The sequence below is a fragment of the Lepisma saccharinum genome, unplaced genomic scaffold, assembly GCF_977018435.1.
Source record: "Lepisma saccharinum unplaced genomic scaffold, izLepSacc3.1 HAP1_SCAFFOLD_964, whole genome shotgun sequence".
Taxonomy (NCBI): Eukaryota; Metazoa; Arthropoda; class Insecta; order Zygentoma; family Lepismatidae; genus Lepisma; species Lepisma saccharinum.
In genome coordinates this window covers 1-63,000 of record NW_028143616.1, presented here as the reverse complement: position 1 = coordinate 63,000, position 63,000 = coordinate 1, and the positions used below count along the sequence as shown (strand labels likewise).

Here is a 63,000-nt window from a genome sequence, read left to right as displayed (position 1 = left end):
GAACAAATATACGGAAGTGTTTGGCTTTCGAGCATGTCCACAAACTGTAGAATAAATTAGATATCTGTGGTTAGGTCTACTCTAAAACTTTTGCCACCGATTTTAGGAGGCGTCTAATTTTCTTCCGGCACACCTGCCGAGTCTTTAATTACATGGTTCGCGGTTTCGATCAACTTGTTTTCCACAAAAGCTTATCTCTGATGGAGGCGAAAATGGATTTCCCACGCGCTACGTAAAACTCACGGCGATGCTCATCTATACGTGCTGACTCAGTATCCCCTTATGTAAAGGAAATTTCTTGGCTAAACATCGGCAACAGAAGAAAATACTTAACACTCACCTTGATGCACAAAATTTTATTCCTTATCTGATAAGATCTATTCTCGTAGAACATTGGTCGAACATGATATCGGCAAGAAACACAATCTAACCATAGGCGTAGTTTTGCACGTCCACTTGGGGGAAGGCTAGCTGGGGCTAACTTTATTGATGCTTTTATCCATTACAAAAATATTCACGGGCATTCTCCTTGGGAGACAGATGATCCATACATCATCTTATCGAAAGGAAATGGAATTAATAGAAGGAATGAATACGCTATTACAGATGGTTGCAAATTTATTAAAGAACACATTTCTTCTTTAGAATAAAAAAGGTATAATTTTAATGTGATAATTTTAATGGATAATCCGTGTTCATGGTACTGAGTAACATACTGTATTGAGCAACAAAATATTACCAAAGGCCCTCTCTACCTTCCTACCTACCTTTACACCAGGGCCTGATTAACCTATGGGCAATTGGAGCAATTTCGCCGGGGCCCCCACCAAAAAAATCTTATAACCAGCTGGCTATGCTTGTGAAATATTACATAAGAAGTTGTATTTTAAAAATAAAAAAAGACTTCAATATTGTCGTATGTCTACACTATTCTGGATCCAATTGTAGCACAGCTCTCAGTCGATCTGTTTGTAGATATCTGAAACTCAGTATACTTTATAACATGGATTTATTTGGCTGTGGTGTGGAAATAAGGCACACTTATTCAATGCATATGTAGTGACATATTTACTCTTAATTGTAAATACCAGGTAACCAAGAACATTCATGCGGTTTTAGTACAAAGAAGAAAAGGTCCAAAACAAATGTGTTTACCTTATATTTATTCTGCAAAATATCCACCATCCGCTTCTACAACCTTCTTCCATCTTTGTACAAGCCTGTAGATGCTATGTTTGAAAAAGTCTGTGTGTAGGGCCGCAAAAAACTGCACCACCGCGTTTTCAACCTCCTCGCGAATTTGGAAATGTCGATTGCGCATATGGTTGTCCACAGACAAAAAAAGATGGTAGTCTGATGGAGCGATGTCGGGTGAATACGCTGGATGTGGCAGAAGTTCCCAGCCGAGAGAAGAAATCACCTCCAGGGTCATCTTTGCTGCATGCGGTTTAGCGTTGTCTTGGTGGAAAAGAACACGCTTCCTATTCACTAATGCAGGTTGTTTTCTTGCAAGCTGTTCGGCCACTCTTTGCAATTGCGCGGAGTACACCTCTTTGTTGATGGTTTTACCACTTTCCAAGAACTCATAATGCACAATCCCAGCCGTAGTTCACCAGACACACTGCAGCACCTTCCGCTGATTAAGAGCAGGTCTTGCAGTTAAAGGTATGGTGTCATTTGACGATAGCCAATGATATGAGCGTTTCTTGTTATCGTACATTACCCACTTTTCATCACACGTCAAAATGCGGTCCAAAATTGGACAGTTGTTGTTCCTAGTGAGCAAGGAAGCGCAAATGTTCAGTCGTTGGAGACGGTTCGCAGCAGTCAGCTCGTGCGGGACCCACTTACTCAGTTTCCATGATTTGCCAAGCTCATGCAAGTGCACACGAATTGTTTCAGCACTTACCGCAAATCGTTGAGCGAGTTCTTGACACGTTTGACGTGAATCCTCTTCAATTGCTGCCTTCCGTTGGTGCACATCGAGAGATTTCGGTCTGTCCGATCGAGGTTTGTCTGCCAGTGTCTCATCGCCACTCGAGAAGGTCTGAAACCACTTTTGCGCTGTCCGTTCACTAATTGTACCTTCTCCAAACGCTGCACATATTTTTCTTGCTGCTTCCACTCCTTTTGTGCCCAACTTGTACTCATACAGTAAACACGCCCTGATTACTGCATTCGGCACAGCCATGGTTCACTGCGAATACTTGCTCCCGAACTATCGACTGCGACCTGTTATCTACGTTAGCCGACGTGCCAAGGAATGAGCTTTCCGCCAATCACACATACATGTACCCCTGGCGGCTGAACTGCGTACTACCCCACGAAAACTACGGGCAGTTGTAAAAACCGCATGAACTTTCTTGGTTACCTGGTAGTATCATTTATAATAAATTATGTACGTAAGTACAGTCTACTGATCAGTTCTCTGTTTCCGTCTGAATCCCCTTAGTATTTACTATATATTGTAGTTACGGTGTTCACTCTTAACAATATATTGTAGACATTTAGACGCAGAATTTTACTGCTGCTATAGCGCTACAATTCTCGTCCTGTAACCTTATTTTACTGCGCTATTCTCCCTGCAAACCTATCTGCGATATGTTCGATTGTGAATGACTACTGATTCTACAATCAGGTCTACCATTTCAACTGCTGAAAATTGGTGGTTAACATATTGAGCTAATAAAGCTCCTAGTAAGAAATAATAAAAAATGGGGGCCCCCACAAAACATTTTGCCCAGGAGCCTCCACAAACCTTGATACGGCCCTGCTTTACACAGACACACAGAGGGAAAGAGAGAGAATGTATTGCTCTGCGAGCAATAAAATAGTCCAATCTTGATAATTTTCGCACCGTATTGCAATGATTACTTTATTAGATTTGTATTAAGTTCCACTGGACGAGAGTTAAAGTTTGTAGTGGAATTTTAACCACTTAATGAAATGTTACCTCCACCGGGAATCGAACCCGGGTCCCCTTGATATGAAAGCAGCAATTTTATCGATAGACTATTTGGGCTGAGAGCCCAATTTTTATCTTTCCAATTCTTAGCATTTAAGAATTCGTAGTTCCTACACTCTTTAATTTTCTTAACATCGTATTACATTCTCTCGAATATTTGCAGCGATATGGATAGATATAACAATGAAACCAATGAGAAAGCATTGTTAATAGTCGTGAAATTGTCTGTACTCAAATGAGAAACTAACAAACATAACGCTTCTTAAGATTTTTATTGTCGTCGTTTTTATAAAAATTATTTTGTCACACCTGTTAGATCTATTCTGAAATAAAGTGATATGATTTACGGAGGTTCATAATGAATTGCACACATTTAGCTGTACGTGCCAACAATGAAATAACCAGTGCATACGTCCACCTACCAGGCAGGCAGAAGATTTCGTTACGAGTTTGGGGAAAAACTAAATATGCTGACCAAGGCAGTAATTTATTTTATTGAAAACATAAACTAAACGTAACGTTTCAACCTTCTAGCAAGTTCTTCTTCAGACTCTGTATCAAGTACAAAAGTAACAAGATACAAAAACAGGGCATTATATATACACAAACATTACTCCCTCCAGACTATTTAGAAAGTTGTTTGGAACTTTCTACCAGGTGACTTTCACTTGCCAACTTTACTTTCACCTAAGAGGCTAAACACAATTACTTCCATATAGAATGTGGTTGGACTTTTAATCTCACGCTCTTTTCCCTTCATTTTTCTTCCTTCTCCTCTCCTCTTTCTCTCTCGTCCTTTCCACTCTTTCTAACATCTTCTTCCATTCTTTGTTTAACTTCAGTCCCCCATTCCAGTTCATTGTGTCTTCTTCACCTTTCTTCTCTATTTCCTTGGCTTCCTTCCATTTTCTCACTAGCATTCTCTTCTCCCTTCCTATCTGCTTAGCCTCATCAAAGAATGGAAGAAGATGTTAGAAAGAGTGGAAAGGACAAGAGAGAAAGAGGAGAGGAGAAGGAAGAAAAATGAAGGGAAAAGAGCGTAAGATTAAAAGTCCAACCACATTCTATATGGAAGTAATTGTGTTTAGCCTTTTAGGTGAAAGTAAAGTTGGCAAGTGAAAGTTACCTGCTAGAAAGTTCCAAACAACTTTCTAAATAGTCTGGAGGGAGTAATGTTTGTGTATATATAATGCCCTGTTTTTGTATCTTGTTACTTTTGTACTTGATACAGAGTCTGAAGAAGAACTTGCTAGAAGGTTGAAACGTTACGTTTAGTTTATGTTTTTAATAAAATAAATTACTGCCTTGGTCAGCATATTTAGTTTTTCATAATCATGGAAACAAGGCTTAATGGTGTTATAAGTTTGGGGACTCATATGATTGCAGGTCCGTAGCCAGAATTTTATTTTGGGAGGGCCTCATCCCTTATCGAAAGCTGCCATCTAAAAGCGAAAAAGTGGGGAGGAAGAAGCCCTGAAGATGAATTTCTCAGTATATTTCAACTTATTGTACAGGATGTTCAATCCTGCTAAGTCAAATGAATTACCACTATACACTATTTAAATTAGATATTTGTATGATTTGATAGGGTGCTCCAGCCCCCGAGCCCTCCCTTTGGCTACGTGCTTGCATGATTGGCCAATTACTAGTATCAAATGATCAGTGGCTACTGTTTTCCAGACACATCTGCAGTTGCCCCTCTTCCCCTTGATTTTAGAACACATCGTAATAAAGTTGCCTTGCGATCAAACCAAACCAGAAAATGTAGATGGACATTGTACTTGCTCAAATGGAAGTTTTATAATGGGAAATGTAAACTTATACATTTTAAGTTTTCGATCGAAATGCGCACACGGTACCTATTACAAAAATTTATGAGGGCTACAGGTAGGGCTGAGACCGGTTTTGGGGGAGCTTCAGCCCCCTAGCCCCCCCTGTAGCGCCGTCCCTGTGTGTGTGTAATTCTTGATCTCATGTTGACAAAGTCACATATAAGAACCTAAATGGTGATTCAAAAGTCCCTTAACACCCACTATAAAAGGTAAAAGAGTTGGGCGAGGTACAGTTTGTCATGATAAAAACAGTTTAGGCTTAGGCAAAACTACATTGGTGTGTTCCAAGGGGACGTCCGCCAAATTGGTGGCCGCCATATTGAATTCAACTCAATTTTTTAAAATGGGGTGATATGTGTAATATATATATATATATGACACTGTTTTCTCACACCTGGAAAATGATGGAGTCGTAACTTTTTCCTGACTAAAAAGAGGTTGAAGAAACTGCCACCACTGCATTTCTCGTGAAATTCTAGCCTGATTTCATTCTAGCCTGACTGTCACGCGGGAAACACGGGGTGATCTAAGGTCGATTTTTTTTCCAGCTTTGTCCTAGCATAAAGCGGCTCTAGGACCCACCGAGCCTCAAATCATTTTGGAGGCGGGATAAAGGTGGACGCAGCGTGCTGCTGATCACATCACCTCCAAGATGGCCAACATCGAAAATATGTGCGGCCTACATAACCTAAGTGTGCTTTAATGGCACGGTGTTATATGCACAGAGATGGTTTACCTGTATATATTGTAGCACCCCTGAGTAAATAAGTTAATACAAAGCCTCTACTATGTCAGTGGCTGAGGGCCCCCTAAAGGGTTACATATCTCAGCATTGCGTGGTTTTGCGGCTTGTAGATCCGGCACTGCAGTAAGTTATTGTATACTTAGCACCCAAGGACGTATTTAGGGGGTGGTCCAGGGGGTCCGCCCCCCTCCGAAAGATTTATGAAGTACTTCAATTGAATAACAAAGTATACTCGTTTAGCATTTGTTGTATAATTTCAGCTGAACTTATTGGAAGATAAGGATTATATTGGGATTATAGGGGTTTGAAGGACACGAAGGACGTGTTTAGGGGGCCCAGGGGTCCGGATCCCCCAGAAAAAACATACCAAGTACTAAAATTAAGTAATCAGAATATTAACATTTGTTAATCGACGGTTATTAATTTCCCCTGATCTTTTTAGAAGGCAAGTATTATATTGGGATCATATGGCTTTGAATGACATTACATTGATGATTTATGTACACTATTACTTAAAATAATGTGCATAAAATTTTAATCAGAAACTTACTTTTCTCCAACTACATTTAACATCATTTTTTTATTCGATAAGTATTCAATTATTCATCTATTTGACATTAATTTGCCAGGGCACTTGTTTTTATGTAAATTATTCCGATCTTAACTACAGGTTAGCTACGTAATGAATATGCGCTGTTAAATTTCTATTCTTATACAGTCTTTTTACCTAATCGTGTAATAATAATATAATATAATTATTTTAATTTAAACATTATTATTATTATTCCTGAGACAATTGGTTCGAACCCCCCCCCCCTCCGAAACATATTTCTAGAGACGTGTCTGTAGCATCACCATGTGATAGAACACCTGCCAAGATAGAAGCACATTCACGCTCCGTTTTTAAAGTTGAAGATCTTGTTGATCACACCTCGTAATCTTAATTCAAGCTTCTGTAAAGTAACATAAAGTCAGTTCGCCATACACAGACTATGTATTTAGCTTATACTGTACTATGTGCATGTAATAAATCTGTATTTAAAGAAAGAAAAGCCACAACTTACCTCTTCCCATACGAGCTGTGATGACGATTGCTGATGTCTTAGGTTTACAATTTTCAACTCCGCATTTTTAAGGCTGCCATCTTGGTCGAATTCTAACCTGGGTTTCCCTGAATTCACTTCCACGCTGACCTTCTTCAGTAAACTGAAAACAAAAATTGGAAACAACAATAACCTCAAATTACAGTAACATTCATAACAAAGTTCAAATAAATGTTACACAGAGATTCATGGGAAATTACTCGTGGAAGTCTTCTACAAGTTGAAATCAAACCAAGGTTTATGTACAAGGTTCATTCAATAATTAACTGGATAGTACTATTAAAAATTTAAAATAAGACCGTGATTGTTATATGCTTGTTATTCTGTGAAGGCATCTGTAAGCTATTCATAGCTGGGGCTGGCACGCCTGCCTTGCGCAAGGGACGCTGCGAAACAGTTACACAAGATGGCGGCACCCTAACAGGAGTGCTCCAAGCTGGAGCAGCAAAGTGTCGTGCGATTTTCGTTGAGTGAAGGCTTGAAACCGATAGAAATTCATCTCCTCAGACAGTTCAGTACGGTGACAACTGTATGAGTCGCTAACAAGTGTACGAGTGGGCTGAGAAGTTCAAACAGGGCATAACCAGTGTTGAAGATTCTTCGCGTCCAGGTCGCTCTGTCACTCCAGTCACGGAAAGCAACATTGCTCAAGTAGAGGACTTGATACGGGAGAACCGGCGTATTACTGCCAGTGAAATTGCTTCCCAGATGGAAATAAGTGTAGAATCAGCCCACCATATCAGTCATGACATACTGAGGTTCAGGAAAGTGTGTGCGAGGTGGATTCCGAAACATTTGACACCGGAAATGGAGGAGAGACTTGTTGATGTGTAAAAAGTACCACATACTCCAAACTTTTCCGCGAAAAAAAACTGAAACCAGCCATTCTGCAGAGACTACGTGGTCTGGTGTCCACTGGTGTGCTCTTGCTCCAAGACAATGCGAGACCACACACTGCCACTGTCACATTGTCTACCATCGAGGACCTAAAGTTTAAGTGCTTACACCACCCTCCATGTTCGCCCGATCTCGCACCTTCCGATTTCCACACCTTTGACCCACTGAAAGATGCACTAAGTGGATCGAGGTCCCAAAGTAACGACGAAGTCCGGTCAGCGGTGCATGAGTACATGTATACTTAGCACTTAGTGAGTTGTGAGTTGTTGACTATGGAAGAATATGAAGGAAGTGAACGACTGCGTGCGGAAGAGCAGATATAGTTATTGACTGTGTAAGGATACTAAAGTAAACTGGCACTGGAGTGAGAAGAGACCCAATTAATGACTGTGGGGGGGGGGGATGAAAAGTTAGAATTTGGCTGCGGAGGAGAGAAAAGAGAAAATTATTGAGTATGGAAGAGGAAGGCAGTGAACGGCTGGCTGTACGAAGACGAGAACACAGAGGTAAGAGTTATTGACTCTAATGGAAGAAGACGAAGAGAAAGAACAGCTGGCTGTGGAAAGAGCAGAGAGTGAGTGACTGTGGAGAGAGAGAGAGAAGGAAGTGAACAATTGACTGTGGAGAGAGAGGAAAGTGAGTTATTGACTATGGAAGAGACGAACGTGAATGACTAACAAGAGAGAGAATAAGATGAGTTATTGACTGGAAATAGAAGAGGGTAAGGTATATGTGAAGAGAGAGATGGAAATCATAGACTGTGCTGAGAGAACGATTAAGTGAGTGTACAGAGAAGAAGAAGTAATTGAAGAGATGGAAACGAATAGCCACCTGTGTCGAACAAACCAATGGTTTATTTTAATTGTAGAAGCATAAATGCCTATTTGGCAATCAATATATTGTAATACAGTAGGGTTTAATGAAACCTGGAGTAACTTAGTTATGCACTGTTATTATTCTAGTCCCTGATATATTATTAACGCTCGTAATTTGACGAACTGGTTTTTGGGAAGTGAAAATATACATAAACAGGACATCCTTAATTCTTATTGATAGTGATGTTTTATTCTTAATCTAGATGCAGCAACTGTAAGTTCTATAGCAAAATTATTTGTAAGAAATAAGTTACATTTTAAGGAAGGTTTCTTTCGAAGATAACAATGAAATTAGATGTAACAGTGTAATTTACTTTGCACTTAAATCATTCCGACAGGGCTAATTTTAGATTGTGTTCGTAATTTTAAAAAATGCGTACCATCTAGTGGCAAGAATAAACCTACGCAAAAGCAACTGGCTATAGAATGAAAGTGAGTTATTGACATGGAAAGAAGCGAATTTGATATGAAGGAGGAGGTTATAGTATATGTGAAGAGAGACAGATGTAAATGATAAGACTGCCTGTGCTGAGAGAACGATTAAGTGAGTGTACATTATCCTTCCTTGTCTTTGACACTTCCATTCCAGCACACTTGTTATTTTGTATAATTTCATATAATGGGTGTCCCAACAAGAACGCCGGACTTGAATTGCACCACTGTCTTGTTGTTGTTGTGTTGGTGGTACTGTTCTTCTATATTTAAGTACTGATGTCTTTCATTTGTTGTCTTATTTGAATGGTGTAGATATTGAACACTTGTGGTTCCAGCAGGATGGTGCCACCTCCACATTTCCGACGACACAATTGCCTTGCCTGGCCGAGTCCTTTCGCGCAACGGCGTCCAGAACTGACCAGCCAGGTCATGTGACTTGATACTCTCATGCCCGTTTGCAACTTGGTTATGCACTGTTATTCCTCTAGTCCCTGATATATTATTAACGTTGTTAATAAGACGAAAGGGTAATTTCTGTTGGTGCACCAGAAAATCAGACCATTGGTGTGTTAATTCTGAGTTTACCCTCACTCGGGAGTAAATTAATTATGATATAACCATTATTAGGTTTGCAGCTCATAAATTTGTGCCTTTATTCCACAGCCTCGGGTGCCGAAACCGCTGTTAGGTTCGGTACTTTCTCTCTTCTGACTGCTCTCAGTCTCATAACTTGACTTCGGATTTCAGGTTTTTAACCTATTTTTTTCCTTTGCAGGTATGTAAGAAATAATGAGTTATGTCAGCGTTTCATTAAAATGCGCAACAACTGATGAAGTTTTATAGTGCCTAAAAAACTATTTTGCTTGTTAGAACCTATTTTAGGTTTATTCATCTAAATCAAGTCTTTTAAAAGTTTTTTTTATATATTTTTAAAGGTTTTACAGGATTTTTGTGTCGCACAGAAGCATTTGCTTTGTTTGGTCACGAAACAATTGAATGACGAACGTGTTTGAAATGTACTCTCTGTCGATTTCCCTTCCTCCAAGTCCATGGTGATTTCTCAAATGTCTGGTGCCACTGTTACCTGTACAATCCAAAGTGGTCTGATCGGTGTGGTCTTGCTCACTTTCGCGTCACTTTGGTGCTTTGTGGCATTCACGCCTTGCAAACTAACATTTCAGATTGAAGTTTGCACCACTGACTATGTTTTTGTTGAAAGATTATTTTCAGCATATAAGATGATCCTCACAGACAAAATTGCTGAGTTTGACTGTGGATAACATGATAAAAGATTGTTGCCTAACTTTACCGCAAAGAGTGGATTTTAATAACACATTTCCAATGGTAAGTTCTGCCATTGCCGTAGGGTTAGGCAACACATATAACGTTATACAAGATATAGGCGTCCCGTTTTCATTGCCGGTGACTATACCTAATCATCATTTTTCAGGAATTTTGAACTATTTTAAGTTTCTTTGAACCTACTTCAGGATTTTTCGAGCCTAACGTAAGATTTTTAGAAACTATTTTAGGGTTTTTAGAGCCTATTTTAGGAAACTATTTTAGGGTTTTTAGAGCCTATTTTAGGAAACTATTTTAGGGTTTTTAGAGCCTATTTTAGGAAACTATTTTAGGGTTTTTAGAGCCTATTTTAGGAAACTATTTTAGGGTTTTTAGAGCCTATTTTAGGAAACTATTTTAGGGTTTTTAGAGCCTATTTTAGGAAACTATTTTAGGGTTTTAGAGCCTATTTTAGGAAACTATTTTAGGGGTTTTAGAGCCTATTTTAGGAAACTATTTTAGGGTTTTAGAGCCTATTTTAGGAAACTATTTTAGGGTTTTTAGAGCCTATTTTAGGAAACTATTTTAGGGTTTTAGAGCCTATTTTAGGAAACTATTTTAGGGTTTTTAGAGCCTATTTTATGAAACTATTTTAGGGTTTTTAGAGCCTATTTTAGGAAACTATTTTAGGGTTTTTAGAGCCTATTTTAGGAAACTATTTTAGGGTTTTTAGAGCCTATTTTAGGAAACTATTTTAGGGTTTTTAGAGCCTATTTTAGGAAACTATTTTAGGGTTTTTAGAGCCTATTTTAGGGAACTATTTTAGGGTTTTTAGAGCCTATTTTAGGAAACTATTTTAGGATTTTTAGAGCCTATTTTAGGAAACTATTTTAGGGTTTTTAGAGCCTATTTTAGGAAACTATTTTAGGGTTTTTAGAGCCTATTTTAGGAAACTATTTTAGGGTTTTTAGAGCCTATTTTAGAAAACTATTTTAGGGTTTTAGAGCCTATTTTAGGAAACTAAAAGCACACTTTTTAGAACCTAAAAATCTGAGGTCTACTCATAACTTATACAGTTAATTAGCAAAACTTTCCATTACAAAGGTGAAGATATATAAGGTATTTTTAGATATAAACTGGCAAGTTTGACAGTAAAATTATGTATGCCTTCGAATGTCGATGGACGAATCAAACTTGTTGTAATAACTACATAAATAATGTTATACAGGGTGTCCCAACAAGAACACCGGATTTATTAACGTGAAAAAATCATCTTATATTCATGAAATAGCACGGTACTGAGCCGCGGTAGCTCAGTCGTTGGTCAGTCTCGCGGAAGCAGCCGTGCGGGGAACATCGTCTCGAGTCGCGCTTGAAGCTTGGTAGGTACGTGGCCGTGTGCTTGTGAGTAGGAGGGAGTATTAGTTAAGAGTCGAATCGAAGCAATTCTTACTGCTGTAGAATGGAAACACGTTAAAGTTGTCATTTTCGAGTGCACAAAAGAGACCCACGTCAGTGAAGTTACACCGATGGATTAGTGAAACGCTTGCTCTCACTGAAGACCAGGTTCTAAGAATTCAAATTGACCATTTTCGTAAGTTTGTATACATTAAACTGGTATCACACCTCTTAGGTGAGCGAATATTATTGAAGTGTGGACGAATATTGGTGTTTCGTGATGAGGATGGTGATCATGATGTACGACTGGAATGAGCTGACAGAATATCCACTTTAGTGCGACTACATGTAATCCCGATGGAGGTCGCCGATGAGGCAATAGCTACGGTACTCGTCAAATATGGCTAAATGCAGTCTATCGACGACGAGACTTACTCGGACGAACATATCTATCGTATCCGTACGGGCATAAAAGTGTTGATGATGGTATTGAAGCAGTCAATATCGTCTTACGTCACGATCCAAGGTGCGATATATATTGGGTCACATATTATGGGCAGCAGCCTTCTTGCAAGATCTATGACGAATTGACACACGCAGTAGCCACGTGTCCCCAAAGACGACGACGCACTAGTCCTACCGTATTAAGTGCAACCTCAGCCCAAGCGAGCACCTCTACGAACAATCAGGAACCCAGCACCTATATTCCTTTTCCGGAATGTCTGGAGTAGCGACGCGCAGAGGGGAAAGCTTGTGGGCGGGGCCAGACTAGGTGGGGAAGGGTGCAGAATGCAAGCCTAGTAGGCTTGCGAGCTGTCATGTTTACTGCAGAACTACTGGACCAGTCGAGTCGCCCCCTCTCACGCGGCCCCTCCCCTCCGCGCGTTCAATTGACGAGGCACACACCCACAACGTGCGCGCAGAACGCGTTCGCGTTCTCTTACTCCAGATATTCCGGAAAAGGAACATATGCCCAACGTGTCCATCGACCACCTACTCTACTAACAGTCAAAGAAACACAATTGGACTCGCGACCCACAGTGTTGTCACTACCAACCAAAACGAAATTGAGTCAGAATACAGAGGGTAACGTACCAACAGTATCAACGGAGCAAGCACTGAAAGACGATCCTGCAGTGGTACCCGTTTCGGGGAACAACGCGACTGACGAAACCGTGGAAACTTCAAAGTTATGGGCTGATGAAGTGGAACGAGAAGAAACTGTGAAAATGGAACTATATGATGATCTACCAGAGGGTGACAACCAAATGAAGTGTGAAGAACTGATGAATGCACAAGACAATTCTGTTATACAGCTGACTACAGATGAAGCCCAAGCCCTGTGAAGCCTGTTTCTGTTTCACGGGCCCCGTTGAAGGATGCTACCAGAAGGAAGCTACCCATGGAAGGACAGGAGAAGCAGCAGAAGAAGCAGAAGCGCAAGAAAAGTTCTCAAAGGGATGCGGAAATCAACCCACCGACCAAGAAGAGTGATGACCCTCCCCAGTGCGAATTACCCGGTCCCATAGTGTTAATAATCTAGGTCTTAGTGTTAGTGCTAGTGAAAGTAAATTACTTCATGAAAATTAATGATGCGTGTGATAGTGTTACTGCTTTATTGTGTTAACGTCTGGTATAATGTATACAACAAGCTCCTTGACAGTAAGGGGGCTATAGCGTCCCTGATAAGGTTTAGGAATACCCACTTAGCTATAAATGCCAACTAACTGCTACGTCCTGGACATATGTCTCAAAACTCGTGAGTGTAATCTGTCGCACAAGCGAGAGGAATATAACAGTTGATGACCCTCTGTTTCCCACCTTCAATTATTACCCAAGAATGAAACAGAACGGTGTACAGTGGTTACTGGGGCATTATGTTTGATTTGCCTCCACCTGTCAGCAACCTGACTTTCACGCACAATTTGTGAATTACTTACATCACATATTTCAAACTATGTCGTCAACCAAAAAGAACATATTTTATGCCAAATTCTTAAATGTACTGTATCCTAGTATGAAATAACCTTCAAATGTAATCATAAAATTAGTTTGTTCCATGCAGCTGTAAATAGTTAAATCAAGTAATAATAATAAAAAAGTCGTTATGGCGTCTGACTACCATGCGAGAGACCCGGGTTCGATCCCCGGCGGAGGAGAACCGGGATTGTTTCCACCTCTTCAAGCGACTCCGGCGCCCACCAGCGTCGTATAAAGTTGGTACCTGGAGGAAACTCTCGGGGGTAAATGGGCGTGGTGCTGATCACATCACCCCAACCTTCGGTCTTGATCAAGAAAGTGTATGGCCTAACTCCACACGCCTTCACACACACAGTACAGGGGAGCAATATTTCTCCATCATTACAAAGGGTACATATGCCAGTTTAGCATGAAAAATAATATCAGTCATATGTACCCCACGACTTGCTCTGCATGTAGTCACTCTATAGACGAAATTATTGCTGATTCTTGCACAGACGTGCTCCTCGATTTGGTAGAATTTCCTCCGTGAGTTTGGTCGGGGATTGTTTTCATAAACGTGCGATTTCACAAACTCGACCCGGAAATTTGTCGTGCAGGAAGGCAATCGTCTCGTGCAAGGTGTGGCAGGTGGCGCCATTCTGCTGGAACCACAAGTGTTCAATATGCACAACATTCAAATAAGATAATAAATAAACGACAACAAGACAATGGTGCAATGCAAATCCGGCGTTCTTCTTGAGACACCCTTTATGTGAAATCTACTCAATAAATCAGTGTTTATTTTAACGTGCACCTATTTCTCAGGTTCAACGTTTCAGTTTGTGTGCATATTATCTTCCAATCCCCAGGGTTCCTTTCTCGCTTTCTCCCTTTCTATTCTTTGTCACTTCCATTCCAGCACACTTGTCATTTGTATACTTTCCCCTTCACATCCCTTTTTCATTTTGTGCAGTTTCATTCTTGAAAGTTCCGGCTAAATAGTCATCTGTCCTTGGCCCATGCATTGTTTTCGTTGTTATATGTTGCCAGTGTGTGCGGCCGATTGTAGTTAACGTAGAGTGCTACGAAGTTTAGGATACCAGGCACTGTGCGAATTAAAGTTTTTGCTTTTGGGGGATGCCCACTCCAAGGTCTCCAGCAGGATTTTTTCTTAGGGCGGCACAGTAAGATTTCATATCTTGCTCTTCTGACATAGAAACTTGTATTTTTGTTTTGTTGTTATTATTATATTATTAATATTCCTATATTATTATTATTATTATTATTATTATTATTATAACTTTATAAATCATAACATTCAAATTTAATTTAAAATACGAGGGATGATCGAAAAAAAAGGTTACAAAGCCTATTATGGCATATGTGTTAGACATAGCTGGAAGATCAACACACCTGATGATGGAGGACACTCAACACTAGTCCTCGATGTAATCACCTTTTTTGTTCAAGCATTTGTCACAACGGTAGATGAGGTTTTCCATACCGGTTGCACAGAAATCCGCGTCAAGTTCTCGTAGCCACCGTGAGGCAGCTCTTTTGACATCATCACATGTCAGATAATGGTGGCCAGCCAACCAAATTGTAGTCCCAGCTCAGCTGATATTGAGCGTAATATTCTTGTTCTGTCCTCACGAATACACTCATCCACAAGGGCACAGTTCACGTCAGTGGCTGAGGTACTTGGTCTACCGCTGTGTCGAGGATTGTCATTAACAATACTGTCCGTCCTTATTTGAAGGCACGACAACACTTCGCTACATGTTGCCTTGACATTTCCCCCTCCCCATACACCTCCACAATCTGCCTATGAATGTCAGCAGGTGAAGTGTTTTTGGCCCACAGGAACAGCACCACTGGCCTCACTTCTACTCTTGACCAATTTTCTAGACACCATTTTAAATGTCCGCTTTTCAGGTATACATGGTCAGAATCCGAAGTCCTCAAACGCGCAACAAGACAAACATATTATTAATTTACACATAAATTTTCTTTACGTTACAGTGAATAAAACGAAAGTTATATGCTTTGTAACCTTTTTTTTCGATCATCCCTCGTACTTTGGCGCTGTATACAAGTTCAAACCAATCTGCTATCTAGCGTAACATACCCCATAGGTACGAGTAGAATCTTGCCCAGACTTGTCAGAACTTGCTTCTAGATTTTGTTGAGAAGGAGGTTTTTACACAAGAAGCGGCCGTGGCTCACCTTGGGGAAGATGAATGAAGGCCAAGGGCAATATGAACAAAAACAGGTAATCTAGGAAGCGAGGAGTATTTTGATTGTCATCACTGAGAGGAGTGACACTGCTAGAGGAGAGAGTATTTGTACCGAATGTATCCCTTTTCCTGTAATATGCCATTCTCAGTCAGAAGGTTGGGGACTTAAACAACTGTCATGTCATTTACTTGCTGAAGCCCCGTTTTCATTACCACAAATTTGTCGCGCAACATGACGCGCGGCATGCGATGCGGCATGTGCCAAGCATTTGTTGAAATGGAAACTGTCTGCAACATGCCGCGGTGCAAGTGCCGGGGACAAAATTGCCCCAAACGATTTTGACGCACAACATGCGTCGCGGACAATGGAAACAGCTTGCAGCATGTTCATGGGGCAAGGGCATGCGCACCAGAGTAGAAACAGACGACAACCGCATGCTCGCTGTTCGTACTGAAGCGGCGTCACGACACAACATCCTGTTATTTGAGTGTAGTTGTTGTAGTTGGTTGTCTAGTTGTACGTGAGTGTTTGTTTTGTGGACAATATGGAGTGGTCGAAAGATAAAGTAGTAAAACTTATGGAGCAATATGAACAGGAGTCAGTGTTGTGGAATATCACCAGTCGCGACTGCCATAACCACAAAACTCGCCACAGCTGTATTGTCCATCTTTACACAAGTTAAATCACCACAAAATTATTACAATACAACAGAAGAAACGCTGAACTACTCTCAAGCACTGCACACGCTACACTGCGGTCCTGCACTGCGAATTTTGCAGTAGTAGTTTTGAATTGGAAACAATGCACTAAATAACGTGCAACATTCGCCGGCGCATGTTGCGCGTCATGAGTCTGGAACTTGTCAGAATGGAAACTAGGACTTATTAGTTTAGTCACCTCACATCTGGCCCTTTTAGGGCCGTCGCAGCAAGCAAGTGTTGTAATTTAAGGATAAGCTACATCCCATTGTTTCGTTTCCCCGTTCTGCAGGGTAGAACGTTACGTTGTGGAGATGCGGGGCTACACCCTTACACCCTTTCGATAAACATCTATCACTTTGTAGATAAAAAAGTTATTTGCCTCTTTGTACTTTTTCACAACACAGATGGAGAGATACCTCTGATCCATGATTTTACAATCCGAAGTGTAGGCCTACTGAAAAAAAATGTAATAATCGAAAATGACGAGGTGTGAATTATCGAGGTCACATGCCGACTATTCGTAATCTCGAACAGCCGAGAAATTCCAAAGAATCTTATTTAAAAGAGGCGAATTCTTGATATTTTCTACACTACACATGTCTGAAATTTCGTGAAATTAACAGTACTTATTCCAGAAATGCAAAATCAATCACTTGAAGAATAAAATGTATTCTTATTTAATAGTGTGTACAATTCGAGATTTAGACAACATAGGGAATATGTTACGAGTCAGTAAACTAAACTATTGTCCTGTGGTTCTAACCTTCAATATTGGATCTAACATAGGTCACTAAATCTTACTTATACCCTGTCCCAGCTAACTGTGGAGCAGGGCCGCGCATAGCGGCAGAGAAGAAGGAGGGAAATTGAGTGAGCCAAGCCAATGCGAAGCAGGGAAATTAGGTAACTCCAGTCGCCTCCCACCCCTCCATTACGCAATACCGTTCCTCTCAATGTTCATTGGTGGAGGCGTCTTGCGTCACTACTTGCGCAGAGACTTGTTCTCGTTCGTCTGCTCCACAGATAACTGGGATAGGGTATAGTACATGTATGACGTAATTTAGAAACAGTGTATTTACATTCTTATTCATGTCCAAATATTATTAGAATGATTTAATCAAGAAGACTTAGGTGGGCAGGCCATGTGGCACGAATGGGAGAGGAAAGAAGAGTTTACAGGATTCTTGTTGGGAAACCTGATGGTAAGAGACCTGTAGGAAGGTCAAGACTAAGATGGAGGGATAACGTTGAGATGGACCTGAAGGAAATCGGTAGGGATGGAAAACAGTATATAGATCTTGCTCAGGATAGGGACAGACGGAAGGCCTATGTTGCTGCAGCCATGAATCTTCGGGTTTATGAAAGCTACAGAGTGAGTCAGATAGTATTTACATTCTAAGAAAACCCAATCTCGTACAAAAGGGGCTATCGAACTAGTAACACGGAAAACTTGTCTCAACTTGAATTTCCATTGCCAGGTTCCAACTTAATGTCCAATTAACCACCTAGATTATTGTGAACACTTGAATATATATTTGGTGAGGTTGGCCAGTTGCAGAATAGTCCTCCTTTAATCCACAAGGCTGCTGCATACTTTTCGGCAGGGAAATCTTTGATGACTTGACAATTAATGGATACGAATAATTTTTCAGTTGTGCTTTTTGCAGGGAGACAAAGACAACCCTACCAGGGATAAAAATGATTTATTTTGCCTTGGATAAAATGTTTTGTGTGTGGGAGGGGGAATCTCTGGCATTCCCCCCGTCAATTCGGACACTGGTCCCAGGTTCGAAACCTGGTTAACGCATTGTGTTATTTGTTCCTTCATATATTTCATAAATACGACATGGACATTATTGCGAATCGCCTAAAGTGCTATTAAAGCGTCATGTAGTAACCTAAATACAAATGTGTCAGTTTGTATGTTCTTTCATTTTTCATCTTAGTTCTTTACGAGATAGAGAAATCCAACACAACAATCGTTATGCTGTCCAGTTTTGATTTTTGCATCCCGAATTGGTTGGACAAATACATTAACTCATCCATGCCTTACTCAAGGTTTGAACCTGGTATCTTCAGCTTCACAACGAAGTCCATTACTTACACAAAGAATAATCGGGACTGGTCTTGGTTTTAAAGTAGGTTCCGAATCACTGTGCAATGTGCCTCAGTATATTTTTCGCAGAAATGTATTAGTGATTATTTGGAACGTATTTTTGCTTTAGAAAACTATGATATCTATTAATTTCATACTTTCCAAGATCCGGACATTCATATTATTCTGGAACTTTACTTATCGGCTCTCGCCTTTGGTGCAAGAGGTTTCGGGTTCGTTTTCTTGTTGGAGCTCCAAAATTTCGATGTTGACCCAGCAATAGTGACGTCAGTTGTCACATTCCTGGTAACTCTTCTAACCCTTTACTCCAGTAGTCGAGAACATCAAGACTCTAATGGTCTTCAATGAAACGCATCTCAAGTTAGTTTTCTTGGAAGAATCCAACCAAGATTGTAAAGTTAAAATAAATGTTTATTATTCCACTGAGACACTTATAACGAGCAGGTAGGTAACTCGAAAGCCGGAACTTGAAGTATTGTTTCTCGTAGATAAAATTATACTAACTTGAAGATCAACACATCAACTCTAAGGTGGCCCAAATCTAGGTTTTTCAGAAGAGCGGCTTAAACCTATTTCACTTCTTCCTAGGTTGGAACCATTCCTACGTGGCCAATCTAAGTTTTACAGAAGAGCGGCTTAAACCTATTACACTTCTTCCTAGACTGACACTCACCCCTTTTAAACCCAAATGCGTCGTATTTATACTCAAGTTTCCAGCCTCGAACTTCGGCCTTAGGTAATTTTCTGATACAATATTCTGAATTATAACAGATAGATATTTAGAATATACATAGTTTTGCTTTGAGTTTACATATTCATTTGAATTAAAAATTATTTCTTTAACGTTGATAAACTTCTTACATTTTGGAAAAAATACAAATTTAAACGTTCCGGCATTATCTAAACACAATCTGGTTAGTTCATTAACATTGGTAAGCTTTGATTGGCGGGTTTATATTTACATCATAGCATTATGCATGTTGCGTTAAACGAACTTCATTAGTATATTACATAAAGGTTAATTCATTGGATCATAAATACGCTGGTTGGTGCGTTCACGTTTACGTCACAAACTGAGTTATACAACATGTAAATTTATAAACATTATAAACATTATAAAGCAATCTTTTAACATGAACATTCACAATCATAATGCAAAGTTACAAAATGTGCAAGGGTGTAACACAGTTGGGAGCGATTTTATAGAAACACTACCAGACACCTTTCTCGAAAGCGAGAAAACAACGGAGATGTGACTCGAAGCGTTGACAACATGCCACCCAGCGAATGTCCCTCCCTTTCCTTCAACTTGCTATTGCGCTATAGTTTACTGTCGGATTAAAAATTATAGATAATCGAGTTTGGATTACAATTAACAATTAACCAGGAGTCCTACATAAATACGAATTACATTAAAATTTATCTTAAGCAATTCTGTGTTAATCTATATTAACCAATTTGTTTTTTGAGTATGCCTTATCTTTTTATCGTCGTGAGAACAAAAGAAAGCGCCTGCTTCTTTGAGTATTACAAAGGCTCGCTCTCTTTGAAGTTCTGTAAATCAATAACGGATTGTCCGATCGTAATGAAGTTTTAGTACACTGCAAGCAGAAACGTTTTAAACCCAATTCTTGATTTCAAAAAAATGTTCTTACCAATTTTGCGAAACAACTTTTTCCTAGTATTGGGTAGTCCTACAAATAGAGGAAAATAACCAAACCCGGACCCCACTCCCTAAGCCGGACCCCCTTCCTGTTTCCGTAAGTAGGTGCTGCCGCGTGGTGGCAATGGGCGAAACACGTCAAGAATAACGAAAAGATTGTGTAGGGAAGGTATCAGCAGTAACGTGCAAGTATCAGGTGCTGTAGTCCGCCATGACTTGTTTTTGTGTGAATGAAAGTTTGTACATCGGTGCACAACAGTTGGAATTTTGATAATTGTAGCAATCTTGTTACAATTTAGACACTAGTAAGTATTGTACTTTGAAATTATGGTGATGGTTTGTTTGAAGATACGTGTAGTTTTATTGTATAAACAATAAGACTCCACGAGTAAAATGCCCTAAGTAGGACCCCTCAATGAATACCTAACTTTACAATTGTAATTGAAGCAAAGGATCGTTACTCGTTAGTAAAGTCCTTTTACATATTGTTTCAGATGTTCAAGGGAAAAGGCAATGCAGCAAAACCCAAAACGTGTCAATTGACGCATATATTTTGATTTCAATAACACGTTAACGTGCATAAACTGCAAATGATGCACCTTTTAGTGTGTCGAAATGCACATAGAAATATATAAATGGGTATTTTTATCAGATGAAGTTCCCTGTGATGCACTAAAATGCATCAATTTGGAAGATGAGACAAGATCATTTCGAAGATAACAAAATTACACATCTATCTGTGTCAATTGATGCATTCAAAAGGGAAAGTTTGTTATCTTCGAAATGATCTTGTCTGATCTTCCAAATTGATGCATTTTAGTGCATCACAGGGAACTTCATCTCATAAAAATACCAATTTATACATTTCTATGTGTATTTCGACACACTAAAAGGTGCATCATTTGCAGTTTATGCACGTTAACGTGTTATTGAAATCAAAATATATGCGTCAATTGACACGTTTTGGGTTCTGTGTGTGGGAGAAGATGGGATATCCAACAAATGGAAAGGCGATTGAAGCAGTTAGGATATTGGTAGTCTATATTATATTACTTTTGTACATCTATATTCTTTATGCAAGCTCAATAAATGGAATTCAGTTACTACATATATATTTACATTTCTTTGCGCCATTTCCAATTTTTGGAACTTGTTAAAGGAGGCGTCCGACTTTGGCCAGTTTTTCTCCGTTTTTACTTTTCGTCTCTTTTTACACAAACGCTTACTGGCAAAGCATCATGCGCTTTAAGGTGGATTAAGTTACTCAAAACGTTAGCAAACATATCGGAGAACCCATTTTATTAAATTTCTAATAGAAATAATATGCCATAATGACACCAGGGATGAAAAACAAAACGGGGGCCCTACTTAGGCTACTTTCCTCTACACAATTGGTCTTGTTTTGAAGTTCTTTGCATTTGTTTTTAAAATGAACTATCATTGTTAATTCACATTGCGAAATCATTTTATACAGATTAGTATCCAATGGAGTAAAGCTGCACGCGTAACTTTGCACACAGCGATGTTCCTTTGAACCGTGGAAACTGTTGGAACTGCAAGTCGGTGCTTGCGGTGTTGACACGTCCCAAGTACATCTTTACTCCCTTGAATAAAAATCTGTATAAAATCGGTTTCGCAATGTGAATTGACAACGATGGCGCATTTTAAAAACAGATACAAAGAGCTTCAAAACAAGACCAATTGTGTATTTCTAGGACTACCCACACAGATAAAAATGTTTGTTTGGATTATCCAAAAAAAATGGTAGTGGTGAACAATTCGTTTGTTTAAATAGGAATCAACCAAAATATTTCGTCAAGTTCTATTTGTTTGTCGTAAACAATCTTTTGGTTACCAATACCAAATATTATTTTGATAAATCTAACAAAATGTAGCCCATTTGTTTAGGAAAACCAAATAATTTATTAAAAATTACCAAATTTGCCTTCTAATTCTTACCAAATGTTTTTATTTAAACTTACCAAACGATTTGTTAAATAATTTATTCATAAATTACTTATAATCTATCTAATTATCAGAGCTAGGAATTTTAGGTGCTGCACCTTAAATTTTTTTGTGTGAAAATGGGTAAAAAAGTGATTCATCTCTAAAATAAGCACTTATTGAACTCTACTCATGGTGTTTCGGTTGCACCTTTTTGCACCTTTTTCACAATCTCAGAACCTTTTCCACCTTTTTCACAATCTCAGAACCTTTTGCACCTTTTCGCCCTTTTTGCATCTTTATCATTTTTTTTAATACAACTTGCGCACTGTTTAACCCCACCCACATTCGAGACACCGCTTCTTGTTTACCGCACAACAATGAATCGGCTTTCTTCAGTTCTTGGACGTTAATGTAGTAAGCGCTCGGACTTTAAACAGTGCCAACAATGACGCGTTACAATTGCTAGAAGTTGTGCTCTTTTTGTTCTATGCTGTATTGTTTACGAATTGTTGTAGGAAAGCTGTTTTGTTTTCGTTTCCTTCTCCCGTCTCGGCGAGCAAGGTAACTGCAGTCTGTGATCGACGCATCAGATTGGCTTGTTCACCATGCCAAAACATAAAATAAATGTTGGGAAACTGCAGGACATTGTTAAACAGTTTAGCGGTGACAGCATCCTGAGTGATGGATCTGTTCTGAGGTGTGATGTGTGTGATATTTCTATTGCTGTTGATGACAAACACCAACGCACTCGGGTTGTGCAGCATCCACAAAGTGGGAAGCACGACTGGAATAAAGAACTACGAGATGGTAAAGGTGGGAAGCGACAGTAATTCATTGGTGAGGCGCTTGCATCTTCGAGTTCCAGAAATACAAGGACATTTATAGCGTGTGGAATACCTCTTTCGAAAGTTAACAATCCTGTCATGAAATCATATTTGCAAAAATATACTGGGAAGTCTGTTCCAGATGAGAGCACCTTAAGGAAATCTTTACCTTCAACCTCTTTATGAAGCTAAAATCTCGCAGATCAGGCAAGTAGTAGTTGACCATCCAGTCTATTTCATACTAGATGAAACCACAGATAGGTAAAACAGGTACGTTTCGAACATCTTAGTAGCACCTCTCAATGGGCATCAAGTGAAACCCATGCTTTTAAAAACTTATTTTCTTTGCAAAACAGATAATGCAAGTGTAATGCAAAGTTTCAATGATGCATGTTTTGTATTGTGGCCGGAGGGCGTAAAATATGATAGTGTGTGGTTAGTTCTTACAGACCAAACATCTTACATGTTAGCTGCATTTTCTAATCTGAAGAATATGTATCCTAACTTAAAACATGTGGCCTGCATTGTTCATGCTTTGCATCGAGTTTGTGAAGCTCTTAAAGATGAATATACATATGTGAACGAATTTGTTTCTGGCATTAAGAAAAAAGTGAAAAAGGCTCCTAGAATACAGAAGTACGTAGAAATTACGAAACTTTCATTACCACCCTCTCCCATCCTCACTAAATGGGGTACATGGTTAAAAGCTGCAGTGTTTATTTGCAATCATTTCCATACAATATCGAAATTTTTAGATGCTTTGCCTAGTGATTCCTCAGCTGTAGAAAAAGCCAAAAAACTTGCACTTAAACAGGAATTTCAAGATGAACTCTATATTGTACATGGCTTCTCTTTCCTTACTACTGCAATCACAAAACTGGAGGAGCAGTGTTCTGAAAAGGAAGCACAGTGGGCTGTTTTGATGGATGTGCAACGAGAGCTGCAAGGGGTCGGGAAAGAGAAGTTAGAACAAAGTTTAGCCAAGAACCCTGATGTTCAAAAAGTCACAACCAACAAGGATGTGGATTACTGGTTGAAAACAAAATACGCTCCACTTGTGTCTGTTGACGTTGAATGTTCTTTTTCAACATACAAGTATCTGCTTAGTGACCGCAGATGTAGCCTCACTCAGAAGAACATAGAAATTTTGAATGTAATCTATTTTAACAGTTTTCTAGATGACTAATTCTAAGCAAGTAAGAAGAAGCATGTTTTCCTTTATGTCGCTTTCTAATGTATCAGAGAATTTTCTTTGCTTAGTTATATTAAACGATTTAAAACCAGTGAATACTCTGTGTTTATCCAGACAAATTGAATCATATATGTATGCACTGCTCAAAATAAATTTTACATCTGAAAATTAGCACCTATTTTAGCACCTTTTTTGTACAAAAATTGGCACCTTTTTTGCACCTTTATTGGCAAATTTTTGCACCTAAAATTCCTAGCTCTGCTAATTATAGCTAGGGTGGGTAGTTTGTACAAACTAACTGATCTCAAAATACACATGAACTAACCGTTGATGGAGTGTATTTGTTTTTCTTCCGCACACTGAGCTCCTAATTATATAGTCTGGAATCAAAAGGTTGGTCATGGGAGATTTAATTTTATTCACTGCAGTATATTTTTTTCTTTAATTTATAGCTTTAATGTTCACACGTCTTTCTAAGAGTGTTAAAGCACAATTTTTCGCTATGATTACAATCAAACATACTATTATTTGTTGTACAAAACTTATGTTTCTTCTACACATTTCGGCAGAATCATCTAGCGGCCGGTGTAGGAAACATCAACATAAAGTATGTATATTCTGAGCTTTTGCTTCAGCATATTAGACTACACTGGCTACACAACATCATGAAGACTCGCTTCGCGTGATTATCTATGTACATGAGTTTCAATTTTCGATAAAGGACTTTCATACTACACTCGACGAAACTGGACAATCGTTATTTCAAATTCGAAAGCACGCTCACGCAAATATAGTAAATTTAAACAAACGTTTTGTTTTTCTTTACTTATATATGTATCATTTTGTTTACGAGTACCATATTTCGTCTGACCAAAATTTTTGGTATTCTTAAGCAAAATTCTTTAGTAATTGTTATCGGAAACAAAAAGCATAACAAAACAGCTCAACCAAACTTTTTTGGTAATTCCAAACAAACCAGTTTTTTCTGTGCAATACTAGGAACAAGTTGTTTCGAAAGATTGGTGGGAACAGTTTTTTGACAAATTTTAAAAATGCAAAAATCAAGAATTGTGTTTAAAACGTTTCTGCCTGCACCGTAATAAAATATCTTCACGATCGGACAATCCGTCATTAATTTACAGAATTTTAAAGAGAGGCGTAGTTTGTAAAACTCAAAGAATTAGGCACTTCCTTTTTGTTCTCAATTGGATAAAATAAGGCATACTCGAAAAGAAATGGTTAACATAGATTAACGCAGAATTGATTAAGCTAAATTTTGATGTTACTCGTTTCTTTGTAGGTCTTCTGGTTAATTCTTAATTGCAGTCTGAACTCGTGTATCTATAATTTTTAATCCGATAGTAGGTTTTTCTTCATGGTTAGATGGTGGGGGGTTCAGCCGCTTCAGTTCCTTCATCGGTACGTGCTTGGCGTCAAGGGATATATATATATATATATATATATATATATATATATATATATATATATATATATATATATATATATATATATATATTCTCCATGAAGGAAAACGTGAAAATGTTTTCACAGGTAAACACACTGCTTTGGACACCATGCAATTTTCCGTCACCGTCAAAAGAAGTTTCCGTGGAAACCTGATGCAAATTCCTTTCGCCCTTCATCGATTTAATTCCGGAAAGTGTTGCCATCGTTTCACCCACCCCTTGTTTCACCCATCCAAGTAGGGAAAAAGGTCGAGGTTATTTCCACAAATTGCATTTCCTGGTGTAAGTCGTGCAAAACGATAGCTAATTAGCATACAACTTGTACTATTAAAAATTATCTGGTCTAATTTGTTTTATTGCATTTGAACTTATCGTGGCCTTACCAACGACACAGGATGGCACAAAATCCCACAGAGATTTATACTGAGTTGACTCCATGCACCTAAACCTCGTAGACCTGCAAGAATTCAATATTCAGGATCCGGATTGATTGATTATTGGTTTATTGAACTTCGCTTTTCTGCCACCTTTTGGCTAATTGCGAAGATGAGGATGAGTGATGATATGTTGAAAAATTGATGACGGTACACTCACAAAGAACACCCATGCCCAGGAGGGGATTCGAAACCGGGATTGCCTGGCGTCATAGCGCTCTGTGCTAACCAACTCCGCCACGGAGGCAGGCATGGAGGATGCAAATGACATCTATCCATTTCCCCCCATCATGTCAGGATTTTTTACAATTTCACAATCAAAATTCTCATATTCGTCATTACATTACATCTATTACGGAACGCAATAAAATAAATTTTAAGATAGGAAATTTCGGATGTTTACAAACCAATAGGTGATTCTGGAAGTATTTTGAATGCTGATGACGGATGTGACATACATTTCTTCCCATCACGTCAGGATTTTCCCCAAGATCAGGATTTTTCTCCACGTCACTAAGTTCAATCAACCCACCATAACATTGAATTTTGGACACTTTGTGAAGAAAGTTTCTATGAGGGATTTCGAAAATGGAATTTACGTAATCAAAGTTTATAATTTTCATGCCAATGTGTCTTGTGAAGATAGAAAGTGGAATAAATGCTTACTATTCTATGTGCATTTACCACCATCTATTGAGTAAATGATGCAACTACACATTTTATTGTGAAATTAAGTTAATATGTTGCTATTTTCTGGAGAGAAAGAAACTAGACGTGATGGGTAAAAATGGATTTCATTTTTGAAATCAACATGTTGAAGCAACAGTCATCTGCGAATCATTTAAACCTAGCCAGGCCGGTTAAGAGATAAATAACTAATGACTACTTGTTCATGATTAGTTTATCTTTTTGAATAGATATCTTCTATTAACTACCCTGGAAAATAAATATTGAATTTGATCAATTAATGGAAATACACATATTCTATGACTCTAATCTCCTAGACATGAACTATGTAAAAATTGATAAATTTCTCCAATCACAATTTTTGTCACACTTAAATCAAACCGCCATAGGAGGTGCCACATGTAGCTTTGAAGATGCTCCCCCATCTGTAATTCATAATTCAAAGCCAATTCAGACTTCCATACTCCCCTGCATAAGTACTGGCAAAATACTACAATTTCGGAATTGCAGTGTTGCAGGGAGTGCGGGGGCAGTTGTCACCTCACTTTGCCCCCATAGTATTGGCACCTTCCCCTCCTAGATTTGAAACCCAATCGCCGCCACTGCGGCACAGTCGAGAAATTAGTTTGGAATCGTTCTGTATAGGATGACTTAAATATTGCAACCTTTTTTGGAGTATTTTTTCTGACCCCAACCTACTTGTAATTGAAAGTAGCATGTTTTAATGAATATCTAAGGTACAACATTTTATCCCAAGTCCGACCTATTTATTTTGCTCCCAGGAGGTTAACGAAAGTAGCATTAACTTGTAATTTGTATTTTAATTTTCTTATATCCCAATACCATAATCCACTTGACCCCAGTAACATTTTATTATGAAAATAACACGTGTAATTTTACTCTTAACGTGTTTCTTAGTATAAGTGATTGCATTGTACTTTTTAAATTTGTATTTTTTTAATTTTTAACGAAATTGGTCATGTTACTATATTTTATCATGTAGTACACTTTTTATTTTATTAATTGTAATATTGTGTATATGTCATATATAATTATAAACTGCTGTATTAGGCATGTAGCTGTTTTTCAGCAGTAAAATTAAATACAGTAAAACTTCTCAATAACGGACAGGCCTGAGGGAAAAATAAATGTCTATTATTAAGAAGTGTCCTCTATTCAGAAAAAAGTGTAGAATGTTACACAATAGGATAAGCATATTACAGTACCTACTTTACGAACATAATGTTTTTTCCCCCTACATTCAAGGAAAAAAATACTGTACTACATACGGTGAATTTAAATTTATTAAAGTATCCCTACATACATTACAAATTTCAAAAAAGAAAATACAGTACACGTAGTGTAATCCTTTGTTAAATTACTGCATTCAAAATGCTCTTTCATTTTCAATAGGCTCTATTTCTGACCAGACCCAGATTGTCCAAAATAATCATCTATATTTCTACTGTACGTTCGGTGTAACATGGAACAATGCGCGCTAGTTCTAAATCCTGGCCATTGTTGTGTCGAATTCCAGGAATTGTGACAGTTTTCTTTCAGGCTGTCCACTATTAAGAAGTTTTATTTGTGTTGGGTAGATAGTTTTCAGTGTCTGCGTCCGTTATTAAGAAGTAATATTGCCATTAAACCCCATGTGTTTCTGCCGGGGAATTTAAAAATATCCGTAATTTAGAGGTGTCCGCTATTCAGACGTGTGCGTTAGGAGAAGTCTTACTGTACCTAAATAAATAAATTAAATAAATAAAGTGGGTTCCGAACCACTATGTGTCTCCATCGGGTTTAAAGTGGGATCCGAAACACTACGTGCTTAAGTGGGTATTGAATCCTGCACCGCTTTCATTGCAAGGCGACGACGTTACGCCCAGTGTTGTCAACTCTAGCGAGAAGTCACTAATTCTGGCGGATTTGTAATGCTAGCTGGCGACAAAAGATGTGAAAAAGTGACGAGCGACTTTTCTGGCTACTTCTTGTGCTCTTTAGCGACTAATCTGGTGAATTCACAAAATATCTGCGTAGGTACGTCTAAATGTTTAAAAATGTCAGTTTCATAGTTATTAATTAAGAAAAAGCCCTCGGAATTCGTTTCTGATACACAGAGAGCAACCGAAGCAAAGCGTAGCCCCTTTTTCAGAACGGCTTGTAATGTTTGTACACATCACTGCTCACAGCTCATTGTTGTCTGACACTCTTCCTGCCGCCGTTGCAGCTGCCAGGCAGGCGGGAAAGGATCCGATAATTCACGTGACGTTATTATGCGTGGGTTCAAATTGCAATTTTTGGTACCAGTTCGGTATATCGGAAACACATGAAGACCCAGGGGGAAAAACGATGAATGTCGATTTTTCGCCCATTTAGAGATCGCAGCGCCATCTGATACCGCAGAAGCTGTACTATTAGAATGAGAACGGCCTTGGTTGGGAACCGGTGAGAAGTGCCTGAAAAATGCATTATTATTTTGGCATATATTGACGTATTTATGAATAGAAATACTTAGTTTTTCATTTCCTGGCAAATCGTCTCGAAGGAACATTCATCGTTTTTCCCCCTGGCCCTTCACATTAAAAACGGATATTTTGTGTTTCGCATGGTTCGTACTTACCAATTGTGTATTGCGGAACATAGTTCAAGGTGCTATTATGCTTTTTACACGAAAACAAACACAATTTTTTCACTTTCAGAGTGATTTGTTTGATTCCTTTCTTCGCTTCCGTAACACACATTATGGCGCCAACACCTTGACTCACGTTGTGGGTATGCAGTGTTTCCAACCTTCGCCACCGAAAAATACCTACTATCGTGTTCGTCACCGGTGGAAATTGTACATTATGTACGGGTAGCTGACGGATAGCCCCACGAACCATTCACGGATAGCCCCACGAACCATTTCCGATAAGGTTAGGTTAGGTTTGGTTAGGTTAGGCAAGCATAGTGAAAATAAAGGGGTTGGGAACACTGACAGGGGCTTACGTCATCAAACGTACGCAGCATGCAGTTCACGTAGCGAAAGCAATGGCAATTGTGCGTCGGTGCGTTATTTCTCTTGAAAATACATGATTTCCTTGTCAAATATATTCCACGATGAAAGAAAATACCTCGACGAACGTTGGAAAGCTTGCAGAAACTCATTTCCGTAAGCAGTTTCTTCTGTAAAAATTAAGAAATGTGTTTCCGATATACCGACGTGTTACCCAATTTTTTGTGTAGTGTGTGGTGACAAAGGAAGTGCTAGTGTAAGTTATAAAGTTCGCGTGTGTTTGTGCGCAGGGCAGGGCTGTGTCCAGTATGGGAAAACCGCAATACAAGCAACATTATCGGAAGGAGTGGGAAAAACTGTACAAAAGGTTGGCCCCTGTCGATAGTGACACGGCAAAAGCGTATTGTAAGTACTGCAAAGTGGAACCAATCTGTGGTAGAACTGTATGCCAAAGCTACTGATCTGGAAAAAAACATTCGGAAGCACAAAAACATAAAGTCAGATCTGGTTACTTCTGTCCTTCAATACAGGAGAAAATACAGTTCAAACCGGAAAATTTAAATACCTCTAGTGCTGAAGCTGGTATAGCTTGATTTGCCGAACACTGTTCTTTGCTAACCGTGAATCACTTGTCCGAATTATGTATGCAAGCGCGTCGCCTGATAATGTTCGTATGAGCACGTGAACACTCATGTGTATGTTCTAAATTACGTACATATTAAATGCACACACATATATTTCTTCGAAATAATACCTTTTTGATGTTCGAGTATACACACACAATTTACTCTGACACGACGTCTTTCACGTCTGATAACTTTTTTAGATAGTTGGTAACACTGACTCCCACTGTGTTCCACGGTTGCGATGAACACAATTGTTGTGTTTTGAACTGGCAGATAAGGGGCTGTTGGGCGCTATAGGCCGAAAATGTTCACTGCGCTGTGCGAACATTGTGGTGCGAACCCTGATCCAAGCGGCAATACTTCTTACATTCGGCACCAGGGTGCAGCATATACAAGGCATGTCTAGGAGGACTCGAAAAGATCGGCGCTACATAGTTACAACCTTTAGTGAGAAGTCGCTAAACCTGGCGGATTTTAAATTCCAGTGGGCGCTAAAATTCACGGAATAATGACGAGCGATTTTTCTTTAAAAACTAGTCTGCAGGAGTTACATAATATCTTTCAAAGTTTATATGATTTGCGCATGTGCGTCTAAGGGCAATTCAGACTGTGCAACTTTCTTTAGTAATCGACGTTTTTCATGCCAAGAAAATAACTCTCACCAACTTAAATTGCAAAGGAAAGTGCCGACTACATTTACATCAATTCAACGCACATTTTTCTGGTAATTTTCTGTATGGGCCCGTATGACCTAAATAGTTGTTACCGAAAAAAGTTATCAATTGATATTAGTAAATCATTTTTACTATTCTCTACGTTATTAGAATATGCTTATTGTAAAGAACAAAATATAACTTTCGCAAAACGAGGTGTATTTTTGCTACACATATATTTTCTTTTTTGAAGTTAGAAAGTTGAAATAATATATGCATTTAAATTATCACAATTGAAATTAAATGCATTTTTAATGTGCATATAAACGCACATACTTTGAAAAAACCTGGTGTAAGTTGTTCCCCACAGCATTTTTTAAAAATACATTTTGCATTTTTCACCAGCAAATTTGATTCAGCGATTTCTAGTTAGCGCATGTTGAAGATTTAGCAACTTTTGCGTTTCAATTGTTGGCAACACTGCTGCTGTGGAAGAACTGTAAGGGGGCACGTTTGTTTTGGAAAGATCAAGTACCGTTAGTTTTTCGGGGCAACAAAAAAGCCTATGCTCTTTGGCGGCAACGGGTAAAAGGCGGTTAGTGTCGATGTCGAGAGCAAGATATCTATTGCAAAGCGGTTGGGTGAAATTATGTGCACTGGCTTTCAGACGTGCGCGTGTGTGTGGTGTAGTGTTGTGTTTTGTGAATACTGATAGGAGTTTGAAAGAAAAGTCATTTTCGCGATTGAGCGAAGCAGAACGAACTCAAGGAAAAAGGATGGGGCCTCACCAGCCGGACCTCTACATTGTACAAGAGGTAAGTACTCCCAAATGCGTTATTAAAAGAACATTCAAAAATTACTGTTACACGAAGTACAATTGGTTATGTGGGTGCAACGTTGTGAACGCGCAATTTTGTTTTTCTTGTTTATTGTTTGGAGGCGGCAATTCATGGACAAACACAGGACACATCCTGGCCGTTTGCTACAATTTGCACATGTGACTCGCTTAAGAAGAGACTGCATCTGGATTGGAACATTCGTTTCGTGCAATGTATAAGATCAAGGATGGTAAATATGTTTGATTGATTGATTTGTTGCTTTAAGTCCACTTTATGCACAGTAAGGCTAATCGGGACTGGACCTACAGTTCTAAGTGGGATCCGAACCACTGTGTGCCTCCACCGGGTTTCGAACCCGGGACCTCTCGATTACAAGGCGACGACGGGTAAATATGTTAATGACGACGACGAACAGATGTTACTATACGCTTTAAATCTGTGGTTCCCAAAGTGTGTGCCTGGGACACCGTGATTAGCTTGCAGGGGCGCTACGAAATGTTCCAATATTTTCACTGAATCGTTAGTCAATGCTATGAATGTTTCAAATATCTGCTTATTTAGTATTTTTTTTTTACATATAAAATTTTTCTGAATTTGAAATACGTGTTTAATTTTTAACTTAAGACAAGCAATCTTACAAGTAACTGAGCGTTGCAAGTGTTAGAGATGGCTACATTCTGGGCGCCGCGGTAAAGTCTTGAAAAAACTAAGGGAGCCGTGAAGCAAACAAGTTTGGGAACCTTTGCTTTAAATGGTCGAAAATCAATGTCTCTCTGAACCATGGCTAGGAGGAAAAATACGAAACACTAGGAAAGAAGGAATACAAGCAATGTCACATTGACTGATACTTCAATCACAAGCATCACAACCGAGTTATTGTGGGCGGGGAGAGGGGACATTCTGTACAATACCCAAATATCTTATATATACACAAAATATTTTTTTTTTCTGGACTGGACGCGTCCTCCTCTCTGTCCCGCTAACGATGCACATGCTTTCAATGCTGAATGAATGTGGTTGGTTAACATATGATCCGTGTAATACAAAGTATATTGCGAAGTATGATAATCTTGCGTTGTACATACCTGAGATTGCATGTTATACTAATTAGTTTGCACTAGACATCACTAATTGTAAATAACGTAATTAAAAGGGTGTTAATTGAATAAAAAAGTATTGAATTGCTTCAGATATAGCATGATTTTGGGGGGAAATTGTTGAAAATAGGTTGAACTGTTATTCTCACTTGTTCAATATTGAAGATGAAGTTACAAGGGAGAGTAGTAAATCTCCAATCAGTATATTTTTTTTATTGTGAACACCCGTATGTGAACCGCTGGCGACGCCACTGTATGTATGCAAAGATTCAGCCTCCGAAACGTTGGTAATTTTTTTAAAAAATAACACAGTGGTTAAATGTCCAAAACCAATAATGTATGCAAAGGTTTGGTGACAGCTTCAGTACAGCAGGCATTCGTCTGCATAGAACCAAGTGCACAGAAATAATAAACAACGTTCTTGCAGTGCATTTTCTCGATGATTTATATCTGACATCGGTAATCAGTATGAAGTGCAGTGTTCAGAGGAAAAGAAAATGTTGTTTTTATAAGCAAGTACTCGAATTTTTCATCTTTTTCCTATTTTTTAGAAGTACATTTGATTTAGCGACTTTTTCTAGAGCATTTACATTTCATTTGGCGACTTTCTAGCGGATTTTCTAAGGAGTTTACGCGACTTTTACGTTCAAGTTGTTGGCAACAGTGGTTACGCCCTCCCCAATTGTCATCTCGATGCGGGGTCAAGACCTACATTTTCGAGTTTCCTACCTCGAATCAATCCTGGGACCACTTGCATCAAAGGTGAGAGCGCTAACTATATGACTACTATCCCTCTATGGTTAAATAATAACAGTCAATCGAAAAGATTAGTCAAACTATCAAAATATAATCATGCGATGAAGGTACATCCCAACGTACAGTGTGCCAAATTCAAATGACAACGGAAAGACAATGAGTGCTTTTGCACTAATTTTTATGGAATAGAAATATACACATAGGCATTTAATAGAGGGTGAGCAGTAAGTCCGTACTTATTCATATATCTTATGTATCTAGTGTATAGAGTTTTGTGTGTGCTGTTGCGCATAATATTATGCGATGCCATGTTCTGGGAGACATTTTCCGCAACATAGCAGGGTTCCCATCCATATGTTATATGTTATGTTATTCAATTATGCATGTACGTTTTTGTTTCAACAAGATGGGGCTCCGACTCATTATGCCCTCTGTGGGTGTACGTGAATATCTCAATGACACTTTTCCTAACAAATGGATAGGTCGTGGTTCTGAAATATCCCCGGCGCCTATGATATGGCCCGCAAGAAGTCCGGGGATACATAAAGGACATTGGGTCGAAAAAGGACATTATGTTGCGAAAAGTGTATCACAGAACATGGCGTCGCATAATATTATGCAGCGAGAATGAAGGACAGCGCACAGATACACTGGACACATAAAATATTCAATGGGTGGGGACTTACGGACCACCCTGTACAATATGGACAATACTGACTTCAGTGTATCTTGAAAATAACGTCCTCTAAATGTTCTCCTTCTGCTTGGATGCACTATTCGAGGCCATAGTATACTAACTCCCTGACTCCCAACCAACTCTCCACAGATGTAGATATGCCACACATGTGCACGTGTATTCTGGCAGGGTTGCCAACTCAAATTGGAAGATACAATATGCATCACCCTGTATAAATTATATAACTTTAAAGGATACAATGTAGAAGGTTTAAACAGTCTATTTGACTTCCCCTGCAAGGAAATACTCTGTGCAGAAAATCCAATGGAATTGCAAGCCAACCTTTGTAATCACAGAAGAATGACGTACACAGGGAAGAATGCAGGTCGATCGTTTCTATGAAGCCAGTGGAATGTCTTCTTCCCAGAAGAAACGCTGAAGACCTCGTATAGGAATTGGAAAACAACGGTGCGAGGAACTTCAAGACGTCAACTAGAAGATTAAAATATACGAGGAGACTCCTCAGTTGTAAGGACTGCCTGGAGAGACCTCTTCCGGTGGGGAAATACTTCTCAGGAGAAAGTACCAATAAAATAGGCATTTAATTATCACCTTAAGTAAGTATTATAGCCTCATTATATTTTTCTTTGATAACAGTGTTTCCATGTCTCTCTCTTCTAATATTCTAGAAAAAAAGTACTATTAAGGACAGAAGTTACACGTTAATATTCTAGAAATAACTCGTCATTAATGAGGGAAGTTACGACTTTCATAACTAACTAACTCTCTAGCCTTCTTAAACCTGAAGGTTTATGGCTGAAGCAACACAAGCCTTCCATTTGCCTCTATCCCGGGAAAGACCATTCCAATCTTTTCCATCCTCAGGTCCATATTAACATTATCCTTCCATCTTCGTCTTGGCCTTCCTACAGATCCCTTACCATCAGGTTTCCCAACAAAAATCCTGTAAACTCTTCGTTCATCTCCTATTCGTGACACATGGCCTGCCTATTTAAGTCTTTTTGATGAAATTATTCTAATGATATCTGGACATGAATACTAATTGCATATGAATAACTTACTATTAAGAAGGAAAGTTACAGGTTGTTAAGACACTAATAAATCGATATTGCGTACATTTGAACATTGCAAGAGGGGTATTGCTTACTTCATCTACATGTTGTCAATTCAGCCAGTTTCACTCCTTAATAGTAAGTTATTTCTAGAATATTACAGGAGAGATAGATGGAAACACTGTTCTGCAAGAAGCACTTAATGAAGCTTACTGATAGAAGCTTCTAGGGCCTGCACGATGTCGTAGTGGTAATGACGTAGTCTTGTAATAAAGGAGTCCCGGCTTTACCCTTTAAACTGTAGCCCCAGTCCCGATTATACTATCTGTGCATAAAGTTGACTTAAAAAAAAAACAACTCAAATTCACAGAAGCTTCTATGATAATACTAATTCATTCCAATGCGCTTGAACAGTTCCCTAATAAACATTTACGTCGTTGATTTTATTACTTACTGTAAGTGCATTCAACGTCAAAAATGGTTGTCTTGTTTTCTTATTTCTTTACCATTCCCCTCATTCCCTGTCTCACTTCTATATATCTCTCAGTTTCTTTGTCGTTCACTGTTGCTTCCCTATTTCTGTCTTCCTCCGTATTGCTAATAATAATAATAATTTCTTTTTCTCTCGTCTTCTTCCCCTGTCTCACTTCTATATTTCTCTTTCTTTTCTTTTCCTCTCGTCTTCATTCCCTGTCTCACTTCTATATTTCTCTCTCTCTCTCTCTCTCTCTCTCTCTCTTTTCCTTTTCTCTCGATTTCTTCCCCTGTCTCACTTCTATATTTCTCTTTCTTTTCTTTTCCTCTCGTCTTCATTCCCTGTCTCACTTCTATATTTCTCTCTCTCTCTTTTCCTTTTCTGTCGATTTCTTCCCCTGTCTCACTTCTATATTTCTCTTTCTTTTCTTTTCCTCTCGTCTTCATTCCCTGTCTCACTTCTATATTTCTCTTTCTTTCCTTTTCCTCTCGTCTTCATTCCCTGTCTCACTTCTATATATCTCTCTCTCTCTCTCTCTCTCTCTCTCTCTCTCTCTCTCTCTCTCTCTCTCTCTCTTTTCCTTTTCTCTCGATTTCTTCCCCTGTCTCACTTCTATATTTCTCTTTCTTTTATTTTCCTCTCGTCTTCTTTCCCTGTCTCACTTCTATATTTCTCTCTCTCTCTATTTTCTTTTTCTCTCGTCTTCTATCCCTGTCTCACTTCTATATTTCTCTCTCTTTTCCTTTTCTCTCGTCTTTTTCCCTGTCTCACTTCTATATTTCTCTTTATTTTCTTTTTCTCTCGTCTTCTTTCTCTCTCCCTGTCTCACTTCTATATTTCTCTTTCTTTTCTTTTTCTCTCGTCTTCTTTTCCTGTCTCCCTTCTATATGTCTCTTTCTTTTCTTTTTATCTCGTCTTTTTTCATTGTCTCACTTCTATATTTTTCTTTCTTTTCTTTTTCTCTCGTCTTCTTTCCCTGTCTCACTTCTATATTTCTTTCTTTTCTTTTTCTCTCGTCTTCTTCCCCTGTCTCACTTCTATATTTCTCTTTCTTTTATTTTCCTCTCGTCTTCTTTCCCTGTCTCACTTCTATATTTCTCTCTCTCTCTATTTTCTTTTTCTCTCGTCTTCTATCCCTGTCTCACTTCTATATTTCTCTCTCTTTTCCTTTTCTCTCGTCTTTTTCCCTGTCTCACTTCTATATTTCTCTTTATTTTCTTTTTCTCTCGTCTTCTTTCTCTCTCCCTGTCTCACTTCTATATTTCTCTTTCTTTTCTTTTTCTCTCGTCTTCTTTTCCTGTCTCCCTTCTATATGTCTCTTTCTTTTCTTTTTATCTCGTCTTTTTTCATTGTCTCACTTCTATATTTTTCTTTCTTTTCTTTTTCTCTCGTCTTCTTTCCCTGTCTCACTTCTATATTTCTTTCTTTTCTTTTTCTCTCGTCTTCTTTCCCTGTCTCACTTCTATATTTCTCTCTCTTGCTTTTTATTTCTCTGCAATTCTTTTTCATCGTTTCTTCCTTTCTTATCTCTCTATACATTGCTCATTCTGCTTCCCTTGTTAACGTCTCTTCTCTTACTTATTTGTTTCTCTTATCTTCCATTTCATTCTCTCCTACTCCCTCTGTACATGGTGTGTGTGTCTGTGTGCGTGATTTACTTCTTTAATATTTTCATTTTCTCTTAGTTCATATAGCTTTTACCATATTTCTTCATCTTCCTTCTCTAAAACGTTCACTTTATGAAGACAAAACATAATATTAATATATGTAAGGGAACAACTTCAATCTGGACTGCATTTTGCAGACTCACGAGGCTCCGGCGTCTGTACCTATGACCAGTATAAATTATCTATGAGGCTTGTGCTGTCCATATGCGTTTGTCCCTTCATCGAACTCATCTTACCATTCATCCTCATCTTCGCAATTAGCCGAAAGTGGCCGAAAGGAGAAGTAAAATAACCTAATTCAATCAATAACATTAATATGCCGGCCTCTGTGGCGGACTGGTTAGCATGACGCCAGAGGTCCCGGGTTCGAATACCGGTATGAATGTTCTTCAAGTGTCTCTTAATCAAATCTATCATTTCATCACACATCCTCATCTAGTTGATTATCAAACGTAGCAGAAATTCAAAGTAAAATAAACCAAATCAATGAATCAAGACATTTTAATTCTTAACTCTTAGATTTTCTCTACTCAACCAGGACTGGGACAAAAGATGCAATGAATAATGGCTTCTAAAGCTTCAGAGGGGTTGTTTCTAGCGAAAGAATAGAAGACAAGTTAATGGCTACGAGAATGTCATTTGTTCTCACGGCGAGTCTATTAAAAAATTCCAAATTACTCCGATACTGGCTGTAGACGTCTCCTGCGTCACTGCCCCAATTGGTCCGCTAATTACCCAATAAGCGGAGATTAAGCCGTTCGTTTATGACCTAATAAAAGCGACGGCTTCGCCTGCGCCTTAATTTGTTTATCGCCGGCGTTTCTTTCCCGCTGGAGCTCTGTAACTAATTCCCTGCCTGCTTGCATTGTCAGGTCAAGCTAAAGCCGTTTACAATATTTTGTCACGTGCGTGGTGAAAATACGGGGGCTGTTCGGAAAGCAAGGTACAGATACACAAGTTAAACCGTTATGTAGGAATATAAAAGATACTTAAGTCGTTACTCCAAATGTCATATGCAAAAAGGGAAAAGCATTCCTTTAAGAATACAAACTTTAACATGGACAAATCTGGCTCTTGAGGAGGATGAAATCCGAATTTTGATGGTAGTGGTTGATTGATTTGGTGTCTTAAGTCCACTTTATGCACAGAAAGGCTAATTCGGACTGGACTTGCAGTTTGAAGTGGGATCCGAACCACTATCTGCATCAACTGGGTATCGAACATGGGATCCCTTGATTACAAGGCGACGACGCTACCAATGCGCCATCGGGGAGGACCCTCACTCACAAATGGAATAGACGATAGAAAGAGAGAGAGTGAGAGACGGAATAAATGAACAGATAAACATAGGAATAAAGAAAGAAGTAGATAAATAAGTTAGTTAAGAGAGAGAGAGGAACAGAAGGGAGAAAATAAAGAGAGAGAAAGAAAAGGTAAGATAAAGAAAGATAAGAAAAGAGAGAGTTAGATAATGGAAACATCAGAATATGGAGAAAGTAAGAGAGAGACACCCAAGAGAAGAAAATAAAGAGAGAGAATAGCAGAAGTGGATAATGAAACGTAGGAAGAGAGAAAAAAGTGGATAAAAACAGAAAGAGAGAGAGCAAGAAGATGAAGAAACGTACAGAGAAAGAGAGAAGGGAAAAAGGGAAACATGGAGATACGAAGAAAAGAAAATGAGGAATGAAGTTGATATGAGAGATAAGATGAAAGAAGTACATAAAGACAGCATAGGATGAGAGAGGACAGAAGGAAAGAAAGCAAAGGGAAAGAGAGAGGTGAAAAAGACACAGAGGGAGAAAGAACGTTAAAACAAAACCATAGAAAAGAGGGTTCCTGGGTTCAAATCCGAGCCAATGCGTGGGTGTTTATCCTCATCTTCGATATTAGTAGACCCCGGATTCTATTCCTTTCTAGATATATACCTTGAACAGGAAAATGTCAAAGAATTATATAACTGACATGATTTTGCATAAGTTTTATGTTACATATTTTTACATATTTGCCAGGATATTAAATATTTTACATTTTTGCTAATTTACTTTACATAAAACAACATATTTCGGTAATTTCTCCTATCTTGATACTTTCTCCTATATTTTCGATCTCTGAAACATGATGAATAATATTTGTACCTCATGTGATGTCATATTTTCTAATCAATGAGATGCATAGTGCTTACGGTTACCTAAAATTGACTGCCAAGTCCAAAGGCGGATCAAAAAGAAAAAAAATACGGGAACTGCTACATATCGAAAGATGCTGGATTTTCTCGCCCCCTCCTATTTCTGAACCACTTAAAGCCTAATTTGAACAACTTATGTCCTTGAAAATATGTTATATATGTTCACATGAAATATATATCTAGCAGAATTCTTGAAATTGCTTGGACACTCGATTTTTAATATTATATATTCTTTGATAATACATATTTAGCTACATGTCCTTTTGATAATACATATGTTATTATTTATTGTTACATACTTATGTACATATTTTCTACTTTGATATTACATAAAAATCCTGGGTCTAAACAAAAGTGTTAGAAATACGCAGTAAAATAAACAAAATCCATAAATCATTATAGTAAATACATTAAAGACAGTTGTGAACATGCATTGCGTGTTTGCATATTAAACAGGATAAAATCCAGTTTCTCGATGGCCTGTATCATTGAAACAAGGCGTGAATCGATAACATTAGGAAAAATTGTTTGTATTAATACACTGACCTTCGATGTGGTATTGGTAACGTTGTCGCCTTTTAAACAAGAGATCCAGGTTCGATACTCTGTATACGAGGGCCACTTTATATTTTGAGCCTTGGCAACACTGATTGAAGTTAGGCGCGATTTGACGTTTGCACGGAATCGTCTGGCATTATTGACCATAACGTACTTCAAATGTTTTGTCAATAGCTTCATTTGTGTTGTTTATGTTGCCTTGGAGATTGCGCGACAACAATAAAATGGAATTAACTCGTGAACATTTTCATGCGATGATTTTTTTTACGATTTTCGACGTGGATTATCAAGACAAGAGTGCATCGATCAACTTACTTCCACATTTGGCGATGAAGCCCCATCCTTTGCCACTGTGAAACGCTGGTATAACGAATTTAATCGCGGCCGCCATTCGCTCACCGACGAGATTCGCGAATGTCGTCCAAAATCAGTTGTTGTTCAAGAAAACATTGATGCTGTGCAAAACCTAATACTGCAAGATCGTCATGGGACATACTGTGAGATTGAGTCAACCATAGGCATTAGTTCTACCAGCATATATAAAATATTACATGATCATTTAGCTGTGAGAAAGGTATGTTCTCGTTGGATCCCACACAATTTGACAAAAACTCAAAAAGACGCTCGCGTCAATTGGTGCAAACAAATGCTCAATAAATACAATCGTGGTGCTTCAAAAGACGTATATACGATTGTAACAGGTGACGAATCATGGATATATGCATATGAACCGGAACGTAAACAACAGTCGACTGTATGGGTGTTTCAAGATGAACCCAATCCAACAAAAGTTGTTCGCGCTCGAAGCACATCGAAACAAATGGTCGACTTTTTTTTCGGGAAAACTGGTCATGTGGCAACTGTGCCTTTAGAGGAACGTAGAACGGTCAACTCTGAATGGTACACAACAATTTGTTTGCCAGAGGTCTTCGGTCAAATACAGAAAGCAAACAAACACCGTCGGATCATTCTTCATCAAGACAATGCCAGCTGTCACACATCTCGTCTAACAACCGACTTTACGAACAGTCAAAAATCGAATTGATGGGTCATCCGTCGTACAGTCCTGATTTGGCACCCAATGACTTCTTCTTGTTCCCGAATGTCAAGAATAAATTGCGTGGACAACGATTTTCGTCGGCGGAAGACGTCGTTGATGCGTTCAAAAACCATATTATGGAGGTGTCTCAAGTAGATTGGAAAAACTGCTTCGACAAATGGTTCGAACGAATGCAAAAGTGTATTGACCATAAAGGAGAATACTTCGAAAAACAATAAAGCAGTTTTCAATGCCAAATTCCTGTTTTTTCATTGTTAGGCTCAAAATATAAATAGTGACCCTCGTACGACGCCCACACAGCATCGTATAAAGTGGGTACCTGGAGGAAACTCTGGGGGTTAAATGCAGCCAGGGGCGTGGTGCTGATCACATAATATAAGTGTGGGGCCCTAACTCCACACCCCCTATACGTCTTCAAGCGTGGTGCAAAGCACAGGGGAGCACACATACACACTTCTGCTACTTTTGGTTAATCGCGAAGATGAGAATGAATTGAGATATGATGAAAATAATTCACAATCGCAAACATATGATGGATGACACAATACACATCTCTACAGGGATTATACTGGCTGTAGATACAGACGCCAGAGTCTCGCTGGCCTGCAGCACTGCAGTTTCCGGTGTGTAGTACATGAAACTTATGACTTTTGGGTGCTTGTCAAAAGGTCACCCCTTGCACAGGCACCTATCTAGAAATACGTAAGGGAGAGTTGCCGAAATTGGACCGTTGCCTAAGTTCGACCGCTTTGTTTTTGCCTATAGACGAGTACTTGAAACAGGTGAGTTGGCACTACTCGTTGGTGTCTGTGCCATGTACAAATGACTGAATGGTCAGTCAACTAGAGATGTTCGACGAAGTAGGAGTGCTGTTATTGTGTTTCCATTGTTCGTGTTGCAATTATTGTTCTTCGGATCGTAAGCTATTCTGTAGACTAGGGGTAAGTAATCAAATATCCTGTAGTATATTATAAAAGTGCCATTCATTAACCACTAACTACATGCGCTAAAACTATGGTTTAGTTGCGTATGTTCGTGTAGCGTCATAGTTTTATTAATGGGGTATAATTGCCTAAGTTGGACCACCAAATTGGGTCCCAAATTGGACCGGGGAAAGTATGGGCTGTGGACAGAGATTGAATTGCAAATGGCTATAGCAGCATACAATAATGGGGACTATGGCTTGAACGAGTGTAGTAGAAAGTATGGTTTGTTTGGTTTTACAGCGACCGAATATTCAACGTGGATGAGTCAGGTTTCACCACAGTATAGAAACGTCCACAAAAAAGTGTAGCAAAGAAAGGAAAATCACAGGTAGGTGCTGTTACAAGCGGCGAAAGTGGAGAAAATACCGCAATGGTGTGTGCAGTGAGTGCTGCAGGTGTCTAGATACCGTAGACATACATACGTACATGCCTTTTGTGAGCCGTCCAACCAAAGCAACCTGTGGTCCAAGTTAGGAGACCAGTTGCCTATAATGGACCGATGTCCACTACTTTCGTTTATGTACACTATTATATTGGTTCCTGCATTTTTTGTTGACATACATATATGAAGTGAAAGCTAATAGTTTGTGCTTCTCATACCTACAATTTCGTTCTTTTTCTGTGTCTTTTTTTTTTGATGCAGAAGCAAAATAGTACTAACTGGTCCAATTTCGGCAACTCCCCCCTATATTTCGAGTTGTCCGAACCAAGTGTTCCAGAAATAATAATAATGTTAAAATTAAAACAATTAAATTATAATTAAATTAAACAATTAAAATATGTACGTAAATTTAATAATATTACAATTTTATTATCAGATGATTACTTAAAAAGATGGTTGGTATAAGAATATAACAGCATATATTTATTATCTAGTTTCAGTGTACTTAAGATTACCAAATTTGTATAAAAGCAAGGAAATTAATGTCAAACAGATAAAGAATTGAATATTTATTGAAGGGGCCTCCCCGATGGCGCAGTGGTAGCGTCGTTGCCTTGTAATGAAGGGGTCGAACTTTCGATACCCGGTGGAGGCGCATAGTGGTTCGGATTCAACTTTAAACTGTAGGTCCACTCAAGATTAGCCTTACTGCGCATAAAGTGGACTTAAACACCAAATCAATCAAATCCAATATTCAATCCAAAGGATGTTCCTGGGTAATATTTTATGCATATTTTCATAAGTAGTAGTGTGAATATTTGGTACCATCCTTAGAAGCAGTACGATCCCAATATGATCCTTGTCTTCCAAGTTCATAGGAAATATATAACAACCAAGGATTATAGTACAACAAATGCTAAGAAAAGTATATTTTCATTATTTTTTTAGTACTTGGTAAGTCTTTCGGTGTGGGGGTTGGGTGTTAGGACCCCACCCCCTTGCACCCCATTTCGATAGTCGAGACGAAACGGAGACAGTGCCAAGTCTCGTCTGGTCTCGTGGACACTGTCCTTCCAGGAAACGTGCTCAGCAGCAGAGAACTGCTTCCATAAAGAAAAGCCAGCCGGTTACAAGGGAAGGAGGAACAATGCCTGTTTATTTGCTGAAAACCCGACATTTATAGGTGCGTATGTTTCACATCGGTGCACATTTAGTGGCGCGTGAAATGAAAGCCCCCCCCCCCCCCTTTTCTTTCTTCACTTGATTGAATTCTGCAACCTCCAGCGTTGGCCCCTGCCAAGAACAGAAGTAATACGATCACGTGACTACGATGTGAGGGGGTAAGTTCAAAATAGCTTCTCACCAGAAATTCCTCGCGAGTTTATATTTGTACACCATTTATGCGAGCTGGAATTCATTCATGTGGGCGGATTGAGAAGGAGTACTGGTGGGAGAATGCCCCTACGAGATTCCTAAATCTAATATTAATTAATTAACTTAAGAGTGACTGAAATAACCATGCTTTTGGAAATTGGATAATAATGAATTGATTTATTTTATATTGCGGTTTGCCAGATCTGGCTATTTGCAAAGATTACAATGAGATGAAGGGAGAACCGGACGATACAACACAATTCCTACAGACGCCAGAGCCTCGCTAGTCGGTAACAACTCTGTCCAGGGTGTACTACGTGGAATGGGGTTGACATGTGGTTGTCTTTGGAAAGGGCCAACCCCTGACACCAGAAAATCCGTCGAAGTTAAGCAAATGGACATAAGCAGTTACCCGGACTGTTAATACGTTGTATTTATCGGAAAACAAATGCCACGTGTATCATTACACGTGTGGATTTATAACAAACTTGCCGCCATAGTTAAAACAGCCCGCTACGATGCTAGAGGTACCAAGTTAGAATCCCTGCCTGGGTAAGGATGTTCTTTGGGAGTGTGCGTCTCTTCATCAATTGCATCATATCATCAACTCATCTCATCGTCACGATGAGCCAAAAGTGGAAGAAAAGCGACGCTAATAACAATGCTTTAAAATTAATATAACAACCATGGATGGACATGTTTGGTGTTCCTAAAAGCATGGACAAGTGAGCTACGAATTCGCATGTATGCATTCCGACAAATATTAACATTCTGGATAACTGAAGAGTGTCCTTTGGCACACAATATTAATTGGACAGGAAATGTTGACTTCATATATCACATGAGCCCCTTTCCATTTCAAAATTTTGAATTCAGTATGGTGGCCACCAATATGGCGGACGTCCGCTTGGAACACACTAATATGGTCCCCTTTACGCATAACCTGTTTCTATCATGACCATTTGTACCCAGTCTAACTCCTTTACATTTTATAGAGGGTGTTGAGGGACTTCTGAATCACCCTGTATTTCGATTTAAAAATGTTTGGTCCATATACAGGGTATTTCAAAAATACTTTTACAAACTTTGAGGGTTTGTTCCTCAAACCAAAACAAGAAAAAAGGTTCATATAAACATATGTCCGAAAATCCTTAGTTTCTCAGTTATTAATGAAAGAACATAGTGACACATCTGTTAGACACTGTCAGCATATTAGCAAGTGTTGAAACTGTCATCAACTCAGAGACTCATAATAAATGTTTAAAATGTTTTCCTCTTGCTTCCACACACACATGCACGCGTCGGAACATGGGCAAACGGTGTCGAACGGTTTCGCAGGCTTCCATGACACGTTGATGAACTGTCTCTGCATTAAGAATGTCAACAGCATAAACCAATTGTTTTGGGTGGTCCAACAGATAGAAATCCAAAGAATTGAGGTCGGGGGAATGTGCAGGCCATGGAACTGGTCCTCCTCTACCTATCCACCTGTTATGGTAGATATCAGCCAGTGCATCTCGAACAATGCGACTGAAAAGTGCTGGAGCCCCATCATGCATAAACCACATGCTTCTTCATATTTGCAAGGGCAAATGATAGATTGTACCTTGAAATGCGTTAAACGTAAACTTTCATTAATAACTGAGAAACTAAGGATTTTCGGACATATGTTTATATGAACTTTTTCCTTGTTTTGGTTTGAGGAACCAGCCCTCACAGTTTGTAAAAGTATTTTTGAAACACCCTGTATATTTTGTCTTCCCGAACATTCGCCACGTTTTCCGCAACTACCCATTAGGCTACATTCATTTTTCATTCCGTCGAGAAACGAGAAGAATTTCGTAAGTCCCCCCCCCCCCCACTTTGCTCTTCATGTAAAAGACAAACAAGCCAGAAGGTTTCCCCTACGTATCACTTCCTCGACATGAATTTTCCATCTTCGCTCGCACTGAAATTGGATGCATAAGAAATGTATCGAATTCAGGAGACACGCTCCTGCCTCTAAGCCTTCGCATTTTCTGGCAAACAAAATTACCCTGTCCTTGTGTCTGCCGCATTCACAACTCCTTCATTTCCCAAGCGAGCAAACCTTCATTTTAACTTCTGTGTGGCTGAACCGTATCTGCAAATATCTACCCACCTGTTGAGTTCACCATCTTAGCATGTGGACACGAGGATATGTGTGAACAAAAGTTGTTACTTTTTATCATATTCCTCATGTGACTTCTTTTTTCATCAATCATTTTGTTATTTTTCATATTTATAGGGTTGCCCCCCAAACCCTCCTCTGTTGACATTGATCGTTTTCTATTCTGATGGTTGGTAGAGTTCGATTGTTTCCATAGCATCTTCGGCAGACCGCACAAATCTAGCTGGGAACCTACCAAGAGCCTAAATCGTGAGTTAGAGGCCTACTGATCGGTTGCGGATTGAGATGACGTCAGCGGATCGCTCGTTGATTGATACTGAGAGAGTTGTGACTCACTTCCAAGGTGCAGATGTTACGGACAGCAATCCATATGTAAAGTAAAGTTGGGGTTGCTCGCCATTAGGAACACTCCGTACCAACACAGAGAATATGTGTAAAATGTTTAATTAGAATGATAATTATATTATACTAGCTGCTTGCCCGGCGTTGCCCGGGTATTTATTTATCCCAATCTTCTATTAAACAGGAATATAATTAATTCTAACTATAGTGTAAAATGAACTTGTTGAACGGCATTGAGAGTGTCACTATTCATCTTAGAGACCCCGAAAACTATGGATTTCACACTAATATCGGTCATTTTCGATCATTTTTACATGTCACCCCTTCCCACCCCAACCCTCTATGGGTGCCAGGGGTGTCTTGAAGTTGAACGACATTGGGAGTGTCACTATTCATCTTAGAGACCCCGAAAACTATGGATTTCACACTAATATCGGTCATTTTCGATCATTTTTACATGTCACCCCTTCCCACCCCAACCCTCTATGGGTGCCAGGGGTGTCTTGAAGTTGAACGGCATTGGGAGTGTCACTATTCATCTTAGTGACCCCGAAAACTATGGATTCCACACTAATATCGGTCGTTTTCGATTGTTTTTACATGTCACCCCCTTCCTACCTCCATCTCTAGGGGTGCCAGGGGTATCTTACCCCCACAGTATTTCTTTCCATGTTGCAAGTGATATGTGTACCAAGTTTGGTTGAAATCGCTCCAGGCGTTCGAGAGTTATGGTGGAACAAACACACACACACACACATACATCCATTTTTATATATTACGTAGATTAAATGTTTAAATAAGTAAAATTTATAATGAGTAATGATAATTCCATCCTACACGGAGCATCCTTATAGTTTAAGGTTAGGTTTGGTTGCTTTACAGGGCCTCCCTGGTGGCGTAGTGGTAACGTCGTTGCCTTGAAATCAAAGGGTCCTGGGTTCGATACCCGGTGAAGGCACAAGTGGTTCGAATTCCACTTTAAACTGTAGTTCCATTCCCGATTATCCTCCTTGTGCATAAAGTGGACATAAAACCGAAATTGAATTGCTTTACTGTATTTGCATTTATCCTCAATTTATCGCTACGATGAAAGGCGAGGCTTGTGGTAAAGATGAAAGCCAACTCGTTAGCTATTCAACCTTCGAATTATCCATTATCCATCTCTGTCAGTGACGAAGACAAGACGGGAAGATGGAGGTGACGCTTCACAGCGAAAAACGTTATTAAGTGGAAAACGAGACCCGATAGCCAGAAAAGTCGATCCATCAAGCTGTTTAGGAAAGCGAGAGAAGCGTTTTATTAGAAGAGCCAAGTTGACCATCAATACACGTTGACATATTGCGAATGTCCCGGATCAGGCTAAGCTAATGTGTTCACGTTGTTGGCGTTCCTTTAAGAAACCTTAAAATTCTCATAAAATATGACTTGAATGCATGGTTGAACGAGTTAAAATTTTTAGGTGCGTAGGCATATTCTGCATCATTTAAGCTATTAAAGTAAAAATCCTCTTATCTAAAAACCTTACCTTAAAGATTAAAAAAAGCGGGTGTAAAGAGCCCGTTGAGAAAGCTAAAGCGCAAAGTTTCAAAGGGATCTAACCAGGACATACAAAACACATTGATTGATTGAGTTCGCGTTTTAAGTTCACTATAGGCTAATCTGGTCTGGACCTACAGTTTTAAGTGAGATCCGAACCACTACGTGCCTTACCGGGAATCGAACCCGGGACCCCTTGATTACAAGGCGACGACGCTTCCACTGCGCCATCGGGGAGGCTGACAAAACGCATTGAAAAGATGAGGACAAATTAGAAACTTTTTCAGAAACAGTGCAAAAGGCCCACATTCTCAAACAGCTAAAACATTTGCTAAAACGCTGTCGTCTTGTCCCGACAGGGATGACAAGCATTTGGGAAGATTAAAAGTTTGTTTGAGGAAAGAAAATTAGAATACACCGAACACTTAAAAGAGCTTTACATACACAACACATTGGAGGGTCCATCTCTTATAGCAAGTGATCTTGGGTAAGTAATGTTAACCCTAATAAGTATACGTGGTGTATACTGTACCCCAAGGATGACGTCATCGCTTTGCGCTTGCATAGTTTGGTGATAGGGGGCGCATGGTCTATGACTTTTCATTTTAGTACTAATTCTCTCTGTGAACATACGCGCACATTTCTCTTGCTTTCCAGTCACGTGATATACGGCGTTTGGGGTACCAGAAACACCCCACGTATACTGTTAAAGTGGAATCATCGATATTGTTTTTTTTTAGAATTCAGCGCAGCAGGCCTTTATCGGATTCTGAACTTTGCGATGTATTGATGAGGGACGAAGATGATATTGTAGAAACCGACACCCAAAGTGACGCTTCCGGGTCCTTAGACGAGGATTTCGTGTTGGAAGAAACACACCAAGGGACATCAAGTGATAGTGATGCTTCAGAGAGTAATGTCGATGATCTGCCGACCACATCTCAGTCAAAGAAGCAGGTAAAAAGGTCGCAGCGGACACCTGTGGAGCACTGTGAAGCCGACAAGGATTGGTAGAACTCCTGAAAGAAATATTGTCAACTTTACTGCTGGGAACAAGCTCGCTACGGAAAATTGCTAATCCATTTTGGATGCATGAACACTGCTTTATTCCGACGATACAATTCAGCAAATTTCCGTGCACACCAACGAAGAAATCGCTCGGCAATCGACAAGGTATAAAAGAGCCATTCCTCCTAGAGGAACTACTTCAAAGAAAAGATGTGCCATCCGTCCCAAGTAAGGACAAAAAACTGCCTTAGAGTGTAAAATGTGCAAGAAACCAATGTGTCCAGACCTCCGTGCCATTGTGTGTATTGACTGCGACAAAGTTTGAACAATAACGAACATTGCTGGATATTCAGTCAGATAAGTTTTCATTTTGTACTTAATTTGTTATTAAAATATATTAACTAATTCTTTTTACATTTTATGTCTAAATAACATATGGGGAATCCTGGACCCCACGTATATGTTTGCGATCGTAATTTTTAGCGTATGCATTCTAGCGTTAATTGGAATAGCGGTTTTTACCTGCTGGTGTACAATTAAGCGCTTGCATGTAATAAAACAGTTGATTTGTAGCGCCTCTATTCAGTTAACTAACGAATGCTGAATTAATGAAGCTCGCATGTTTGAAATATTAGACAGACTTATTTACAGGTATGTGATATAATTATACGCGCACATGTGACGACGCGTGTAATTGGTCTATTCATATGCAGTACGCTGCAGGCATAACTACACAGAGGCTTACTAACTGCTTTCTATGAAATGTATTGTTGTGCGGACCAGAAATGTGGATAATACGAAAGAGAGACAAGGAAAAACTTGAAGCGTGCTAGAAGTGAATTTGCTGAAGAATTGAAAGAAGTGAATTGAGTGATGGAATGGTGAGTGGAATGAGGAAGTATTTGATAGAATTAAAGGGAAGTAACACGTCTTAAAAGTTACAAGAACAATGAATTGGAGAGGATATGTTTTGTAAAGGAAAGTGGAATACTCGGAAGCATGGGCGTTGAGAGGGGGTGTCGAACGGGTCGGTGGACCCCCCCCCCCAACCGGAATTTCACATCCTTCATTTAAAGATACAAGAAAGCCAAAAGTTTGTTACTCATATTGTTAAGAAGAGAAATGAAGTTAATTTAGTTAGTATTCGAACAGAATAATCAAAGTAAAAATGCATTGGATCGAAAACATTGAGTGAAAAATACAGGAGCAAGGTTATACGAGTCTACCATTTCATGAAAAGAACAAATGGTCCCACAGTCTTCAAAGTTCTAATAATTACAGTTGTAGGTGAGAGGTCACATAACAAAGTTTATGAAAAAAAATTTCCCCTAACATTTAAAGCCATTTCTTGTGCGGGACGTGCAAAATTAATATTTAAATGCATTTCAGATACTAACTGCATAAAATGCAAAAGAAATCATGGAAAATAGTAGTTGTGCTGGTAATCACTCGTTTGGTGGATCGAGTGATCGAGTCTCCACATTTATATATATATATATATATATAGTTATTATATAATTATTATTTATATTTCGAATAAAATTTGTTTTATTAGATTAGGATATTTATTATTGTATAATGACATTTATAACCATGATAATAATACTCATTGTTATTTTTCTGCTATTCAACTTCTATTATTTGCACGACCCCCCTGCAAAAATTTCTGGTGACGCCCATGCTGAGAAGTGAGAAGGATAAAGCAATAGAAGGAGGAGAGTTTGAGTTTGTGTTTTAAGTCCACTTTTATGCACAGAAAATCTAATCGGGACTGAATCTACAATTTAAAGTGCGATTCGAACCACTATGTGCCTCCAATGGGTATGGATCCAGGGACTCCTCGATCACAAGGCCAGAAGGAAGATAGTAGCAACAGAGGGTTCTGTGGAAGATGAAAGGAAGAGAAAGAAGATGTGTACTTTTGAATGCCTTGACGCATGCCTTCGGGTTCTTATCTCTCAAGAGTCGATCTAAGCCAGAGACTCTTCACATTCATAGTACAAGTTGGTGGGATATACAAGTAACGTGACATTTATATCACCTTTTGCCAGTCTCACAACTTCCCAGTTTTGTAAGCAATTTCTCTGCTGCAACTCTAACGTTCTGCTCTACGCAGAGCGCCATGTTGGACGATGACGTAGGAGCTGATGACGCAATTCCAGCACTTGGCGTTGTCTTGGAAAGAACATCTATTCTGTTTACGGCAAATCCAATTGCATCAAGACACCATTCAAACGTGAATCCACCTTTCTGAATCATATATATGTTTATAATTTTTGGTATCTCGGAATGGATACTTGAAAATTCTAATCGAAATTTGAAAAATCAAAAATACCAAGTATCTTATTTAGTAGTACTTGTAAAGGGATCAATTGTACTCTCGTCATTGCATGAACTCTTTTCTGACTTCTTTGCCGATTGTAGAGGAACGAACCAGGGTTGATAAAGGAACGCATAAATTCTAATAGGTTTTATTGGGACCGGAATCTTTCTTCTTGCACTATTTAAATTCGGTCCAAGTTGGGTATTGTCTCATTGAGAAAGTTCCAGGACCGAATTTAAATTGATCTGGTAAAAAAGGTTCCTGGACAGAATTGAAATAATTTACAGATAAAAAGGTTCTTTACGGTCCGGAACCCATTTACGCTTGCTGATTTTCTCTCCTGGACCGGAATTGATTTTTTTAAAAAATCCTGAACCTTTAACAACCGTGGATCGAACCTATGACTTGTAGTAATTCTCACGATTAACAAACAAAAAAAAATATTTTCTACTCACCCGTAAAATCTGTCTCCGTCTCTCCAGCTGGTGGGCCCCCGACCGTCACATGACAACTGAGGGCTCAAGGACATGTCACGTGTTTGAGCAGAAGTTGTTGCCAGTTCGAGTCCGTAGCAAAACACTCGGACAGCCTTGTCGATCTGCATCGTCAAGTTGTCGTTGTGGGTGTCAAAATGCACACCTAGTTGAAAGAAGAAGAAATAGGCATTAATCTGTTGGTTGCATAGCTGCTACTTATAGTTTTAAAAAGTATATGCAAGAACAAGCCTAAAGCAAGTCTGTCAGCTCCTCCTATTTATGAAACAGCGCTCTCGTATGGAATGTAGAGCGAGCAGCGGTACTGTAGTGTCGTAAGAAAGGGGGAAAGAAGGGAGTGAGGAGGTCAAAAGGCTTCGCCGGTCGCGTTCATGCCGTAGGAAACCTCTCGCCATCTGATTCGTCAGTAACAGTTCAGTGTGGTATTGTAATCATGTCAGATGAGACACAAGGAGTGCACCTTCCCCACAGTACCTTTATACCCTGTCTCGGTTATCTCCGGAGCAAGGGAACGAAAACAAACAAGTCCAGCAATGAACATGCGAGAGGGAACGGTATCGCGTAAGGTGACTGCAGTTACTAGCCTTCGAGCAGCGTGTACTGATTGGCTCTGCCCACTTGAACACGGCCCACCCCCTTCTCTGTCACTATGCACAGCCTTGCTCCAGATATATTTCCAGGACAAGGTATATCTCTGAACGCAACGGTTCCCTTACTCCTGTTCCCCTACTTCCTGGCCTTGAGGTGCACTATAGATGCGAGAATCTCGCACCGAACGGATTATCGCTGGTCTCCACAATTATAAGAAAGTTTCTCAAGCCAGTCCTATAGCAAACATTAAAAAAAACTCTTATGTTTTTGGAAACATTCGAAAGGTCATATTTGAAGATACAAAACGTATATACAGGGTGATTCAGAATTCCTATTACACACACACATGTAGGGGTTGTAGAGAGGACTTAGTAGATCAAGTTTGATAAGGAACCCATGTCCGGAAACGTACCGTTTTGTTACTACACACAAGGCAAGATCACATAATTTCACATCTCCCGCTTCACGGTAGGCAACCCACATTTACAGAGGGCGACGTCTTCAGTCACCTGATGTCATGTGTGCTGCTTCCAACGTCCTCTGTTTACAATCCGGTGTGCTTCAACCTTCACGTCAGTTGCTATTCAGTCTTGGCTGCAGACAGTTCGCTGTTTACAATCCGGTGTGCTTCGATCTTCACGTCAGTTGCTATTCACTCGTGGCTGCAGACAGTTCGGTGTTTACAATCTGGTGTGCTTCGACCTTCACGTCAGTTGCTATTCAGTCGTGTATGCAGTCAGTTCGCTGTTTATAATCCGGTGTGCTTCGACCTTCACGTCAGTTGCTATTCAGTTTTGGGTGCAGACAGTTCGCTGTTTACAATTCGGTGTGCTTCGACCTTCACGTCAGTTGCTATTCAGTCGTGGCTGCAGACACTTCGCTGTTTACAATCCAGTGTGCTTCGACCTTCACGTCAGTTGCTATTTAGTCGTGGCTGCAGACAGTTCGCTGTTTACAATCTGGTGTGCTTCGACCTTCCCGTCAGTTGCTATTCAGTCGTGGCTGCAGACAGTTCGCTGTTTACAATCCAGTGTGCTTCGACCTTCACGTCAGCTGCTATTCAGTCGTGGCTGCAGACAGTTCGCTGTTTACAATCCGGTGTGCTTCGACCTTCACGTCAGTTGCTATTCAGTCGTGGCTGCAGACAGTTCGCTGTTTACAATCCGGTGTGCTTCGACCTTCACGTCAGTTGCTATTCAGTCTTGGCTGCAGACAGTTCGCTGTTTACAATCCGGTGTGCTTCGACCTTCACGTCAGTTGCTATTCAGTCTTGGCTGCAGACAGTTCGCTGTTTACAATCCGGTGTGCTTCGACCTTCACGTCAGTTGCTATTCAGTCTTGGCTGCAGACAGTTCGCTGTTTACAATCCGGTGTGCTTCGACCTTCACGTCAGTTGCTATTCAGTCGTGGCTACAGACAGTTCGCTGTTTACAAATCCGGTGTACTTCAACCTTCACGTCAGTTGCTATTCAGTCTTGGCTGCAGATAGTTTGGTGTTTACAATCCGGTGCTTCGATCTTCACGTCAGTTGCTATTCAGTCGTGGCTGCAGACAGTTCGCTGTTTACAATCCGGTGTGCTTCGACCTTCACGTCAGTTGCTATTCAGTCTTGGCTGCAGACAGTTCGGTGTTTACAATCCGGTGTGCTTCGACCTTCACGTCAGTTGCTATTCAGTCGTGACTGCAGGCAGTTCGCTGTTTACAATCGGGTGTGCTTCGACCTTCACGTCAGTTGCTATTCAGTCGTGGCTGCAGACAGTTCGGTGTTTACAATCCGGTGTGCTTCGACCTTCACGTCAGTTGCTATTTAGTCGTGGCTGCAGACAGTTCGCTGTTTACAATCCCTTGTGCTTCGACCTTCACGTCAGCTGCTATTCAGTCTTGGCTGCAGACAGTTCGCTGTTTACAATCCGGTCTGCTTCGACCTTCACGTCAGTTGCTATTCAGTGGTGGCTGCAGACAGTTCGCTGTTTACAATCCGGCGTGCTTCGACCTTCACGTCAGTTGCTATTCAGTCTTTGCGGAAGACAGTACAGTGTGGTTGAATACACGTTAGCCGAGAATACCGACAAGTTGTTAATTTACGGCAAAGCTGGACGTAATGGCAGAGCTGCGCAAGGTTTCTATGTATGCAGAGCGTTTTCCGCATCGTGTCACTCAATAACATACATTTTTTGCCAGATTAGATGATGATGGAGATGTGAAATTATGTGATCTTGTCATCTGTGTAGTACCAAAACGGTACGTTTCCGGACATGGGTTCCTTACCAAAACTTGATCTACTTTGTCCCTTCTACAACCCCTAGAAGTGTGTAATAGGAATTCTGAATCACTCTGCATACGTTCAGTCAACGAGAGTTAACTGTACCATATTAATTCTACTCGGTATATATCCCCTATATGTTCACTCCCTTCACTGGCGTACCCAAGGAGTGTTGGTGGGGGCATACCCCCTCCTTTGGCCTAGTATTCCTAAAAAGAACGTGAAAACTGGAGAAGATGGCAAAATGAGGGCTGACTACTGAGAAAATATACCTAACCCTCCTCCCTATCGAATATCCTGTGCACACCACTGCCTCCCTCTTCTCCTTTGATTGGTTGATTTGCTTTATTTACTTCGTTTTATGTGCCACTTTTGGCTAATTTGCAAATATGGGGATGAGTGATGATATGATGAAATTGATGAGTGGACACTCACAAACATCCACGCTCAGGCCAGAATTCAAACCCGGGACTCCTGGCGTCATAGTGCGATGTGCTAACCACTCCGCCAATGCGGAAGTCTTTATCTCCTTTGAGGAGGTACTATGCAACGTGATTGGTCGCCGCGTAAATGCACGTAACACCAACCTCGAAATACAAGTGACTACGGGGCTTTCACATTTACAATATCGCCAAATAACGTTGATTTTCGCCAGGAAGCAATCGTAAGTGCATACATGTGTTCAGCCAATATGCTGAACACATTTTGTTATGCACAATGACATGTGAAATAACGAAACTTTGCCCTTTCACGCGCTTTCAGCATTTCTTGGGAAATATTGTTTTTCCTAATAAACATTTTCATTTATATAAAATAAATTGTAGAGAAAATATAATAATGCTTGAAGATTCATTTTTATTAGTAATGAATTTATCGAAAGTGAAAATGAGGTTCTTCCGTTCTCTCCTACCCCACAACTACGTGGAAGGGAGATTGAAAATACCCAGAAATGTATGTAGGTGCATATTACCAGGCCATCTCTTCTCTCTATATATAAAATGGATGTATGTGTGTATATGAATGTGTTTGTTTGTTCTGAAATAACTCTCGAACGCCTGGAGCGATTTGAACTAAACTTGGCACACGTACACAAGTATCACTTGCAATCTCGAAAGACATACTGTGGGTTTAAGACACCACCTGCACCCCTAGGGGTGGTGGTGTGAAGAGAACATAAAATAGCATTCTGTTGTGTGGCATTTTCGTGTCATATCCTGCAATTTATGCTTCCTGCAACACATCACGGCGAAGTTGGTTGCCTACACAGAAGGGTGCGATATTGCTATTCTCGAGAAATTTCAACACACATCACTTACAATCTGGAAAGAAATACTGTGGGGGTAAGACACCCCTGGCACTCCTAGGGGGCGGGTGGGAAGGGGGTGACATGTAAAAATAATCGAAAACACTATAGTTACAATTCATTATTTTCCTGTCTAATAGAAGATTGGGATAAATAAATACCCGTGCAACGCCGGGCAATGATCTAGTAAGATAATAAGAAATCAAGGAAGCACGTTCTTCTCCCTCAAAGACAATAAATCGTAGCCTGGAGAGAACTACTCATGTAGTTCGTAGCTATGGAGAGAGAAGCTCTAGACTTGCAGAGAGATTCTCTAGGCTAAAACAAGCAATATCAGCTGCACGGTGTTTACCTTGTGAGGCAGTAACGTAAACAGAGATCTGCCAAAGGGTCCTCACAGAGTAATAATCCCCCTGATTTGAGATCTGATGATGTGAGGACTCTAATTACAGTCGCTGCAGATTTACAAAACCCTCTCGAGTGCTTCAGAAGAACGATTGGAAAGCTTGTGCTACCGATGAGGTTTTGATAGAAACTTTCTCAATCGCAAATCTGCCACTACATTAAAGTAGAGATACCAATTTCTATTTATCTAAGAACCTGTACACAGGGTGATTCAAAAGGTAAAGCACGAACTGATGGAGTGTATAGCGAGGTGGAAATACGTGGGCTATAAAATAACCCTCAGTCAGTGAAGTCCTGTGATGCTCAAGAACCACATGGAGGCAGAAGGTGGACGAGGGAGCACTGGTTTGCGGCCCAACAGTACCTTAGCCACTTGGCCGTCGGCAAGGGGAGGGGCGGGGGTCGAACGGACTCGTCGAACACCCCCTGGAAATTAACATCGTTCATTTGAAGTTCAGAAACCTTACTATGTCTTTGTTAATAACAGAATTGAAGTTCATTTGTTTAGTATTCGAACAGAATAACCAAAGTAAAAAAGTACATTAAATCGAAAGAATAGTTTAAAACACAGAAATCAGGTTATATTTTCATATTCTATAATTCCACAGTTTCCAAAATTCCAATATAGTTTCATGTGAAAGGCCACACTACATAATCTTTATGAATACAAAGTTCTCTTAACTTTTAAAGCCTTTTCTTCAACGAAGTGTGCAAAAGTTAATACGAAAATGCAATAACTATGAAATTCAGTACACTAACAGAATGAAATGTAAAAAATATAAAATTGGAAAACAGTAGTGCTGTATGTCCATCAGCCAAATACAAAATTTGCAGTTATTTTTCTTTCGAGCAAAGGAAGTCACCGCCCAGTTGGGTGCCAATTGACATGAAAACACCCCACGCAAAGAAGTTTGGAATCCGAGCGACATATTCAGGCTGTGCCTAACCAGTTTTTATTTTCGCCCTACGGATAACATGCCTAGAATGCTAGAATGTAGGTATCCCCGCCGAAGCTGCTCGGATCACAAATTTCGTGTGGGGTGTTTTTAGGTCCATTGGCACCCACCCAACTGGGTTTGGAGGGGGGTAAGTGGCTAAATTCTAACATTTTGGGAATTTTGGACCAGGCTAATGTACTCATCTGGTAGATTGGAACCTCCCCGATGGCGCTGTGGTAGCGTCGTCGCCTTGTATTCAAGGAGTTTCGGGTTCGAAACCTGGTGGAGGCTTATCTCACTTTAAACTGTAGGTCCAGTCCCGAGTAACCTTACTGTGCATATAGTAGACTTAAAACACCAACTCAATCAATCATCTCGTGGATCGAGGAGCAAAGTCTTTCATTCAATGTATATAATAATAATAATAATAAAAATTTGGAATGAGATTAGTATATTTAGTTCATAATAGGTATTACTGTATTCAACAGGGATAATAATAATAATTATTATTATTTCTACTAATCAAGCTTTGTCAATGGCCTGCCCCCCCTCGTAACAAAAATATCTCGCGCCCACGCTTTTTTGTTTTAATACAAGATAAATCGTTATGTGGATGCCTTACACAAATTATTATTACGTCATTGCTATGTTGTCCAGACTTTTAAATGTCTTTACTCGTTTAGAATAGCTCCCTGGCCTACGATTTACTATTGTAAAAATATTATATTTCGATAACTCCATCAGTTTGTGCACTCCTTGGAAATCACCTTGAACCCAAATTTCTGAGAAAATACATCGTATTAGATGCCAAGAAAACATTGTAAGATATAAATTTGATTTCTAAAATTGAAAGCCACGTCGTCTAAAGATAATTTCTTTGCACGCCACTGTTCAAAGTGTTGTACACACATGAATAACTAGCTTAAAATATTTACTATGGGATATGTTCAATAGATACCAAAAGGAACAACACAAACATTATTTGTTTGATTTAATTTTCTGTTATATTGTTTCAGAGGAGATGAATCCCCATCAGCCCCTGCGTATTTGTACTATGTAACTTTTCGAAACACCTATAACTGATTTCATAAATGAGCAGTTTTAACGAGTGGCGTATCAGGAATAGGGTTGACGAGTTATATACCCCAGGTCCAATTTCCCTGTATAAAAATGAACGTAAGATACTATATGAAAATAGGAGATTGAGTATTACAGAAAACATCCACACAAAATTCCTGGTTACGCCACTGCTTTCAGCTGCAATAATGATTCCGCATACCTTTTGTGTTCTTCATTTCAGAGAGTAATAAAGAAATGAGCCAATCATAAAGCAAGGGAATGATGACGTAATAGTCACATTTGCATGATTGCTTTAGGAACGCCAATAACTCCCTGATGAGCATCTTCATGGAAGTCATTGTTGGCTTCATTACTTCGACCCACATGAGGTCCACCAACAATGGACTAGGAAATCTGATTCACTTCATATATCCCATGTTAATTTTCAGTGCCCTTATTAGATTAATGGCACGTCGCAACCAATGCATGTAAATTAGTGATTGACAGTTGCAATGTTGCCATACATACCTAACATTCCCACCGGAAACTCATCTGGAGCCTCCCTAGAGCTTCCAATTACGCTCTGCGTTGCGATCCACAGGTAGTTGTTGCCTGAAACAAGAATAAATTGTGAATCATCATTCCTTCAAATTAATATACCTAGATTTCGATTCTAATAATTACAATATGATTATGCCAAATAGATTTATTCGTAAATACGTTGAGACTACCTAACTGTATCCCATTTGATATTCATTTTCAACAAACTGAACACTTTTCCGAGCTATTGTTTGTAACAATTCTCGATTTCAATCCATTACTGCATATTGCAACACACTGTGAGTACCCTTTGAGCCGGCACAAATTAATAGAACATTTATGATTTCATTGTAAATTTAATAAGCACACTTTACATTTCAAACTGATAATTTGTATATTTTGTTCATGCACATTGTTGGATAAAGCTTCTGCTGTAATCAGTTATAGGCAGTGGCGACGATTAGTGGGGGCGAGGAGGGGAAATTCCCCCCTCACTTTTTGCAACGTTTGCTCCCACACTATGCTAAACCTTATCTACCAAGGGAACGTAAACTGTCCTTGACCCCCCCCCCCACTTTTGGAACCCAATCGCCGCCACTGGTTATAGGGCAGTGTTGGGTTTGGCAACATTGATGTTGTTCTGGTTTATTGAGTTTATTGTGAAATTTTCACACCGAAAGCACCCGTGAGTGGCACATGTTGACATTGCACACAATATATATCTATACATCAATGGGCAGTATTTATTTTATAATAGTATAACATAATATAATAGTAAACAGTGACAAATATTACCCTTAAGTGGACTAGTGCTGTAAAATTACAATATTTTACAGTGTATACAATCTACATTTATTATATAAAGTTACTTAATTCCTGAAATTCTTTAACTGAATATAATGTATATTTCAATATCAATTTTTTCACCTTACTTTTAAAGACCGTAGTCCTTTCAAAATTTTTGTAACTATTTGGTAACATTGGATGCCCGTGTAAAAAGGTCCTGAGTGATGTGCAGTTAGCCGCACTTTAGGAATGTGGAAGTTATTCTTTTGTCTTGTATTGTAATTGCGAGTGTCTATGTTCTTTGGATAGTTCGATTTTGTATCGTGTATGAAAGTAAGTGTTTCAAGTAAGTACAAACTCGGAAGTGTTAATACGCGATTTTTTAAAAAAAGAGGTTGACATGTATCAGTTTTGGGTAAATTTGCCAAAATACGCAATGTTCTTTTTTGTATTTTAAAAATCCTCTGCGATTGTGCCGAGTTCTCCCAAAATTGGATACCATATCTCAACGAAGCAATTGGCTTACGAATGCAATTGCGTTGACGTTAAATCAGATGATGTCCTCTGCTTATTGACGCTTTCATTTCAATTCGTGAATCGTGATCATCACAATTTGTAAAAGAGGCCGAATGAAAATGATGATGAATAATTAGGCTACATGTAAGCCTACTTTTGGCAGCGGGTGTAGCAGATGCAACCGTATGGATCAAGGGCGTGCGGGAGGGGGAGAGGTAAAAGAGGGCAACACGAAAGTCTTAGAAAAATACTAATGTGAAGGAATGAAACATCAGTTTTTTAAGCACACTTGATTTATTTCTCTCTATCTATATACATATTAATGAATGAATTTGGAGCGAACTTAGAAGAACCATTTTATCAAAGATAATTCTCCGAACTTAGCAAGAATCTTTAGTTCTTCTGCTGAGTCTTCTGTGCTGATGTATAAAGCCGAGAAAGGCGACAGGCAGTAGCTATATTAGCCAACTAGCAGGAGGTAATTTTTCGGAGGTTAAAGAAAGACCTCGTTGTAGAGCTGGTCTTTGTAGTCCATGTGATACAAAAGACAGTATTTGCTCGAAAGGTAAGGGATGACACCAAAATGACCCGAGGAGTGGTTTGTGTGACGCTCGAACTAGGCAACGTTGCCACACAGTGCCCGGGTACTATAGGTATTCTCCACTCTTACGGCGGCCAGTCCTAGTTCTGGCAAGGGAAGTGGGGAGCGGTGATTGCACCGCAGACCAACCAGACAACGGCAGTGGCGCCGAGAAACACGACGCGGCAGAAAAATGTACTACTTCAGCCTCGTTCTACTGGCTGCTGCGTTTCTTATCGCGTTGGATTGGTCGCTTCCCCATTCCCCAATTCCCTTGCCAGCCTATAGGCCGCCTGCCGTAAGACTGGAAAAGAGCTATAGTGACTTTTGTCCCGCTGTCGCTTTGCTTTTCCCATATGTGGCACCAGCGCAATTCTGCCCAGCCGCCTATTTTCAGGAACGTGCGTTTAGGTAAATATACAAAGAATATATAAAAATATATTTGAGAAAAATACATCCATGTTAAAACAAAAAAAACTTGGAAGTTAATACTATATGACAATAGACAAGAAACAATTCAAAAATTTCTGAATAGCAAAACTGAAAACAATAGATAGAATGAGATGATTATTATATTGTTTGAATTAAAGGGTATACTTTCAACGTGTGGATGTTGACCAGGAGACGATAAATTTTATGTTATTATTTCAACCAGAAAATACAAAGAATGGACGTATAAATGTGGTTTTACTTACCTGTAAGTTTGAGCTTCGATGCAATTGACATAATGGTCCTAGCCTCCTCCCGTGTGGAGTATAGGAGGATGATCCGAGCTTCTGTTTCGGCTAGTTGCTTAAGGTCCTCTTCATCAGCAAATAGGACTCTGTGTATTACGGTAAGCCTAAAAAAAACAGTATTGATTTAAGAAGCTTCTATATACAGTTAGAAAGAAGGAAATGTAGATGCTATAGCACAGGTCTTGCCCGTATAGTACCAGAGCACCATAAATAGTCCAACAGTTTCTTCACGTGGAGAAAGAGATGGATAACGCTCCCCTCCCCCCTCGCACATATGCTTTAAAATTTTCATCCCTATCCTTCGAACAGTAATTCCATACACACTCATATCCAAACCCACACCTTTGTTCCTTTTAAATATGTATAACACTCAAACTTCCTTTATTTCATTACTACCATGTTACACCCTACATACTTATGTAAATTCATCTCATTTTCCTTACATATAGCTTTTTTATATCGTTTTTCTACAATGGGCATCAAGTCATTATTTGTATTAATATTGTTCTAAATTAAATGTATGGCTTAATTGTAACCCTATTGAGATAATAAATAATAATAATAATTGTGATAACATGAAATTGATGCAAGGTACAAAACACAAATGCACGTAAGAGGACACAACAGAGCCCTACAGAGGAATACTGTGGTTGTGGATCCAGGTGCCATAGCTTCGTTAGCCTGTAAGATTTAAGTTACCCGAGTGTACTATAATGAGGGGAGGTAAACATTTGCGTACTTTCTGAAAAGTGAACCTTTGTACTCGAGAGACAGAGAAAGACAGAGGAAAATTCGAAGAGAGAGAGAGAGAGAGAGAGAGAGAGAGAGAGAGAGAGAGAGAGAGAAAGACAGGAAAATTCCAAAGAGAGAGAGAGAGAGAAAGACACACAAAGAAATAGAGAGAAGGGAAGGAAGGAGAGAAAAATAGCCAGAGTAATAAGTAAAAAAGAATATGAGTAATTGTAGAGATGGAAAGGTGTTAATGGGAGGAAAGAAAGTAAGAATGATGGAAATACCAAGAATGTGAGAGGAAAGGGAAACAATAATAAAATCGAGAAAATTTAAAAGAAAGAATGAAAAGAGCCTGGATGAAAGCAAGAAGATAAGATAATAGAGAGAAAGAGATGACATTACAGAGGAATACAGCGGGAAAGAAAGGGAAGTGAAAGTGAAAAGGAAAGGGAGTAAACGAAAGCAAAAAATTTAAAAATGAGAGAGCTGGGGAGAGAGAGGGAGAGAGAATTAGATGAAAAGAAATGAAGCCAGG

General features: G+C 39.4%; 1 protein-coding gene across 1 annotated transcript; it reads right to left on the bottom strand.

Annotated features, from left to right (window-relative positions):
- Positions 1–6,606: 6,606 nt before the first annotated feature.
- On the bottom strand, positions 6,607–61,837 carry LOC145983444 (glutamate receptor ionotropic, NMDA 2B-like; the record flags this gene model as incomplete). Its single annotated transcript, XM_083116548.1, has 4 exons — positions 6,607–6,748; positions 51,977–52,160; positions 59,103–59,186; positions 61,692–61,837. Coding segments are annotated over 4 exons (556 nt in total), but the record flags the coding sequence as incomplete, so codon positions are not given.
- Positions 61,838–63,000: the final 1,163 nt, after the last annotated feature.